At 35.6% G+C, this 52953-nt stretch overlaps 7 protein-coding genes across 21 annotated transcripts; 5 read left to right on the forward strand and 2 right to left on the reverse strand.

The window, feature by feature from the left end:
* The first annotated feature begins 493 nt into the window (after positions 1–493).
* Positions 494–3244, forward strand: LOC116109784 (probable nuclear hormone receptor HR38). Its single transcript, XM_031396006.1, has 2 exons — positions 494–1778; positions 1876–3244. Exons 1-2 carry the CDS (start codon positions 523–525, stop codon positions 2945–2947), a joined length of 2328 nt encoding a protein of 775 aa, XP_031251866.1. The 5' UTR covers positions 494–522; the 3' UTR covers positions 2948–3244.
* A 2717-nt stretch (positions 3245–5961) lies between these two features.
* Positions 5962–12714, reverse strand: LOC116109842 (elongator complex protein 2). The gene is made up of 10 exons (XM_031396079.1): positions 12444–12714; positions 12268–12355; positions 11885–11970; positions 11475–11628; positions 10702–10862; positions 9931–10608; positions 8632–8953; positions 7922–8139; positions 7472–7649; positions 5962–6763 (listed from the first exon to the last, which is right to left on the reverse strand). The coding sequence occupies exons 1-10, from the start codon at positions 12588–12590 to the stop codon at positions 6273–6275; spliced, it is 2523 nt and encodes an 840-aa protein (XP_031251939.1). The 5' UTR covers positions 12591–12714; the 3' UTR covers positions 5962–6272.
* A 760-nt stretch (positions 12715–13474) lies between these two features.
* On the forward strand, positions 13475–19035 carry LOC116109863. Of its 5 annotated transcripts, none has more exons than XR_004124806.1 (10): positions 13475–13861; positions 14183–14260; positions 14850–15554; positions 15739–15841; positions 16511–16611; positions 16756–16930; positions 17181–17351; positions 17449–17549; positions 17657–17839; positions 18481–19035. XR_004124806.1 is itself a non-coding variant. In XM_031396107.1 (9 exons), exons 1-9 carry the CDS (start codon positions 13478–13480, stop codon positions 17717–17719), a joined length of 1881 nt encoding a protein of 626 aa, XP_031251967.1. In that variant the 5' UTR covers positions 13475–13477; the 3' UTR covers positions 17720–18189. The 5 variants fall into 5 exon arrangements, 2 of the variants coding, with proteins under 2 accessions (XP_031251967.1, XP_031251968.1); XR_004124808.1 differs by having other exon boundaries at positions 18497–19035; XR_004124807.1 differs by having other exon boundaries at positions 18523–19035.
* A 1273-nt stretch (positions 19036–20308) lies between these two features.
* Positions 20309–21964, forward strand: LOC116109845 (auxin-responsive protein IAA32-like). Of its 5 annotated transcripts, none has more exons than XM_031396087.1 (4): positions 20309–20885; positions 20970–21221; positions 21300–21420; positions 21473–21964. In XM_031396087.1, exons 1-4 carry the CDS (start codon positions 20750–20752, stop codon positions 21492–21494), a joined length of 531 nt encoding a protein of 176 aa, XP_031251947.1. In that variant the 5' UTR covers positions 20309–20749; the 3' UTR covers positions 21495–21964. The 5 variants fall into 5 exon arrangements, with proteins under 5 accessions (XP_031251947.1, XP_031251943.1, XP_031251945.1 ...); XM_031396083.1 differs by having other exon boundaries at positions 21517–21964; XM_031396085.1 differs by having other exon boundaries at positions 21312–21420; positions 21517–21964.
* A 2797-nt stretch (positions 21965–24761) lies between these two features.
* On the forward strand, positions 24762–25496 carry LOC116109774 (auxin-responsive protein IAA32-like; the record flags this gene model as incomplete). Its single annotated transcript, XM_031395995.1, has 3 exons — positions 24762–25053; positions 25141–25389; positions 25468–25496. Coding segments are annotated over exons 1-3 (414 nt in total), but the record flags the coding sequence as incomplete, so codon positions are not given.
* A 3114-nt stretch (positions 25497–28610) lies between these two features.
* LOC116109858 (receptor protein kinase-like protein ZAR1) lies at positions 28611–31466 on the reverse strand. Of its 2 annotated transcripts, XM_031396100.1 has the most exons (3): positions 31314–31466; positions 29755–31234; positions 28611–29627 (listed from the first exon to the last, which is right to left on the reverse strand). In XM_031396100.1, exons 2-3 carry the CDS (start codon positions 31232–31234, stop codon positions 28957–28959), a joined length of 2151 nt encoding a protein of 716 aa, XP_031251960.1. In that variant the 5' UTR covers positions 31314–31466; the 3' UTR covers positions 28611–28956. The 2 variants fall into 2 exon arrangements, with proteins under 2 accessions (XP_031251960.1, XP_031251959.1); XM_031396099.1 differs by having other exon boundaries at positions 29755–31466.
* Positions 31467–36539: 5073 nt separating this feature from the next.
* On the forward strand, positions 36540–42926 carry LOC116109725. 6 transcript variants are annotated; one of them, XM_031395950.1, is made up of 11 exons: positions 36540–36702; positions 36786–36884; positions 36978–37062; positions 37624–37693; positions 38390–38450; positions 38530–38583; positions 40437–40684; positions 41243–41352; positions 41996–42102; positions 42582–42692; positions 42800–42926. In XM_031395950.1, exons 1-11 carry the CDS (start codon positions 36613–36615, stop codon positions 42911–42913), a joined length of 1149 nt encoding a protein of 382 aa, XP_031251810.1. In that variant the 5' UTR covers positions 36540–36612; the 3' UTR covers positions 42914–42926. The 6 variants fall into 6 exon arrangements, with proteins under 6 accessions (XP_031251810.1, XP_031251811.1, XP_031251813.1 ...); XM_031395951.1 differs by lacking the exon at positions 38530–38583 and adding an exon at positions 40090–40143; XM_031395953.1 differs by having other exon boundaries at positions 38408–38450.
* The last annotated feature ends 10027 nt before the right edge of the window (positions 42927–52953 follow it).

Here is a 52953-nt window from a genome sequence, read left to right on the forward strand (position 1 = left end):
AGTAAAAATAATATTTTTATTTAATTTAATTATGACTAAAATATTTCATTTTTTCAACGACCAATGCTTTAACCCCTATAAAAGGAGTACATAATTCAAGATAACATGAAACGTCATATTTATAAATTATGACGCAATCTCGCCCTATATTTTTAATATTTTTATTAATAGTATTTAATAATTATAACTAAAAATCCTTCTTATTTAGAAAATTGTATAAATATAAACAGACTTCTTCTTATCTTTTCTACGGTTCGGCTTCGTACAGTTGTTGCTTATATTAACCAACCCCACCATCTGAAATTCCAAATAAATTTTCAAAATTCACATTTCTCACCCCAATCCCAATCTCAACCAATTTTTAATTTTCAAATAAAAAATAATTAAAAAAAAATAGACAGCTGGACTAGACTAGACCAGACCACCAGGTGTGGAGTACCAATAAGACCAATATAAATTCCCACTTTCTCCCATCCCTTTTCTCTCTCTTTAGCACCAAAAACCCCCCCAATTTCTTCCCCCATGGACCCACCACCTCTCTCCGCCACGGTCGCCGCTGCTGCCACGGCCGCCCCAGCCCCCGCCACCACCACCACCACCACCACCACGACCACTCCTATCCCCACCTCCCAACCCTACCCCGAATCCGTGGATTCCTCCCCTCGTTCCCGACACACCGACTCCTGGGATGATCCCCCTCTTAACAACTCTACCGGCGCCGCCAACACCGCCACGAAACTCCGCCTCATGTGCAGCTACGGCGGCCATATCGTCCCCCGTCCTCATGATAAGTCTCTCTGTTATGTTGGTGGCGAAACGCGTATCATTGTTGTCGATCGTAACGTCACGCTCACGTCTTTAACGTCACGTCTCTCCCAGTCGTTACTTAATGGCCGGCCGTTTAGTTTGAAATACCAGCTGCCGTCTGAGGACTTGGATTCTTTGATCTCTGTTACGACGGATGAAGACCTTGAGAATATGATCGAGGAGTATGAGCGTACGACGTCTAATTATCAGAAGCCTTGTAGGTTGCGTTTGTTTTTGTTTCAGAATAACAAGCTCGAAACATCTCAATCGCAATCGATTCTCGAGGGTTCGACCAAGTCCGATGAGTGGTTTTTGAACGCGCTGAATGGGGCGGGTGGGGCTTTGAATCGTGGGTTTTCGGACTCGTCTTCGGTGAATTGTTTGTTAGGTCTTGATGATGAGATTGTCCTGGCGGCCGCTGGAGGCGGAAGCGGCGGCGGAGGCGGCGCGGTGGGGAAGAAAGTCCAAGAGGTGCACTCGGTGCCGGATTCTCCGATGGTGGAAACGACGTCGTCTTTTGGGTCTAGTTCTTCCTCGCCTTCGTTGGCGAATTTGCCGCCGATACGAGTTCATGTTGAGGAGAATGTTAATGTTAATAGTGCTAAGGCGGTTCAAGATCAGAAACAAATGGTGGGGATTGAAGAGCAATTTGGGCAGCTGAATGTTGGTGGTGGAGTTTCAAAGCAGGTGGAAGAAGGGTTCGTTGTGTTGTCGTCGCCGCCGCCACCTCCGCCTCAGACCACCGTTGGAATGAGTGGGGTGGTGGTTCCTGGCGATTATATGAATAGGGTAATCTCTGATGATGAGAGATCGGATCATGGTGTACCTGTTGCGTATCGAAAAGCACCAGCTCAGTCACAGCCACAGCTACAGCCACAGCCACAGCCACAGAAGACAAGCGGCGGAGGTGGTGGCGGCAGCGGCAGTGGCGGTGCTGGTTTTGATTTGCCATCCCCAGATTCAGTTTCAAGGTTAGATTATACTTTTTAATGGACATTATTTAATTTTTTTGGTGGAGAAATGAATGGAATGTTGATTATATTCTATGTGTTTGTTAAAATGTTTCAGTGATAGTAGTCTTACAAATGCTATATCTCGTCAAAAGCCTGTGATTTATCAAGACCCTGTCATGCAAATGCAACCTGGAGCTAATAGGGTTCCTGTTAACCCTGTTGATCCAAAGATTAATCTCTCTGATCCGAATGCAAATACGCGAGTTCATGTACAGCAAGTTCAGGATTCTGCTTCTGCGTATGTATTCCAACAAGCGCAACTTGAACAACAGCAGCAGCTACAACAACACCAACACCAGCAACATCAGCAGCTACAACAACACCAGCAACATCAGCTACAACAACAACAACAGCAACATCAGCTACAGCAACAACAGCAACATCAGCTACAACAACAACAGCAACATCAGCAACAATTTATTCATCCTGGTGCACACTATATTCAGCAACATACGGCTGGAGCTGTGCCCATTTCACATTATTATCCTGTGTATCCGTCGCAACAGCAACAGCAACAGCAGCAGCAACAACAACAACAACAGCAACAACATCATCATCAACATCATCAACACCATCAGGTTGATCAGCAGTATCCGGTGTACTATGTTCCTGCTAGACAGCAACAGGCGGCTTATAACATGTCTGTGCAACAACCTAATGCTATCAGTGAAGCACCCACAAGTATTCCCTCTAGTCGGCCTCAAACTCCTACCAGTCCTCCGATGGTTGCTGCTGCTGCAGCTTATAACCCCATTAGAAATGCGCATATTGGTAAACCTGAATTGGGCGGCCCGGGTGTGTACAGAACTGCAACTACAGGTGCTCCCCAATTGGTCCAAGTGCCTGCTAGTCAGCATCAACAGCCGTATGTTGGTTATGCGCAGATTCATCATCCATCCCAGTCTGTTGCTGCTCCTACTTCTGCAGCGGCAACGACTAATTATGGTTATGAATTTGCAGATCCTGCTCATGCACAGATATACTACACTCAGCCTATGGCTCCCACAATGACTTCTCAGTACCAAACCATGGCAGGTACTGCTGCTGTAGTGTTGCCGGATGCTACTGCTCAGCTTTCGGCTGAGAATATCAAGCAACAACAGATCAGAACTTCACAGCCGTTATAAAATAATTGAAGAAAGAAGAAACAATTTTGAAGGAAGGGTTTGGTTTATATACTTTTTTTCTTGTTTAGTGTTCTTGTTATTACTGGTATTGGTTTGTGATATGTATTTGTGATTAGATAATAAGGAACTGTGGATTTGTTTACTCTTTCTTGTATTTCATATCTTATAGGAAACGATAGTGGTCTGAGATTATACTCTGTAAAAGCTCAAAACTGAAATATTGTGTTGCTTTGTGCAGTTCATATATCATTTACTGAATAATCATTTTTTAAGTAGTTAAGAGAGTTTTTGAGTTCATTGTTCTACACTGTCTTTGATTGTATAGAACCCAACATTTCTCTTGAAAAAAAACTTTTTGTCTTAGTCTTCTATGATCTTTGTTTCTTGCTAAGTTGATGGTACCATTTGAATTTGCCGGAATAAGATCCTCAGGATCCTGCATTTCCAGTTTAGCAATGCCTCAGTCTCAAGCAAGAACTGTTTTTGATTTTCACTTCGATATCGAATCTTGATAATTATTGGATGAATATTCTTTTTAAGTAGATTGGAGAGCTTTTGAGTTCAATGTACATTGTCTTTGATTTTATATAACCCAACATTTCTCATCAAAACACCTTTTGTTGTAGCCTGTAGGCTTCTATGTGATCTTTGTTTCTTGCAACGTTGATGCTACCATTTGAATTTGCCTAGATTAAGATCCTCAGGAACCTGCATTTCCAGTTCAGCCTCGATATCGATTCTGTGTCAATGAAACAGGTACATGACGGAGGCAAGAAACGTTGTAACATGAAATTCACTGGTGGATTGGGAGGACCAAGTGCAATGGATGTCCGTCCTGAATGGGGGACCTTCAATCCATGGGGCTTGAAAATAAGTAAATAAAAACCCATTATCTGATTTCTTATTTTATTTTATTTATGTTTTCTTGGAATGTCAGATAAGGTTTTGTTGAAACTTATGAGTTAGTGCTTGAATGAACTGGACCATGAGAGATAATGGTGGTGTATTGCTACCTAAAAACTTACCATGTCCAGCAATAATATCCTTACCAAATCATTTTTTTGATGTATTTTACCTGTCAGGGGTCCAAACACTATTCGTATGAAACTACACATTACGAAAGATTCTATGGTCCCATCTTTGGACCCTTTCATGAAACCTATTTTACCAAGTTCTTAAGTAGTCATATCAAACAATTTTATATTATCTGTATAACTTTACTCTATAATTGGATCTTCTTGTATTTTAAAATAGCTTTTCGTTTTCAAGTGTTGGTGTATATATATATATATATATGTGGGGATAATGTTACTTTCTAACTAAATCATAAGATTTTTCTAGTGACCCTGACGACCATTGCAGTTGATGGGTAACATTACCTTCTAATTGAGCCCTTCTATCTCTTCAATGGTCTAAATGACTATTGCCTTTTAGAGATAACGTCAACTTTCGGAGAAATTAGAGTTTGTGAGATTGGATTGTAAATATAGTATTTTCAACTGATCAAATCTTCAGCTCTTTAGTTATTTTTTTGTTATTTATAGTAAAAAAATTATGAGTTATTAATTGAATAATAATTTTTTTTTAATCATTGTAATATCCATAAAACCATGTTTGATACTGGGTCCATAGAATTAACCTCATAATAAATGCGCCCACTGATTCTCTCGTGGGTGAGCACTGATTCACGTTTTTGATTCTCTGTTTGTTTTGTTTTTGTTAATTAATGCAATAAACGTACGAGGTTTTGTGCTTAATCATCGAAGTGGGTGTTGTTTTTCTTCTGATGACTAAGCAAAAGCACGTGGTTTTATTAACTTTTAGCCATGTTCCAGGTAAAAAGCTGCTGCTTCATGCCATGCCATGCCCGGCTCTTGATGCTGACAAACTCAGCTCTCCTCAATGCCATTTCTTGCCTTGTCTTCACTCCAATTGACAAACCTCAATTTATGCTTCACCATTTGCTTTCACGTTTAATTAAGACTTCATTTTTCATTGTAATTATGTTGGCAAGGTAAGTCTGGCATCCTCGTAACGGAGGTTAATATTGAAATTTCACACCGATTAAGTATGCTCAAACCTACTGGTTTATAAGAGATTTTAATTTTCTCATTCAACAAGGTCTTATTGGATAAGAAGTCAAACTTATCTCAAATTTTATCAGTTAAAAGGCCGAGCCACTTCAAACAGTAGACTTAAAAGTCATGACTGATAGTTTAGAAAAAATAGGGAAAAAAAATGGTTTCTACGTATTGTGAATACTATATATTGACTTGGCTGAGTTTAAGTAATGTCAAAACCAAGACTTGACTACATGGAATCAGTGAATCACATGTTAAAGTTGAGTTCATAAAGATTTTCACATTGTTAGAAGAAATTTCGAGGAGTTTCCAATTTCCAATAAATTATTTCAAAGGAAACTGGCCTTTCAGATGACACAAAGGTCATGGGGTTGTCAATGTAAATTTTTATAGCATAGAATAATATCTAGAAAAGTAATGCCACCGAACATTTAACGGTTCAGCTGAAAAGGTAATATCACCGGAAAAGTAGGGTTTCGCTTTACAAATCATCACAAGATGATGATTCAATGATTCAGGTGAAGAGTACCGTTACTGTAATAACATAAACTTTTATGGTACTGGGGTAAGATTTCATTTTCAGCCCCATTTTGTACCATTGGATCGATCCCATGTAAGCCTGATCACTTTCTGGGACTGATCCGATGGTACAGACGGGAGGTAACCTTACCCCACCAGTAACATAGATGTTCCTGGAAAAGTACCATTAAAAAAGTGGTTGTGTGTGCATTCAACATTCACAACTCAGACTAAGACATGTCTAGACCTCATGCAGGCTCCTCAGCCACCATTAGAAAGCACAATAATGTGAGACATGTGCCCACAAATGACGATTCTCAACTCACGCATGCTTCAGAAGATTGCGTGCTTTGACTGTTTGATGATATTTAATATTGTTTGGAATCAGAGAAAGTTTCACATTCACAAAAAAATAGAATAGAGTTAGAATCAGTCTAGTGTCAGCATGTAGCTTTCTGCTCTTGTTTGACTCAGCAGTGTTAGCCTACTTCAATCCTAGAACAAAATTATACCACTCAATGACTTAAAGTCTTAAATTGCTGCTTATCAAAAGTCAAGAGCATAGCCATCCCCCATGGGGTCTATGATTGAGATTTTTATCTAATAGTTCTAGGTTGATTGAAAGAGGTCTGCATCATGCCGATGCCCGTCGAAAATTGTTTTGATGTCTATTATGTATAGATTTCAAAATTTTGTATATGGGTACAAAAGAATTATATGACTAATCAAACAGTAACATCAAACACTCTTACACAATGATCGGCTCCACAGGAAGCAAGCTGCATGCTCTTGCAGTTTTCGCTCTTCTCGGGAGTTTTCCATGCCAGGCGGTTGACTGGAGACACGTGGCACATGAATCGATCAAGCTTTACGACAAGGGAAGCTGCTACACTGGGTACTGTAATGCTGCCATTGTTGGTTCTTTTGATGGAGAGATGCCACAGTTCAATGAGTCCACTTTCCATTCCTACCGCAAGAAGTCCTTGATTTGTCTGACAATCAAGACCGACCCATGATAGGGCAGTGACACTGCTGTTGAACGGTGGCAAAGTCAGAATCTGTTTAACTGATTCGTTTTCCACAGTCCATATCTTCACTGTCTTGTCCCTTGAACCTGTTGCAAATTCATGACCAAATGGGTTCCAAGAGCATGCCCATATTATTCTTTTGTGTGCCTCTTGCCTCGCGAGAAGATGATAGTTGATTTTGCCGGAATCTAAACAAACACATGAGCAACACTATCTAATAAGGTTTTGAAAATTATCACTAAAGAATATTTTCCTAAAGGACTGTGTTCATTCAAGCACAGTGAACATTAGAGAGCGAAAATTTCCAACATAATCAAATGGCTGTCTCCATTCGACTGCTGAGGAAGTAAAGGACTAACAGAAGAAATTGCCCTTAAATTGACTCCATTCTATTATAATAAAGCTAAAAATAAGGCAGGGAAATATGAATATCCAATTGTTCCAGAAGTCCAGAGGTGGTGGCAGAGGTTATGACCTAAAAAAGGAGAAGATACTTGTCGATGCCGAGAGGACCAGAGGTCACAATGGCAGAAACATCACTTTGTTTTTGGCTTGATTTGTAAGAGAAATAACCAGAACTAGAAGTGAATCGATCACATTTGGTTTTAAATATCTGTTAACCTACATCTAAGCAACACAGCAGATACAGAAGTTCTCACGATTTTCACTACCAATTTACCATTATGTCAACTGTCAGACACAGGCAAACAAATTATAATTGCTTTACAGGTTTCACTAGAATTCTTACTTGCCATTTTAAAACTACAACGAACTTATTAAAAGGTTGACTAACTAGTAAGAGCATTTAAATACTTAGGCAAGCTGCAGGTGAACAACTGACCAAGAAGCAGCACATAATAGACAAAAAGTACTGAGAATAGTAAAATTTACAGTACCTGTCCTTTGAATTGAAAAGACAGAAAATTGGCGATCCCTTGAGACAGACAAAAGCAGATTGTCATCATGAGAGAACTCCATCTGCGTCACTGTTAAACTATGAGACTGCAAGCGACCAACTGCCTTCCATGAACCCACTTCCCATAACCATATTTCTGCTACTGCTGTTGATTGGGCCTACAGGATATTTAACAAAAGACCAGTAAATATGCATCTCATATTTTGTTCTTTTATAGCACATATGAGCATTAGAGTTAAAAAAACAAAACTGGAAACTGCTAGTCATTTCGCATTTAATGCATATCATTTATATATGTCGTCTTCGTTTTCCCATCGAGGTTCTTTCTAAAAAATGAAAATACTAGTTTTACATGGTTAATAGTACTTTACTTTGAGCACTAGTTCTATAAAAATATATAAAACTATACAGTATGAAGAGCTCCATATACCTTACATGATGAAGCAACAAGCTTTCCCTTCTGGTCACAGCATAGCGAAAACAGCTCATTCCCATGACCATAAAGTTTGTGCGTCTCTGGCCATAAGGTATTCCATGCTAACTGATCTTCAATAGGAGGCTCGGTAAACGTGACTGGAACTGCATCTGGAATACTTTCAAGGGTGTCAAAACCATCATTCCCAGTTCTATCTTGGGTCTCACGTGTAGCTGCATACGAAAATGGTTCATTAAACAATTTATATCATATTAATCAACAGTGGCTAATACATAATAAATTACTTTAATGCTTAATAGAAGAGTGCAAAAGATTCTTTTTCCCCATCGTAAAGCATTCTTTCAAAACAAACTCACATCTGTGATTTCTTTTCTCAGATAGGTAAAAATCACATCTCACTACAGCAGTCATGGACATAACGAGATAATTTAACTTAAAAAGAAGATTATCATGCTTCAGAAGCCAAACAAGAAATCAGTCACAAAGTACTAAAAGGTTTGATCAGAGAAGTGGCATATAGGTCAAGAGCCCAAATGAAGCACCCTGATAGAACTTCAGGAAAGCATGTCAATGTCAAACTAAACGTTCATCAGAGAAGTGTCAAGTTCACATCAATGTGTAAGCACCTAAATTCATAAAACTGAAGATAAAAGTTCCCTCTGCAACATTAATTTTCTGGATTACAGAGAGAAAGAGAGACTTACCATTGACATATATAGGCTTCTGTGACAGCCCAAGAGCAGACATATTTGCACCCAAAATCTGAACATCTACTTGGAGATCTTCAGGAAAACTAGAGTTTTGAGAAGTGGCATGATTCAAGGTTTTCAGAAAAGACAAAGGAGCTTCGAACACTCTGGCAACTTTCTCATCAGCTCCACTGACAAAACGGTGGTTACCCTTAGCTTGAATGATGGTCACACAATTAATATCATGACCATGAACTTGAGGGCGAGCAATTTCATGCCAGGAGTCCACACCCGTTAGCAAAGCTACATTGTGCCATGGAGCAAAAACACGAGTTGTCTGAAATGAGAGATGCATCATGGTTATGTCTATACTGCATATCATAACTAGTTTAAAAGCTCATCCAGTTATTTCTTTTAAAAAATTTAGATGCATCCATTAATAGCCACCTCTGGAATTGGAATAACTAACCAAGGAATCTATGCAATTGACGAAAAAACAAGGGCGTGACAACATTTTTTTTTTATATTAAAGGATTTGCTAGCAAGAACAGAAATGAGAAGCTTATATTAACAAACATCACAGAGAATTCAACTTAATGAATTTCTCCCCAAAATTTTCACTAAAAGTTTTCAGTTTCCCCATTTCCCTGAAGGATTCTCATTTAAATAAAATGTAATAGTACCACTTTTTCCAAACTCAAAATGCCCTAACTCATTTCTCTAGCAGTCATACAAGAAGGAAATACAAAGAAATCCTTTTAACCTATTTTTAATATATGCATCAGAGCACATTCAAAGAGGGTCTTCTTTTTCTTGTGGTTCATGAGGGGGCATATCTGGCTACGCAATCGAAGGTAGGTCTCTACCATCGTTTAACCCAGATGTGAACCCTTTCAAATTTTTTGGTGTAGGCTAGATGGTTCCATTCCTCTTGTGTGGTAACAAAGAGAATTTAAAAGCTAGCTAGTAACCAAAAATTTGATGAACATCTTCAAGAAAATACTAACGAACTCTCCCCATTACTATCTCAAAAAAATATTTCTGCAGTTAGAAGCATATGTGAACAAATTATCCATCTACTTTATATGAGCATGCACACTGTTGCTCAAATAAGTTATGCTCATCAATAGCTAAGCTTGCTTTAAAAAAAAAAAAAAAAAAAAAAAAAAAACCCACAGAGGACATGCCCTAAGATGTATGTTAAAAGGTACGGCTCACCATTTCCACAGTCAGAAGTTAAGCATGTTACTAAAATGTTGCACAAAAAAAATAAAAGAAAATGTTTCCATGTTATAAGCAACATATCATTATCACCTGGTCATGACTGACTGAGAGCACGTATTCACCAGACCTAGCCCATGCAATATCTGTCACTGCAGCAAAGTGCCCAGAAGGAACTTTTTGTGGTTGCCAGTTATCTACATCAACACCAACATTTTTCCACAGATGGAAAGATCCACCGTATCCATGTGCCAAAATTGAATGTGCATCCGGGCTCCAATGGCCACCATAAAACCCTAAAGCAGAATGACTTAATTCTCCAACAGTGACTACATTCATCCAGATACCAGTTGTCTTTTCAGGTTGCCAAATCATCATTGTCTTGTCCATTGATGCGGATAAAATACTCAGAGGTTGTTGATAGGCAATCCCATCTGATGGTGCAGCTGAAGGAGGTTCCCACTGTACTGAGTACACCCAATCCTCATGGCCAATTAGAAGAGATTCCACCGATATTTGATAAGAGGATGGGCCAGCCACAAATACAGGACCTTCAATGTATGAAGCCAAACTTATTTTCTCTTTCCTGTATGTACCCTGACTGTTTGCTGAAGAACCTCGTAAAGCCATCTTCCATATGCGTATGACTTTGTCTTGAGATGAACTTACAAGTAGAACACTAGTTGCCTCTTCACTGGTGCACACAGGTAACGAGAAATCCAAACTCCGAATCCAATCTGTATGCCCTTTTAACTCACAAGCACGAACAAACTGCATACATAAATAAATATAACATGCTCAAATGATGGAAAAAGATCCTATGCAGGTATCAGATGGTAATATATATAATTTGAAGTTAGATACCTTTCCAGTTCTCTCCCCACAGTAAAGATGAACCTTGTTATCCAATCCCCCCATTGCCAGGACTAAGTGCCCGGCATTTCCTGGCAACTCTGCTAATGAGAGTGCAACCATAGCCTTTGAACCAACAAAAAGTGAATCCAGACATGATAATTTACAGTCACCTGAAAGGAACAAAGGTGCATAATCGGTGGTTCAGTATGCAAACAGGCTTGCTTCCATTTGTGAAGATCCCAGTCTATCTTATAGAATACAGATATGATTGCTATCAAATAATAGTATATACTCATAATAAGAGTTCAACAATGATAATGAGTCAACGTTACACCCAAAGCCTGTAACTGAGTTGGTTGCATTCAACATAGCAGCCACAAGTTGAGCCTAAACAGAAAGTTTTAGCGTGTTATATTCCACCTCAACCATAATTGACTAAACAGATATTTAATGGTTACATTCTACATTGCAACCATGATTTTTAGGTTTCATAGATACTCACTAATACATTCTATAAGCATGGTATCTTCCATCTCAAAACCATCACCAAGAAATAAAAAGAATCTCAACATGGTTAAATACCAAAATCATGTTCATATAATCTAGGGGTGAAAAACAGAAAAGAAAGCTGCCCTCAAAGTAAAAATGTAATAAAATTATTCCAGCAACCCAGCATCAAGCAATGTGTAAAAGCATGCCAAGAAAAAAAACCCTAACTTCATGCCTATCACATCCACGAAAAGAAATATTTATGTTTTATTTCAGAAAAAAAATTAACCTACCTCCAGAAGTTGATGGAAAAACGACCTCCCATATATAAACTGAACCATCAGAAGAAGTAGATGCAAATATGGCATCGGTTTCTGAAACCATAATTCCAGTAATGCAAGTAACACCCTTTTTGTGTGATTGAGGTAACTGTAACACATTCTTCCACTGGAAACAAAATAAAATAAAATAAAACAAAACAGCACAATCAGCAGAAGTTACTCAGCCAAATCATTCAATATATCAACATGTATACACTAATCTTTAAAGTTTTACAAGAGCAAAAATCCCCGACAAGCAAAAATGTACATAAATTCCCAATAACACTTGACACAAAAACCTAAGCTGATAGGTATAAGCCTAACTTTTACACTCTAACAGAACAAAAAGCTAAACAGAAAATCGCAATGACACATTAAAATACCTTTCTATCAGAAAGAGAGAGTTCCCATAGAATAATCACACCATCAGCATCTCCGGAGAGCAGATAATGATGCTCTAAATGTTTAACTGTGAACATACAACAAAACGTAAAACATTAAAATAAAAAAAAAAAAAATCCCAATGTGGAAAACACATGCTCTCATTTTCCTCTTACCATGTCTCACCAAGTTAAAATACACCATCTTGTAAGCAACTAGTAAATAAAAGCACAAACTTTCAATTGACAAACACAAATTTAAAAGCAAACTTACTACAACTAAATCCTCTCATTTCTCACCAATTAAAAGAAAACTAATTACTAACAAACTATTCATTGAAAGCACAAACTTGTAATTGGAAAAAAAAAAAAAAAAAAAAGTGTACCTTTAAATGCGAACTTATTACTGGGAAGCCACTGGGTACAGTTCACAGAAGCTTTATGGCCTGGAAGCGTAGTCAAAATCTGAGCAGTCTGTCAAATATTTCATTAACAAACAGCGTCAGCTTGATATTCATGTATATGAAAACGAAAAGAAAAAAAGAAGTGGGGTTGGGAGGACCTCGGGGCAGAATATAACGATGGCGTTTTGGGAGCCGAAAGAAACGAAACCAGAGGCGCCCCATGAGACGTTGTTGACGATTCTGTTGCAGCCTGCTCCTATGAACACTCTGTTTACTTCTACTTCACTACTAAAATTATTACTCATTTTAATGTGATTTCAAACTTTCAGAGAGAAACGGAGAGAGAGTTTGAGTTCTCCAGCTGCAGCAGAAGGCGGCCTAAGTGTTAAAAGTTCTGATTTTTTTTGTTCTTCTTCGCTGAGTTGGGAAAGAAAGGTTTGAAGAAGAAGGCTTCGACATGAAAATTTAGTTTTTAAAATTCAGGAAAAACAATAAAGTAGTTTGGGCTGTGAATTGGGCCCATCGGCCCATCAGGTTGCTTTGGGCCGCCGGATATGGACTGTGTCGGCTCTTGAACTTTCGGAATGGGGAGAATTTCATAAACTACCCTTAAGGTTTTGCCTTACGTTAATAAAATAAATTGTTTTTGACTTTGTATCAGGAACCACCCTTTGTTTTTTCGCAATTATTGATTACTATTTATATTCCTTTTTTGAAATCAACGAGTTTGTTATAATAACACCCTTTTAATAAATTACACCTAGAAATTTTATAAATTGTGTTTGTGGTAATTATACTTTTATTTACTCAGTATTGTAACGTCTCATAATCTTTTGCATAAGTCAAAATAATGGTTTTGATGAATTATTGAAACATTAAAGGACGACCAATTGATAAAACTACTACTACTTAAGTATTTGTCTTTTATGAAATTGACAAAATTGTGGCAATTATGTCTTTTTCAATCAAACATCGCCTAACGTTTCATTAAGTTAGTGATAATTACTTTTATTATTAAATTATTCATCTCTAATGCTTTAAATTTTTTTACCCACGCATTAAATTTAACATTAGGGGGTGTAAGTGGCTATTGTCGGAGTTGGTAGGGGTAATATGTTATTTTTTTGAAGTTTGAGAGGCTGTATTAGAAGCCCATCTCACCGCCTCACGGAACGAACTAGCACAATAAGCAATGCACGCAAACTTGTATGCTGAAATTCATACAGAGCATTTCCCACTTTTAAAAAGAATGGCCACGAGGCCCACGACACATCACTTCCAAATATACTCCGACGTTCGTTGCGCGACCTCCACGTTCCTTCGCTCACTCGCCACCACCCCCGCCCTCCTCCTCCTCCCCCTACGCGCCTCCTCCGCGCGTCGCCACCCTCACTCGCTTCGGTCAACGCTTTTGTTTCGCCCTCGGGCTTTCTCCAATGGCTCTGGCGCCTGTGAACCGTCCGTCGAGATGGTTGCGGATAAGCCGTCGATTTGTACTGCCGACGAGCTCCACTATGTCTCCGTGGCGAACTCCGATTGGCGACTCGCGCTTTGGCGCTATAATCCTCCTCCTCAGGTCTCTCGCGCCGTAACATTTTTTTTTTTTGTTTTAGAATTTTTTTTTACAACTGTTTATGGATACAGTTCTAAAGACGAAAAATGTATATCATTTTCAAGGAATTAGAATTAGATTCAACTCAACCAGAATAAAATTTAAATGTAATTGCTTGTTTTTGACAATAACGTATTCTTGAAATGTTTCCAAACATGGCGTTTGGAAATAGAATTCTTTATAATAGAGTAACACATTTTCAGATATTAAAAAGTTCTAATATATTTATAAAATTAATTAATGATTATTTTTTGATGAGATGTTGAATTTGAATTGTATTTATAGGCGCCAAAGAGAAATCATCCGCTGTTGCTGTTATCTGGGGTGGGAACTAATGCCATTGGTTATGATCTCTCTCCTACTGTAAGTGGTTTATTTATTATTTTACTTGTCATATCTTAGTAATTTATTTACTGTGCATTTGTAATTATTAGATGATGTTNTCAGATATTAAAAAGTTCTAATATATTTATAAAATTAATTAATGATTATTTTTTGATGAGATGTTGAATTTGAATTGTATTTATAGGCGCCAAAGAGAAATCATCCGCTGTTGCTGTTATCTGGGGTGGGAACTAATGCCATTGGTTATGATCTCTCTCCTACTGTAAGTGGTTTATTTATTATTTTACTTGTCATATCTTAGTAATTTATTTACTGTGCATTTGTAATTATTAGATGATGTTAAATGTTAGCAAGGAGATGTAAAAAGTGTGACGTTTCTTGTTGTGAAGCTTGGAATTAAATATTAAATACCCGATACATCATTTTAATAGCTTCAATTGTTTAAAGTCTAATACTAAAAAGTTTAACTGCAAAGTTCTAATTCGAAGAATTGTAACAAATGGAGAAGTTTGAGGATATGAGAAACAATAGGATTCAAAATGTTTGCTGTTTAAACTCATCAATGTTGTAGTTATGTGTGTGTGTGTGTGTGTGTATGTGTTTGCAGTCTTCATTTGCACGGTACATGTCTAGCCAAGGATTTGACACATGGATACTTGAAGTTCGAGGTGCTGGGTTGAGTGTGCGGGGGTCAAATTTGAAAGAAGTTGAACAGTCTGCCCATGAAATATCCGAGCAGATGGAAGCTGTTGCTGAGGGTACCACTGGTGAAGCTGTGAGAAAGAGTACAGTTGATGGAGTCTATTCTGCAGAGCAGCAGCGGACTGATGGCCCTGATACCTTGACAGATTCTAGGATTTCTTCTGTTGAAGAAGAGGCAACGAGGTTAGCAATAGTATGGGATGAATCAAAGCTGGTGACAAAGTTTACTGAAACTTTTATGCGTTTGTCAGAAAGTCTCTCAGGCTTTCTTAGTGAAAGCCAAACAAAGATAATATCGGCTAAACTGTTTGATCAACTATCAAAACTTTTAGAAGATTCTCAGTTGTCTGAACGCTTTAATGAGATACGGGTAAAGCTGTCGAGCTTGCTGGAAACAAGGCAAAACTCAGGTATTGCTAGCCAAATCAGGGATTTGAGTGAAAGGCTTGTGAATACCATTGAAGAAGGTCAACGATCTGTTTCACCTCAGTTGTTCGACTTGCAAGAGCGTCTTTTCTCAACAATAGATGATTTTCAGAAGCAGCTTGACTTGATTGTGAAGTATGACTGGGATTTTGATCATTACCTGGAAGAAGATGTTCCTGCTGCGGTGAGGTGACATTTTATATTGATGGATTTATATATGGTTACTTGTCTTGGTTTAAGTCTTCTATGATACATTTTCAAGCAGAATTACCTATATGCTTTTTTTCATTTTTGGTTTTATTGTAATATAACCTTTTATATGTACTCTTTGCATTTTGAATTAACTGTCTTTAATTTTGTTGATGTAGATGGAATATATAAACACACAAAGCAAGCCAAAGGATGGTAAGCTTCTTGCAATAGGGCATTCCATGGGAGGTATCTTGTTGTATGCAATGCTGTCAAAATGTGGTAAGATATTATTTCTTGCAAAGTAATGGTGGCTGTTGCTGATGCTAAAATTTGTGCCAATGCTTCAATGTTTGTTTAGTATGCATACTTCTTGATGGGTGATTGGGGATTGCAGTTGTATGCTGTACTATTTGACACTTGAACATGTACGACATGATGGAGACACATAACATGTTGAACATAGTATTAACGTTATATAGTTATGGATTTCTGTACTGAAACAAGATCTTCATAAAATTGATACTTAAAGAATATGCTAGTGAGGTTTTTGCTGTTTAAAGAATATGCTAGTGAGGTTTTTGCTGTTGCATGAATGCTTGATGTTGGTATTGTGATATGCCTGTTGAATATTTGGCAAATGACTGAGCAGCCTAGCTGTAGCTGATGATAAGAAGTTGTTGCATGTCTCTAAGTACTCGTCAGTAAAATATCGTTTCTTACAAAAAGGGGCTAAAAAATTATTAACAATTCTATTGCCTTATAGAAAGCAGTTGATCAATATGATAAAGCCTGTTTCCTGCAAAGTTGAGTTGAAATATTTGGTTCAATGTTTTTTGTTTACCTCTAAATCTTTGTTCTTTTAGTGTGCTTTCCTTCTTCTTTTTCTGTCATCCTGTCCCTGATGAGGTGTTGTTATTAACATTACTGCAATCTGTTTTATCTCATCAGGTTATGAAGGAAAAGAATGTAGATTGGCAGCTATTGTTACATTGGCATCATCTCTTGACTACACTTCTTCAAAATCGACACTCAAATTGCTCTTACCCCTAGTAAGAGGATGAAAATTTATTTTTAATGTGTACCAATTCAACTTTAATTTGAGCCTGAGAACTGTATATAACACTCTACATGTAGATTTTTTTTGGAGGAATAGCCTTTGTTGAGAAGTTAATGTCAAGTTACTTTATCTACAGGCTGATCCTGCACAGGCTCTTAATGTCCCTGTTGTTCCTTTAGGGGCATTGTTGTCAGCTGCTTATCCTCTTTCATCTAGTTCTCCTTATGTGTTCTCTTGGCTTAATGATCTGATATCAGCAGAAGACATGATGCATCCGGAGTTGTTGAAAAAGCTTGTCCTGAACAACTTCTGTAAGTATGGATGTGCTTTCACTTTTGACATTATGGCTTCTTGTGCGAACATAGACAGCATGCTCAATAGGTTTATTTTCACATATTGGTTTTAGTATTGGTAGTTTTTTTTCATCTAAAAGGGCTTACTCCTACTTTCTGTTATATAGTTATTTCATTAATTTGCACAATCAAATTTTACCCATCTCTCTTCTTCTTATATTTGATACTTACGGAGTCTGATGTATGGGGACTTAATCATGGTTTGTAGGTACCATACCTGCTAAACTTATCCTGCAGCTTACAACAGCCTTTCGAGAGGGTGGCCTATGTGATAGAAGTGGTAAATTTTTCTACAAGGATCATCTACACAAAGGCAATGTTCCCATCTTAGCTATTGCGGGAGATCGAGATCTAATTTGCCCACCTGAAGCTGTTGAGGGTATGTTCAATTAAAATAAAAGACTCACACACTTAGTGAGAAACCTTCTTTTCATGATATTAATTCTCTTTTGGTTGCTTGTCTTGATTGAAACCAGAAACGGTTAAGCTCCTTCCCAAGAATTTGGTTACCTATAAAGTATTTGGTGAACCAGGGGGTGCACATTATGCGCATTATGATCTAGTTGGAGGACGACTGGTAAGAATTTGTTTCTTTAAACAACTTCTGGGAAAATAAAATAACAGCTTTGATGTCACTTAGTTATACGATGACAGCTAATATTATATTTTCCTTTCAAAATGCAGGCAGTGGAGCAAGTTTATCCCTGTATAGTCGAATTCCTTAGTCATTATGATTCGACACCATGATCAATGCCATAAACCTTCATTTCCCCTCTTTATCACCGCGGAATTTGGTGTCAGACCAACATGTATGTCTCCGCGTGATCAGTGCTGTGATACTGGGTCCATTCAGCTGTTTACTGCAAGGTAAATGTTTGCATTTTTGCTTTTGGGTTCCCTGCTCAGATGAAGCATTAGGGTGAAGGACTTCCATGATCTGGAGCAGAGGTTTTGCACATGGGAAAATGAAATTTTCGGCTGTGCTGTAAATTGAAGAATCATATAAAAAGGAAATAGTAAATTGAAGGTTAAAATCAGTGAACAAGTACAATATTCAATCTTTGTCAAATAATTTGTATTTTGCATAAAGTTTTGGTTATTGCTTTCAAAACTATCGTGTGTCCAGGTTTGCTTCTTTTGGCCTTCATTTAACGGCTGCAACACACACTGTTTCAAGTGTAATGTGCAATATTCTTAAACTTAACAACATTGAATTTCCTATTTGTCTACTAAGAAAGTCTTCTCCGGTGAGACGGGTATATCAAGTTATTAATACGTCCATCTAATAAGATCTGACCATGAGATATTATTAGTTAGATGTAAGATAACGAGATATTATTAGATAGATGTAAGATAACGTGATGTGTCCGTTTTATTTAAGGGTTTACTGTTTAGTAATCTCGACCATTTTTATGAATAAAACAAAAAATTTATGTTTTTTCAAGTTATATTTTAGACTAAATAAACAGTTATTAAAGTAAAAGTTTTTTCAATTTTCTTCTGTGAAGATCTATCAATTGGCAGAACTGAATTATTTCTCATTTACATAGTCCTCCATGAACGCTTTTTGTCTGAGTTGGGAATGGACAAGCTGGGCTAGACAGGAGACAAAGACAAGCCTGACCCAGTTTCCACATAACTTAACAGAGTCAAGCTCGAGCCTGACCTGACATGTTTCAAGAAAACAGGCCATGGTCCGGTATGGATTCGGCTGTAAACCCTGCCGGTTTTGGTCTGAATTTTGGCGCATTTCGTCGGCCTGGTTCACACCCAAATTTAAGTGCAAAGTTACAGGACATGGTTCGGTCTGGATTCGGTTGCATCCCTTGCCGGTTTGGTCAGAAATTTTGGCCCATTTTGTCAGTGTGATACCAAATTAGATATCAAACATAACTAGGTCCATTTCAAATGGACTGTACGGAGTTCAACGTAATAGTAGTTTGCAATAATGATACAATTACAAAGTAAATATCTTAACGTAATATCACATGATATAGTTGATGTGTTCATGTCACTTAATGATGATAAGATATGGTAAATGATATGATTTTGTCCAATTTTTACTTTATAAGTGTAATATTGTCCCAATCACCCGTTTACTTTGTTGCAAATCAAACTTTTACATAATTTTAAAACCTCTTTTATGATTGTAGTATTCCTTATTGTAAAATGAACCACAAGTGATTGAGGAAACATTTATACTATAAGGGATTTTATAGATATTTTCTTTAAACTTAATCTACAAATCCAAGTTTAATATTAGAATCCTTGCTTAGATATTTATATTTTATAAGAGAAATGTTAGATGTACAAAAAGTCTTTTTACAAAGTGATGTGACAGCTGCCACACCACTAGTTTATGAAAAGAAAGAGAAGATTAATGTGAAACTGGTGGTGTGACAGCTATCACATCACTTTGTATAAAGACTTTTTGTAAGAGTCTTTATACATCTAACATTCTTCATTTTATAATGTATGTTCTTGAAGAAACACTTCATACATGTTTTCTAAGGAAATTACTTTTTAGATCAGAAAAATACTTTATATTTTAGACTATTGGATTTTGAATCTATGGTTAAAAGCACCATACATAATGGGCACAGAGGAGTGGGATGGTGGGTTGTTTACCGAATTTTGTCTCCTATTACAAAAACACTACATTGTTGTATGAGAGAGACCACCCAACTATAAGATGTGACACAAAACTAGTTCAACATTTCAAACACTTTTTTAGGTTACTATTATTTTGCTTTCAATAACTTACTTTAAGCCATCGTCATCCACCCTTTACCACTCCTAGACAATACTGTTTACTATCAGCCGATTTTTTTACTACCTCCATCAAGGCATTGAACAATTTAGAATGTCTTATCATGATAACGTTATTTTCTTTGTCAGGATCTAGTCGATTTTTAAACCTTTTATTTTTTGGTAACTGGGGGTGTCTGAACCAATTTGTGCATACCTTGACTAATTCTCTAGGACCCTAAAGTTAACGACCGAATAAACTCTTTAGTGTCCACCCTTATTAGCAACCAAGAGGAATCGAGTTCAAGACCTCTTGAGTAATATACTTAAGAGTCCTTATCTTCTGATCCGATCACTCAAGGGTGGTTCGATTTTTAAAACCTCAAAGCAACTATTGTTTAATGGTTTGGTACTTATGTAGTATTACCTAAATTTTCAAGTGGGGACGGTATGATTCTCTTAAAATTCAGGCAAAGTTTTCTCACACTACATAATTTATTAAGATAACATAGTTTTGTCTTGTAGTTTTAACTTACTCCATATATAATTCCTTAGTGGCAATGCAAAGTTAGCAATTAATAAAAGCAATTTTTTTTGTTTTGTTGGTATAATCAGAAGTTGAATTAAATTCCAAAGCTCTTGAAAGTGAGAGGTAGCCTACCCTTTGAGTGATCTCCAGTGGATGTCCACCTGAAAAGCAGAAGCAATGTATCAATGTTGGGTTGCAGGATCCAAACCAACTTTTCTTAGAATCACTTTGGCCATCCCTTGTTCTCCTCTTTTCTGGTTTTCTTGTTTGAAGTTTCAGCTTCTCCATGTTGACACTTTCAATCACTTCCCACAAGAAGATAACCCACCATTTAATGATTGATCATGGAAGAGAAACCCTCACTTATCTTCCTTGTCCGTTTGTCTTTGGCCCCCACTGTCATATTCCCTCATTTTCAGCTTCTCAGATAAGCACTTTTTCAATTCAGCTTCTGTATATAAATATCTCCTCTTTTCACTTATACCAACAAAAATATTTCAATGGATTCCAACTTCCTTCTCAACCCTTCAGGCCTCCACTCAGTTTATTATCAACCTAAGGAGGATGATGGCCTCATCGATCTCGGCCTCAGCCTCAGAACTCTGCAACCTGAAGCCTATCAGCCATCTCAACATGGTATGCATTTTTTTTTTTTTTTTTCCTGAAAAGATAAATGTTCTGACTGTGATTTTAATTGGAGTTTGATTATATTTTATGTAGCAGTGGTAGGCATGGAGGGATATGGAGACTTTATGGAGTGGCCACAGGCTGATTTGCAGCTGAAGAATCCAGGCAGGGGATTTCCCAGGCTGATACAAGACGACGGTGACGAGGAGGCTGAGGGAATCCAGAGCAAAGAGAGGTGGGCTTATGTGAAGGTTAACATGGATGGAGTTATTGTGGGAAGAAAAATCTGCGTTCTTGACCATGAAGGCTATTCTAGCATGGCACATAAATTGGAAGAAATGTTTGGTGAGTAGGGAAAAACACTCTTCAGGATTTTGAGATTTTGATTTTTTCTAATAATTCTGCTTGAAATGACTGACATAGGTATGATTCCAGGGAGAAATTCTGCATCTGGGCTAAGATTATTCCAGGCTGGATCAGAATTTTCACTGTTTTACAAGGACAGGGAGGAGAATTGGAGGCCTGTTGGTGATGTTCCCTGGAAGTAAGTTCTTTAAATTTAACAATGTTATAAAATGCTTTAACTTTTTCAATAGATTGTGCAGGATTATCAGCTAAGTTATGGTTTGATTCATGATAGAGAGTTCGTAGAATCAGTGAAGCGGCTCAGGATTGCCCAAAACTGAAGCTTTTCTTCTGAATCAAGCTTCTGATTAGTAGTTTGTTCTGAAGAATCTCTGAGGACTGACTTGACTTAGAGTGGGAAGTTACATTGGGAAATTTGTGTTCCAGAAGGCATGTAGAATCAGAATGCCAGCCAGAGTACATTGTCACAAGTTGGTATTAGTTTCATATATATAAACTGTTCTTGTTATAATGTGAATGGCAGAGATTCTTAATTCTACTAAAATATTGAAGATTCATGCAATTCCGAGCTTGAAACTTGTCAGGGATATAGTGAATGAGAATCTGGATTAGTTTATAAGTGTGCAGTCCCTTCAATTAAGTAGATGTATTTTGAGTGAAAAAAGGCTCGTATCAAACTTGAAAATAAATCCAAGACAGATTAAGTTAGTTTATTAGATGAATATACATTGCCAATGGTCCAATGTTTTCTTTCCAGGCTCTTGTAGCGAGATTTTGAGTGACCTTGATCCCTAGGGTCCTGTATTCCGATGCAATTGTAAGAGATGGACACATACTTGTTAAGTGTTGCAGGACCCTGGAAAACTCTGCTCTCTGGATAAATGATAATGAGAGAATGTATTGAATCTTGATCTTGACTTGGATGGGACTTATCATGTGTAGATTTACAAGTAACGTTTAGTTGATCTCTTATGTGTATTCGAGTTTTGGGAGTAGTGATTAATGAGTAGAATTTAGAGTTTTGTAACGAGAATGATCAATTTATCTAATAGGTTAATCTTTTAGGTTGGATACATGAACCTCCAATAATTAGTGTCAAAGTGAATCGATTATCCAAACGAGAAGGTTACTGCCAGACTACAGTAAAGCTCTCGTATGAAAAGGATTAGACTTCCATATTAGATGATTAACTTGAGTCTTAAATTCACCAAATAGCTGTTATTTGTTTGTTTCATCTTCTTCAAACTCCTCCATTGTTCAAAAGTGCAGGTTGACAATGTGGCTAATTAATACTCTATGCCCTTTGTGTCATCAAGGGGATGCTTTAAATCTCTCCCCCTTGAGTTTACAAAAATGTTTTTAAGTTATTTTTGGATCTTCAAAGTCAGGCCAGTTTTACTAGGCAGGCTGAAACTAGACCCATATGAGAGAATTCCACTTCTATATGGCCACAAATGATATAACACAAAAATGGGCTGCTCTGTTCATAAAATCTGATCCATTTAACATGTCTACTTTGATGTTTTGGGCATGACTCATTTAACCCACAATTCTTAAGAAACAGGAGTAACTACTTTTTCATGCATATAGATCAACCAATTAATCTAATCTAACCTAATCTAATTACTTATTCATCGACAAATCTTAAGTCTCTCGTATGGACGTTTTATAAAATTTTAACGTACTAATCGAAGGTGAGTGTCTAGTCAATAACTTCATCGTCATTAACTTCATAAACTCATCTCTGGTCTACACGTTAAAAATTCTAGAACATCTCCCGCATTTTGGCTCTTTAGTTATTGACTATTAAGACTAATATGAACATGAAATACCAAAAATCATGCTAGCTGGACTGACTTGACCAAATAAATTCAGCCAAGAAGTTCTTTTGATAATTTATTAAAAGTCAAGAAACCGACAAATGAATCAATACTTTAAACCTAAATAACAGGTAAGAAATTTTCTCCTAAATTGCTTCCTTTGATTGGTGGACTCCACTGCCTCAATTTACGCAGTTTCTTTAGCTTCACAATTCCACCATTTCTATTTTCTACCACTCCTTTTACTCCACACTTCACACAACAAACCACAATTGTTTCTCACTTACCATTGAATCTGTTCTAAGTTCTTCCAGAACTTCTCTCAAAATTTTCCTTTCGTGTGTTGACTGATTAAGTAGATATGAAACAAGCTTATAAAAATCTTAAAAGGTCGTCAAAATGAGTGAATATACTCAATAAAAAGTAATGAAGTTGTTAAAGATGCATGGAGAATAAAGATAATATCTACTTCATTTAAACTTAAGGTTTATAGTATGGTTTTCTTGCAAGAAATAATGAAGTAGTTAAAGATGCATGGAGAATAAAGAGAGGCCTCTTGAAGAAACACTTCATACATGTTTTCTAAGGAAATTACTTTTTAGATCAGAAAAATACTTTATATTTTAGACTATTGGATCTTGAATCCATGGTTAAAAGCACCATACATAATGGGCAAAGAGGAGTGGGATGGTGGGTTGTTTACCGAATTTTGTCTCCTATTACAAAAACACTACATTGTTGTATGAGAGAGACCACCCAACTATAAGATGTGACACAAAACTAGTTCAACATTTCAAACACTTTTTTTTGGTTACTATTATTTTGCTTTCAATAACTTACTTTAAGCCATCGTCATCCACCCTTTACTACTCCTAGACAATAGTGTTTACTATCAACCGATTTATTGGCTAACTCCATCAAGGCATTGAATAATTTAGAATGTCTTATTGTGATAAAGTAATTCTCTTTGTCAAGATCTAGTCGATTTTTAAACCCTTTTTTTTTTTGTGTAATCGAAGGTGTTTGAGCTAATTTGTACATACCTCGATTAATTCTCTAGGATTCTGAAGTTAACGACTGGATAAACTCTCTAGTGCCTATCCTTATTAGCAACCGAGGAGAATCGAGTTCAAGACTTCTTGAGTAATACACCTAAGAGTCCTTATCGTCTGACCTGATCACTTAAGGGTGGTTCGATTTTTAAAACCTTAAAGCAACTATTGTTTAATGGTTTCGTAATTATGTAGTATCACCTAAATTTTCAAGTGGGGACGGTATGATTCTCTTAAAATTCAGGCAAAGTTTTCTCACACTACATAATTTACTAAGATAACATAGTTTTGTCTTGTAGTTTTAACTTAATCCATATATAATTCCTTAATGGCAATGCAAAGTTAGCAATTAATAAAAGCAATTTTTTTTGTTTTGTTGGTATAATCAGAAGTTGAATTAAATTCCAAAGCTCTTGAAAGTGAGAGGTAGCCTACCGTTTGAGTGATCTCCAGTGGATGTCTACCTGAAAAGCAGAAGCAATGTATCAATGTTGGGTTGCAGGATCCAAACCAGCTTTTCTTAGAATCACTTTGGCCATCCTTTGTTCTCCTCTTTTCTGGTTTTCTTGTTTGTAGTTTCAGCTTCTCCATGTTGACAATTTCAATCCCTTCCCACAAGAAGATAGCCCACCATTTAATGATTGATCATGGGAGAGAAACCCTCACTTATCTTCCTTGTCCGTTTGTCTTTGGCCCCCACTTTCATATTCCCTCATTTTCAGCTTCTCAAATAAGCACTTTTTCACTTCAGCTTCCGTATATAAATATCTTCTCTTTTCACTTATACCAACAAAAATATTTCAATGGATTCCAACTTCCTTCTCAACCCTTCAGGCCTCCACTCAGTTTATTATCAACCTAAGGAGGATGATGGCCTCATCGATCTCGGCCTCAGCCTCAGAACTCTGCAGCCTGAAGCCTATCAGCCATCTCAACATGGTATGCATTTTTTTTTTTTTTTTTCCTGAAAAGATAAATGTTCTGACTGTGATTTTAATTGGAGTTTGATTATATTTTATGTAGCAGTGGTAGGCATGGAGGGATATGGAGACTTTATGGAGTGGCCACAGGCTGATTTGCAGCTGAAGAATCCAGGCAGGGGATTTCCCGGGCTGATACAAGACGGCGGCGACGACGAGGCTGAGGGAATCCAGAGCAAAGAGAGGTGGGCTTATGTGAAGGTTAACATGGATGGAGTTATTGTGGGAAGAAAAATCTGCGTTCTTGACCATGAAGGCTATTCTAGCATGGCACATAAATTGGAAGAAATGTTTGGTGAGTAGGAAAAAACACTCTTCAGGATTTTGAGATTTTGATTTTTTCTAATAATTCTGCTTGAAATGAGTGACATAGGTATGATTCCAGGGAGAAATTCTGCATCTGAGCTAAGATTATTCCAGGCTGGATCAGAATTTTCACTGTTTTACAAGGACAGGGAGGAGAATTGGAGGCCTGTTGGTGATGTTCCCTGGAAGTAAGTTCTTTAAATTTAACAATGTTATAAAATGCTTTAACTTTTTCAATAGATTGTGCAGGATTATCAGCTAAGTTATGGTTTGATTCATGATAGAGAGTTCGTAGAATCAGTGAAGCGGCTCAGGATTGCCCAAAACTGAAGCTTTTTTTCTGAATCAAGCTTCTGATTAGTAGTTTGTTCTGAAGAATCTCTGAGGACTGACTTGACTTAGAGTGGGAAGTTACATTGGGAAATTTGTGTTCCAGAAGGCATGTAGAATCAGAATGGCAGCCAGAGAACATTGTCACAAGTTGGTATTAGTTTCATATATATAAGCTGTTCTTGTTATAATGTGAATGGCAGAGATTCTTAATTCTACTAAAATATTGAAGATTCATGCAATTCCGAGCTTGAAACTTGTCAGGGATATAGTGAATGAGAATCTGGATTAGTTTATAAGTGTGCAGTCCCTTCAATTAAGTAGATGTATTTTGAGTGAAAAAAGGCTCGTATCAAACTTAAAAATAAATCCAAGACAGATTTAGTTAGTTTATTAGATGAATATATATTGCCACTGCTCCAATGTTTTCTTTCCAGGCTCTTGTAGAGAGATTTTGAGTGACCTTATCCCTAGGGTCCTGTATTCTGATGCAATTGTAAGAGATGGACACATCCTTGTTAAGTGTTGCAGGACCCTGGAAAACTCTGCTCTCTAGATAAATGATAATGAGAGAATGTATTGAATCTTGACCTTGACTTGGATGGGACTTATCATGTGTAGATTTACAAGTGACTTTTAGTTGATCTCTTATGTGTATTCGAGTTTTGGGAGTAGTGATTAATGAGTAGAATTTAGAGTTTTATAACGAGAATGATCAATTTATCTAATAGGTTAATCTTTTAGGTTGGATACATGAATCTACAATAATTAGTATCAGAGTGAATCGATTATCCAACCGAGAAGGTTATTGCCAGACTACATTGAAGCACTCGTATGAAAAGGATTAGACTTCCATATTAGATGATTAACTTGAGTCTTAAATTCACCAAATAGCTGATATTTGTTTGTTTCATCTTCTTCAAACTCCTCCATTGTTCAAAAGTGCAGGTTGACAATGTGGCTAATTAATACTCTATGCCCTTTGTGTCATCAAGGGGATGCTTTAAATCTCTCCCCCTTGAGTTTACAAAAATGTTTTTAAGTTATTTTTGGATCTTCAAAGTCAGGCCAGTTTTACTAGGCAGGCTGAAACTAGACCCATATGAGAGAATTCCACTTCTATATGGCCACAAATGATATAACACAAAAATGGGCTGCTCTGTTCATAAAATCTGATCCATTTAACATGTCTACTTTGATGTTTTGGGCATGACTCATTTAACCCACAATTCTTAAGAAACAGGAGTAACTACTTTTTCATGCATATAGATCAACCAATTAATCTAATCTAACCTAATCTAATTACTTATTCATCGACAAATCTTAAGTCTCTCGTATGGACGTTTTATAAAATTTTAACGTACTAATCGAAGGTGAGTGTCTAGTCAATAACTTCATCGTCATTAACTTCATAAACTCATCTCTGGTCTACACGTTAAAAATTCTAGAACATCTCCCGCATTTTGGCTCTTTAGTTATTGACTATTAAGACTAATATGAACATGAAATACCAAAAATCATGCTAGCTGGACTGACTTGACCAAATAAATTCAGCCAAGAAGTTCTTTTGATAATTTATTAAAAGTCAAGAAACCGACAAATGAATCAATACTTTAAACCTAAATAACAGGTAAGAAATTTTCTCCTAAATTGCTTCCTTTGATTGGTGGACTCCACTGCCTCAATTTACGCAGTTTCTTTAGCTTCACAATTCCACCATTTCTATTTTCTACCACTCCTTTTACTCCACACTTCACACAACAAACCACAATTGTTTCTCACTTACCATTGAATCTGTTCTAAGTTCTTCCAGAACTTCTCTCAAAATTTTCCTTTCGTGTGTTGACTGATTAAGTAGATATGAAACAAGCTTATAAAAATCTTAAAAGGTCGTCAAAATGAGTGAATATACTCAATAAAAAGTAATGAAGTTGTTAAAGATGCATGGAGAATAAAGACGATATCTACTTCATTTAAACTTAAGGTTTATAGTATGGTTTTCTTGCAAGAAATAATGAAGTAGTTAAAGATGCATGGAGAATAAAGAGAGGATAGATTAACAACCATTGAGTGACCGAGTGGTCAATTATAACTCTTAGGTGTATTATTCAAGAGATCATAAGTTTAATCTACTTAGGTTGTTAATAGGACTGATCACTGAAGAAATTTATCCGGTTGTCAACATCAAGGCCTAGGAGATTAGTTAAAGTACGCACAAATTGACCTAGATACCCTCGGTTATAAAAAAACAAAAAAAATTTTAGGACCCAAGGGATTAGTTGAAGTACGCATAAATTGACCTGAACACCTCTGGTCACCCAAAAAAAAAAAATTTAAAACTTAAAAGATTAATTGAGGTAACGCGGCTTGAACGCCTCCAATCATGGATGAAGAAGAAGAAGAAGAAGAAGAAGAAGGAAAAAAAAAAAAAAAAAGGTTAGATGGGACAAAAGTTGCGTGAAAGTAACACAAAGTTAGGATTGGTAAAAGAATGAAAAAGTCATATCAGACAGAGATTACAGGTTAAATTCTCTAGTAAGTGGAAAGCTCATGGTATTGACAGCAGATTCATTATCTAAGCCATCACTTTCCTTAATATAATATTATCGTTCTGAACTGTAATAAGGCTATCATCGAAGCAAAAGACTTTTTAAGTTCGATTAATCTTAAAGGCTGCAGGGCTGTTCACGGAAATGGCTGAAGGGTCAAACTGATGGAAGTCAAAAAAATCATGTGTTCATCAACATTGTGAGTAGAAAAATGATTTTGTTGCAGTGTTTTGGTGACTGGTTGTTGAGGGGGAAAGAACGAAAGAAACAAAAAAATAGGAAATTCATGATCATTGCCCAAGAACAACAAAAGACAAAAGGGTCTGCAATAAGAGAAAGAAGAAGAAGAAGATATTTTCTTCACACATATATATACTAAGAGTAAACAAATGCAAGAGCAGTTGGAATCTCTCATAGCATGCTCTTATGGCAGACCTACATTCATCTAGCTCATATTCAATCATAAAGAGAAAAATACTACAACAAATAATAAAAAGATGAACACATTTCTTTAATAAACGACTTGCATAATTTCTCCACACTAGAGCAACTGTAATAGGCTACACATTTTAAGTTGAAGCACAACCATTCATCATCTCTCGCGACGCCGTGATTATGTGTATTTGAGAGAATTTCAAGAATCACTGAGCTCAGGATTCTTTGCTTTAAGAGGTTTCTTAGTCACTGCAAGTAACCAATCTGTCCAAAGCATCAGAGATATGCCGCATTGTAGGTCTCCTTTCAGGGCTGCAATGAACACAAGCCATTGCGATCTTTAGGATCGCGATAATCTCTTCTTCCCTGTCAGCGTCAGGTGCTAAATATGGGTCTAAAACATCTGCAAGTGGCTTCTTCTCTTCAATGCAGAGCTGAATCCAGTGGACAAGATCCATTTCCGAGGATCCCACTTGGACAACTGGTGTTCTTCCTGTAATCATTTCTAGTAAGATTACCCCATAGGAGTAGATATCCCATTTCTGTGATGGCTTCACCACTTTGAGTGCTTCAGGGGCCAGATAATAAGATCCCAAGTTACCTGACCCATTAGTTGCAGTAACTTCCGAAGATACACTCCTTGACTGTCTTTCTTGAGGTTTCTCCACAGGAATTCGATTAGATTGCAGAGTTGGGGAACCACCAGCAATATTAGCGAGGCGTCCAAGTCCAAAGTCGGATATGTGTGGTTCCATGTCCTGTCCAAGCAGAATATTACTTGGCTTCAGATCTCCGTGGACATACTTTTTGGGACTAAATTCATGAAGATAAACCAAGCCTTTTGCAATCCCTTTTATGATTGTCAACCGAACTGACCAAGATAATGGAGTGAACGGTACAATTCCTGGCTTCCCTGTTGTATAAAGAAATATTTGATACAATCAAATTGACTAAAGCATATAGCAATAACACAAACCACTGCTATGAAACAAAATTATATATCAGAAATAGTAAACAGAAGAGGGTTTTAATAAACATACCGTGAAGTGCAGTGCCAAGGCTTCCATTAGGTATGTAATCATAGATGAGGAGTTTCTCATCAACTGACCAGTAATAAGCTCTGAGGGTTACAATATTAGGATGCCTTAGCTTTCCGATTGCTTCAACTTCTGTCTGGAATTCCTTGAACCTTTGAGACCCACCTTCACCCAATCTTCTCACAGCTAAGGTTAGTCCATCTTCAAGAACAACTTTGTAGACAATCCCAATTCCACTCTTTCCCAGAACAAATGCTGAGGCCTTAAGCAGCTCATCCAAGTCGAAAGCCACCTGAGTATCTAGTGGCACAAGATCATACTGCTCCACATTCTCGGATAGAGTCTCAGATTCATCTTTCCTAAAGCAAAAACACTTTTTCTTTCCCTTCTTTCCTTTCTCAAAACCATAACCGTTTCCATCCTTACCCTTGCCACAACCACAAATCCTTGAATAACAATACGAGAACAACAGCCCAACAAGGCAAATTCCAATTACATCACCCACTATTATAGCAACTATAGCACCCTTACTTAGCCCTCTTCCTTTCTCAATCTTTCTACGATCATCACCCGGATTCTCAGGCGGGTAATTGTTAGGGAAAAACGGATACGAGGATGGCGAATTTGCGCTCGAAGCATCAGAACACGGGTTCTTCAATGGTGTCCCGCATAGGCCCGGATTCCCAATAAATGCAGTTGGTCCTCTATTCATTAGAGCACCACTTTGAGGTATTGGTCCACTCAAATTGTTATAAGTTAGATCAATATAAACTTTCTCAGGAAGATTTCCTAAACTAGCTGGAATTGAACCACTGAATAAATTATGGGACAAATCAACAGTTCCTTGTAAACTAGACAGATTTCCCATGTTACTAGGAATTGAACCATTGAACCTATTGAATGAAAGATCAAGTTTTTCAAGTGAAACCAAACCAGTACCAAACCCATCTGGCAAAGGACCAGTAAAATTATTTTGACTAAGATCAAGGGCTTTCAGTCTCTTGCATTGCACCATGGATGCAGGCAATGACCCATTAAAGAAGTTCTGTGATAAATCTAAGGTTTGAAGGTACTTAAGCTTGCCAATCTCATTTGACAAAGGCCCAGAGAAAGAATTTCCATAAAGGACCAAACTCTGTAGCCCCTGAACTTCAAGGAGCTCAGTAGGCAAACTTCCAAAAAACTTATTATTCCTTAAATTAACATGGCGAAGGTCAGAGAGAGAGCCTAAAGAAGAAGAAAGAAAGCCATAAAGCTTGTTCTTTGGAATGCTAACAGAGATCACTCTTTGCTCCTTGCATGTAACACCATTCCATGAACAAGGGTTTTCATCAGAAGAGTTCCAGTTACTCAAAGACCCTTCTGGGTCCTCATAAATGGACTGCTTAAAAGACAAAAGAGCATAGCCTTCACCATTCAAAGACTCAACAAAACCATTGAAGTTGCAGACAACAAGCACCAAGAAAACAAAAGCAGACAGCATCTTTACAAGAAGAAGAAGAAAGTGACCGTTACGAGCAAATGTGGAGGAGCTTAAAGAGCTAAAAAAAAAAAAAACTCACCTTTCTTTGAGAAATGGGCGGTGAAGAGAGTAGAGAGAGCTGAGCTGAGAGTTGGAAAAATGGGAGTTTTGAGTGTGAAAGGTGTGACCTGTGAAGTGATGTAGAAAAGACTTGAAGAGAGAAGGGGTAAAGGTTAAGCTAACAAAGCAAAAGGCATTGGGAAGATTGATAATTGAATTAAGAAAGTGAGAAAACAGACTCAAGAAGAAGGTTGGTGAGAAAATCCATATATGAGCAACAGTGAAACTCAAGTTTTCTTCAATTTCCATTTAGAATCAATTTCTCGTAATATTTTGATGGGGTAGATGATCCCATGTTTGCATCCTCATTGCAACTACAATGTTTTCACTGTCAGAATATTATTAGTGGAGGAGCCTTCGGGAGGACTTGTGGGCAGTGATCGAAGGGCCAGGATAGGAAGTATAGATAGAGGAGGAAGATATGGACAGTGATGATTAGCCCAAATTGGGTCCGAACCGTTAAGGGGACAACGTCATGATTAAGGTCATTTTGTTTCCCAAATCATGATATTATCTATAATAAAAACCCAATTTAGAGAATTTCTTTCCATAGATGGAATCTTGACTGCCGTTGATCAGACCAACATGCCAGATTTGACCATTAAATTTTTATCAATTTTCATCAGGATAATCTAGTGGTCCTAATCCTCCCTAATTGTAGTGGGTCCTAGTACGCTTTTTTAATCAATGTCCAACACGTGTAATCAAAGTCAATTAAATACTCCTTAGTTAGCTCATAATAAATTACCCAACTCGATGAGATTTTAGTTTTGAGCTCGAGTTTAGAAAAAGGTTATTGAAAAACAAGATATGAACCACCTTAGGTGGTCGAGTGTGATGATAAAAAGTCTCTAAATATATTATTTAAGAAGGTTTGAGTTTGATTTTTTCTCGATTGTTAATATGAATGATCATTAAAGAGTTTATCTGGTCGTTAACTTCAAAACCTTAAAAGATTAGTTAAAGTGTACATAAGTTTATCCATACATCTCGGTTATTAAAAAAAAAGTTTATAAGAAAAAATTGTGAGTGTAACATATCTAAAAAAAAAAAAAAAGGTTATTATCTTATTAAATTATTGGGTCCAATATCACTTTTCGATTATGAATGAGAGGTTTAATGGGATGACGAAATTTAGTTTATTGTGTTATTGTACCATAAATATTCTTTGGAGATCTGAACTCACTGTTTGTTTTGAAATTTTTTGTGATATGTTTGAGTTTTTAATTCACTTATAATTAAAATTGTATTCGTTTATTATATATTTTTTTGTTAATTTTTTTATGCAGAAAATATTATTAATATATCATTAAAATTTTGTTTTAACATGTACTTTTAGATTTTTATTTAAGAAACTAATTAATAGTTTTTTTATAAAATTATTTTTAAATATTTATTGAAAAAGTTATTTTATAATTTAATCAAAGAGTAAAATGATTATCAAACGCATGCATAAGAATCTTTTGCGGTAAATTAATTCTTATTAATCCACATAAAAAGCACTTCTTAAAAAAGCGCTTTTGTAAGAAGCGTGGATAAAAAAAAATAAAACAGCTTCCACAGAATAACCTCCCGTTTATTCACCCAATATGATCATTGTAATTCTCGCGATATGAGAAAAAAGAAGACGACCTTGGCGATAATTTTTAACGCTAAATCGACATGTGAACGATAGAAGTAGCCGTTTGTCAGAGTGGGTCTTAGTGTGAGCCCCCCTACCTAGCCTTTTATCGCTTTGCTTTATTTATGTACACAAACAAAAGGATTCACTTTTTGACGGATGTTTCTGTAAAGAACAGAAAAATTTGGGGAACAACGTAAATAAAAGAAGTTGAGGGTAATTAATTTTTAATTGCCCCGGGTTCTGTTCCGTAATGACAAGTTTAACTGTTCTCCTGTCTTGGTTCTCAGTTCTCGAAGTTTACAGTCAACTTTCTAAGCACCTTTTTTTTTTAAATAACGGAGGTTTTTTAATTTACAGAGATATCCGTGTATTATAAATTTACCTCCTAATCCTTAGAGTTGCGGAATACCCTATAAATTTAATGGACTAAGCATCTAATCTTTAAGATTACAAAAATACCTTATAAGCTTAATAGATGAAAATAATTACACAAATATACTAACTTATCATCTAGCAACAAGAGAAGAGGTCTAAGCACATTTTTAAGAACAACTATTTTTTTTGTTTAAATTAATATTTTCCTTATAATTAATTGTCCTTATATTTTTGATAAAATTAAAGAGTTGATGACATTAATTCTTTAAGATTTGATTAATGTGTCTAATTCACAGTAACAGGTTACCATTTACTTATTTATTGATATAAGTGGGTTGATATAATCTTATAAAAGTTCGATAATAAATATATAAAATGGACGTTAATAGCCTTTTTGATAATGAACGACCATGATTTAATAGTGTAATTTAAGAATTAAAATAGTATATGATTGGGATCTTAGTCTCATTTGTGAACATGATGACTCCATGACATTAACAAATCTATGAGCAAGCTCTAAGCGGAGGAACAACGGTACACTATCATCTGGGTTATTGTTTATCATTTTGGAGCAAGTGGTTAGCCAAAAGGCAAGCACTATCTCCATTTTTTATGGTCTACTCCCAAAGCGATGAGTCTAGTGGCTTGTGGTTTATTTTCTTCAAATTTGGAAGGAGAAATTAAGGGTGTGAGAAATTATTTGAAAACCGAACTAAAACAGCACCGAAAATCCGGTTTTTTTGCAAACCAATTCGGTTTGTGAAAATTGGAAAACTGGTTTGGTGCTCGGTTTAAGGATATTCCCAAACCGGTTAACCGAAAACCGATTTTAAGTTGGAAAACCCTAGGTGTATAAAGAAAAGGAGTTTTAGAAAAAAAAAAAAATTAACTCTAGATCTAGAGTGTCGATGGCCAGCGCCACCCACCACCCATTCACCCAACCCATCAGTGAACCTGTCTCATTGGCGAACGGCAACAAAACCCAATGACCACCACGACAACAAGACCACGGCTCCACCTCCATGAACATCCAGTAATCCATTACCGATTCAGCAAGGTAAGCTAAAAATGTGGGTCCTGGTGGTTGGTGCTCCCGAAGAGTTTGTAGTTGAAAATGCGCTTTAGTTCTTCAATTCTTCCTTTCCATTTTTATACAAGTAGTCATTATGGTCGTGTGCACATATGTAGATAAGAGTCACTTATTAAACATCTTGTCTTTGTTTTCTTCAAATTGAAACTAGAGTGGGATCATTTATGTAGTTGGCTTTAGTAAAGTTCAGTGATGATTGCTATAATTGGTCCATTTTTCTATTTATCTTCTCATTGGTTTGCGTTTGCTCTAAGTTGATTTAAAAGTTGAGTTTTACTGATAATTGCATCGCACTTTGGCCTTCAAAATCATTCTTTATATCTTGAGAAACATTGTTTCTAGTATGTAATAAATGTTTGAATTTGGTGACTAAAATATAAAAAATGTAGAATTTAGGGTTGAATTAAAAATCTGGTTAACCGGATAATTGAGCTGAATATTCGATTCAGTTTGAATTCGGTTTATCCCGTAAATCGATCTAGTTTCGATTTAGCTTTTTGCCAAAACCGAATAATCGGTTCGGTTTTTAGTTTACTTAATCTAGTTCGGTTAAACGGATTATCCCACCCCCTAGGAGAAATGTGTAATTTCAATCGGTCCCAAGATTTATCATGAAATCCTGATTATATGAAACGATATGTTAACATGTGTGACATGCTTTGATTGTGTGGTTGATTAATTATACATACAGTGGACACATTTGTTTTAAAACAATCACCGTTGATCGAGTACTTTTACGCCGAATATGAAACTTACTAATCTGTTGAAGTTGTGGGATGTAAATATACATCTGTAGGTGGTGCTCTTCCTTAGGGGAAAGCATTCATGCAAGCGAGGATAATCAAAACAAAAGCGAGAACATCAGTTTGAGTAACGCCATACCTAAAATTGTCTACAGAGATTAAATCGAGGCCTAACATTAGGCAGTCTTCCAATATTGTAGTACTATAGCTTTACAACATGTAAAACAAAAGGGTATGAATTGTGTAGCACTCATCCATGGAGAGCTGGCTGGACTGGAGTGTCGTCCCTGGAATCTAAAACATTTTTGCTTATCTTTCTAGACCCAGAATTTCATTCCTTGGAGCCCACTCTTATAATTGAATTGGAGATCTAAATTCACTAAGCTTTACAGCTTAAATATAATACAAAAAACTTTACAGAAAGCAACCTTTTTGTCTACCCATCTGTAGTGTCACAAAACAAACATAAAAAGAGACCTGTACAAGACTATTTTTGTTGGAAAACAGACTGATTTTATGAGGATTGCCAAGTCACCTTGCCCTATTTTTTGGGCACAGGGCTTCCCCTTTTTCTTGTATTATATCAATTCATTTTGTCACAAAATAGGTTTATGTAATTGCATGTACAAGTTGGGTGATTTGATAATCAATTGATTTGTTGATATGCCAATGTATGTACATACCTTCTTTTGTCATTCTATTAATAATGAGAGGGCTTAGCTGAAAGATTAGGCCTGTGGTTTGAGGTCTCGGATTCAAGCTCTCTAAGGGTATCTGCATCATCTTTTTATAAGATTGTAGGGTTCAACAAGGAGTCGGGACTTCAATTTTGAACTCGAGCTTATGACACCGGAAAAGTAAAAAAATGTGATGGTTGATAACTATGAAATTAGAAATCTTATTTTAGCGCGTTCATGTATGAAAAAAACTCAAAATTTAGGTTTTTGCTATAATGACTACAAAATTCCAACTATACCAACATGAAGGGTGGGTTTGAGAAGTGCTTTTATAAGAAGCACTTTTAAATGTACAATTGACAAAATTATTGTTGGAACTTAAATAGAAGTGCGTTAATTTGGTCAAGGTGTGTGGCATTATTTATTATTCTTAAAGTTAGCATTTTATTGCCTCATTAATTATTAAATCATTTGAGCCCCCACTAATATATTCATAAATTGGTGCATTTATTTTTAACATTTTCTTCGGCATTTACAAGCTCTTCTGTCTATTTTGTTTAATTAAAATTTATTTATTTTTAAACAAAAAGGGCATTCTAAATATAGACCATTTAAGAGGAAGGCCGGAACAATCCAAGTATCCGAAAATACCCGACCCGCCCCCCAAAAAAAGAAATCTGAGTTAAAACGACACCGTCTTATATTAACAGGGAAACTTGAGGTCGAGCGATCATCGATCATCGAACACGACGACGAGAAGAGATACGAAAATGACAGACGCGTGTATCCGATCACTTGTGGAAGCTATACACGCGAGCCCCACGCAAGCCGTGCTCTATCTGTCCGGTGGCGCCTCTCAGGTATCTCTCTCTAACCAGACTCACTCAATCTTCCACTCAATTTTTATTATTAATGAACTTAAATTATTAATAATTTTGATCAGTCTTTAGGCTGGTTAATGTCGGTTCCAGGAGCTTCGAACACCTTGCTTGAAACAGTTGTACCGTACTCCAGAATGCCCATAATTCAGTTACTCGGCAAGGTTCAAGGTTTTTGGCGTGTGTAATTTTGACTTAGATTGTGGTGATGAGTTTTGATGAATTTGTATTAATTAGTTGTTTAATTGAATATTCAGATTCCTTCGAGTTATTGTAGTGAACAGACGGCGGCAAGAATGGCTGTGCTGGCTTATAATCGTGCGCTTAAGCTCTCTAAGCCAGGTTTAACTTTTATAATCCTTTTTTTTTTTTTTTTGGTAATGTTAGAATTATAATGTGCTTCTAGAAAACTTGTAAAGTATTAAGAATTTGACATTTGGTATCGATATTCACCAGCGTTTTCGTTTGGAAGTACTTTTGATCTTGTCAGAAGTGTGTCTGGATGGTCAAAATGTTTTCTAAATTGCTTCCTGGAGAAGCGAGCATTGTTGAGCAAAATCATTTCCTTTAAAAGTGTATCCTGAATTTTGTTGAATTTTTCTGAAAGATTTTGGCTGCATTTAAATCAAAGTATTTTTCAGTAAACTTTTTTGATTTTTGAGTATTGATAGGTCAGAGAATGTTAGTGCTTGAATTTTTGTGAATTTATATGTTATAACCACATTTATGTCTATGTTATGTGTATAAGATTCTTATGTTGTGTGTCTATCAATTTGAGGGGTTAAGATCACGATGGCTAGAAGAAAGGCTTGAGTTGTGCAGAAATACATTTATTTATTTATATTTTTGTCTCAGAATTGGCTTTGACTCTTTTAATATCATCTCTATTCATCTTCTAAATAGGTTTCCCAGTTCTTGGTGTTGGTTTTACCGGTGCTTTGGCCAGCACACGTCCGAAACTTGGGGACCACAGGTATTGTGAGTTGAATTCTTTCCCTTTACCCCTGCATATGCAGACAGCTAATTATTTATGTGATTCATTGTGTTCAAGGTTGGGAAAGTTTGGTAATCAAACAAAATTTAGTTTCTTTAATGTACGACATTGTTTATGATCATTTTTGTGTTTAAAGGGTATAAATATATAGCAAACCTGAAATTTGCCTCGATGGCTCTAAGTTCACTTAATAACCTCAGAATATCTGACTTGGAAGGCTGAATTAAGAATCAAGACGTTCCAAACCTTTCTTATATCGTCAACAGAATTGGATCCAGCCAAAAGGTTTTTATTAGATGAATGTTGATTTTGATTCAAGTCAACTTTTTATGTTGTTGGAATATTACAAAAAAGTAATGACAATATATTCTACTTTTATGCTTTTTTAATCTCAACTTGTGTTGTTTGGTTTTACGAACCAAATAACTAGCTAATTTATTTATTGTTTCTCAGTTTTCCACCTTGGCATTTGATGGTATTAGATGAGATACAATTGAACCTATGACACAAGTTATACTTGAGTAACTCAACCATAGTGCATAAGCATAAGCATTCCAACTAGTCTTATGAAGTTACCTCACATTATGCTAAATAGATTTCTTTGGTTGCTGAGAGTTGTTTCTCATGGTTACTCTATAGGCTTTTGCTTAAAATTTTGTTTTCTGATGTACATAGATTTCACTTGTCAACTAGGACATCTGACCGATTATTGGTATCTACAGTTACCCTGTCAAAGGTAATTATTGGATTTTCTGTTGATTTTGAATTCAATCACTGTGTTGTATTTAAACTTACTGTGCTACTGATTGACATAGGGTTTGCGGACTCGAGAGGAAGAAGATAAGGTCTCAAGTCACTATTTACTTAGGGTATGTGATAAAAATCGAGGATGACTATAACCTTTAACACTGTTCAGTTAGTGTATATAACTGTTATTGAAAGTATAAGCATATCTAAAATATGTGTNTTGTAGAAAACTTGTAAAGTATTAAGAATTTGACATTTGGTATCGATATTCACCAGCGTTTTCGTTTGGAAGTACTTTTGATCTTGTCAGAAGTGTGTCTGGTGATCAAAATGTTTTCTAAATTGCTTCCTGGTGAAGCGAGCATTGTTGAGCAAAATCATTTCCTTTAAAAGTGTATCCTGAATTTTGTTGAATTTTTCTGAAAGATTTTGGCTGCATTTAAATCAAAGTATTTTTCAGTAAACTTTTTTGATTTTTGAGTATTGATAGGTCAGAGAATGTTAGTGCTTGAATTTTTGTGAATTTATATGTTATAACCACATTTATGTCTATGTTATGTGTATAAGATTCTTATGTTGTGTGTCTATCAATTTGAGGGGTTAAGATCACGATGGCTAGAAGAAAGGCTTGAGTTGTGCAGAAATACATTTATTTATTTATATTTTTGTCTCAGAATTGGCTTTGACTCTTTTAATATCATCTCTATTCATCTTCTAAATAGGTTTCCCAGTTCTTGGTGTTGGTTTTACCGGTGCTTTGGCCAGCACACGTCCGAAACTTGGGGACCACAGGTATTGTGAGTTGAATTCTTTCCCTTTACCCCTGCATATGCAGACAGCTAATTATTTATGTGATTCATTGTGTTCAAGGTTGGGAAAGTTTGGTAATCAAACAAAATTTAGTTTCTTTAATGTACGACATTGTTTATGATCATTTTTGTGTTTAAAGGGTATAAATATATAGCAAACCTGAAATTTGCCTCGATGGCTCTAAGTTCACTTAATAACCTCAGAATATCTGACTTGGAAGGCTGAATTAAGAATCAAGACGTTCCAAACCTTTCTTATATCGTCAACAGAATTGGATCCAGCCAAAAGGTTTTTATTAGATGAATGTTGATTTTGATTCAAGTCAACTTTTTATGTTGTTGGAATATTACAAAAAAGTAATGACAATATATTCTACTTTTATGCTTTTTTAATCTCAACTTGTGTTGTTTGGTTTTACGAACCAAATAACTAGCTAATTTATTTATTGTTTCTCAGTTTTCCACCTTGGCATTTGATGGTATTAGATGAGATACAATTGAACCTATGACACAAGTTATACTTGAGTAACTCAACCATAGTGCATAAGCATAAGCATTCCAACTAGTCTTATGAAGTTACCTCACATTATGCTAAATAGATTTCTTTGGTTGCTGAGAGTTGTTTCTCATGGTTACTCTATAGGCTTTTGCTTAAAATTTTGTTTTCTGATGTACATAGATTTCACTTGTCAACTAGGACATCTGACCGACTATGGGTATCTACAGTTACCCTGTCAAAGGTAATTATTGGATTTTCTGTTGATTTTGAATTCAGTCACAGTGTTGTATTTAAACTTACTGTGCTACTGATTGAAATAGGGTTTGCGGACTCGAGAGGAAGAAGATAAGGTCTCAAGTCACTATTTACTTAGGGTATGTGATAAAAATCGAGGATGACTATAACCTTTAACACTGTTCAGTTAGTGTATATAACTGTTATTGAAAGTATAAGCATATCTAAAATATGTGTATATACGTATAACTTTATGAACTTTGATATATGAAAATAGGTAGAGAAGAACAGTGTTTGATGGTTATGAACACGCAAGATGACTTTGTGCTGCACTGCTTTGCTAAATGTCATGTTATTTTCTCATGAAGACACAGGCTCTTTCCTTATTTCCTTACATATCATAATTTAATTGGCATTTTATCTTTTGCTTCAGGGGATTGCAAATGCATGCAAAGTCCCAGCAACATTTGTTTCTGGGTTGACTGAATCTGAAAAAGTTACTGAATCTGAGCAACAGTTCAGTGAAGAACAAGAATTAGAACAACTCTTAAATGGGGAGATTTGCTTTAAGGTTTATCCATTTTCAAGTGGCTTGTCTAATGAAGAGAGGAAAGTAATACTTTCTGGTTCATTTAATCCATTACATGATGGTCACCTCAAGCTTTTGGAAATTGCAACTAGGTACATGAACACATTTCTGTTATTGTTGACTTATTTTTCTTTTATTTTCTAGTTAGTCATGTTTTAAGTCTTTTAGACATTCATATTGTTTCCACCAACTATTGATCTTTCATGATGGGTCACTCTTTCCTTGAAAAACTTCAATAACTGGCTATATATATAGATATTCATGTTCCAAATTAATAGAAAGTGATGAATTTGGGTTCTGCTAGTATTTTCATAAAAAATATGATTCTGTAGATACTATAAAGCTTCTCTAATTTTGAATTCTCAATTTAAAGTATTTTTAAGGGCTAAAATTGTCTTTGTATGATATAATGATATATGAACGTGCTAGACGTATCTTGAGCAAAGGTCTGCAGTATCAATGCATATACTACAAATTATAAAAATGGTGAGAGGTTAATAAATATGTTATGGAAGGGATGATGATTTTCCTAATAAAAGCTCTTATATATTTGGATTTAACATTTGCATGTGCCTGATGTTATATTTGTTGCACGCTGAAAATTGCCAGCCATGAAGATATCTTTCATCAATAACTCATTCTTTTTGTAGCATTTGTGGCGATGGTTATCCATGCTTTGAAATATCAGCAGTCAATGCGGACAAACCTCCATTGTCAGTATCCCAAATCAAAGATCGTGTCAAGCAATTTGAAAATGTTGGTATGTTTGTTTTTTTAACTATATGTTTTATGTGGATTTAAGATGTGTTCAACACGGTATTTCTTCTGGTTGTGTGGTTGTGTCAATCTAAGTCACAAAGATAATATAAAAATCTCTAAATAGCCATATCCTGCTTTGGTTGCTTTTGTGAAATCACTGACGTTTTGAAAAATTGAACATCATCTGCCGACAAACTTTAATTTAAATGTTTAATTAATGCAACAACAGAACCAAACAGGAACCCTGAGGCATTGTTTCTTTGTGCTGGAGGCTATCAATAACCAGGCCTTGCTAATCTGGCAGTTTGGACATTGTGAATGAAAATGATTCTGTTAGTCAAAGGCCTCTATGACCAATGATGTTTTTACAGCTTGCATACTTTATTTATACTGTGTGGAAATTCAGTGTTTTATAACATTTTCTTTCTTTCTTTCTTTTGTTAAGAGTGTGTAGTATGCAGTGTTCCCCATGATCTTTAATTTTCTGTAGTTTGAAAGTTTTGGTCCCCCTTTAACTATGGTTGTGATATTGAAAATTACTTTAAGTATTGAATTTCTTTAATAGTAAACCTTGCGTAGAAGTATTAGCTGAACTTATTTGATTATGTATCCTGGCATATTAATAATTTTGGTTTGAATGGCAGGAAAGACTGTAATTGTTTCAAATCAGCCTTTTTTTTATAAGAAAGCTGAACTTTTTCCAGGCAGTGCTTTCGTAATCGGTGCAGATACAGTAGCGAGACTTATTAATGTATGGAACTTAAAATCAATTTTAATTCATTTTGTTACCATTTGCACTGTATTTATTTGTTAGGGTTGAAGACTTTACAGATTTAAGAATTAAAAGATATTGAAACTCAGAAGTTAGGCTATTATGTGGCTCTTGAGACACTTCATAAATTGCCCCAGATAAGTGGTGCAACAAAAATGTAATTCAATGCTAGAAGTTTGTAGGTAATTGTTACTACAAGCAGCTTGGTTTGAGGGGCTGCTAATACTACAACCACTCTGGAACTTTTTTCTTATTTATTTTTGGGAGGTTGGGATAGGGAAGGAGAGCATGGTAATATGGGAAAAAGCAAATAATAATTGAATGCTGAAACCTTACCATGGAGGTGGCTTAGAATTAGATCGCAAAAATTTATATATTTGTATTAAATTCTGTTTGAGTGGAAGTATTGCTAAATATATTAGCTGATCTTCATTGTTTGTTTTTAATTGCTGTTTCAGCCTAAATATTACGATGGAGACTACGGGAAGATGCTGGAGATACTGATTGGATGCAAGAGAACAGGATGCACCTTCCTTGTTGGTGGCCGTATTGTGGATGGTGTTTTCAAGGTTCGTTTACACATTGGAAAACTCGCAAATTCACCCGTGCATTTTTAATGTTTCATAGTTCATTACATAAATTTTTTAAATGCCAACATATGACCTTTCTTCTGCAGGTTCTTGAAGATTTTGACATACCAGAGACATTACAAGATATGTTTGTCCCAATACCAGCAGAAAAATTCCGCATGGATATTTCCTCCACTGAAATAAGGAAAAACCAAACGTAATTTCTTCTGTAACAACCGTCATTCAAACAGGCGTTGTTTTTCTGCAGTTTTTCCTTATTTCATTAGAGGATATATCCATGTGGAACCTTAAACTGTTGCTAGAGAAGAAGAGTCCATTGCTGTATATAGATTGAAACCTCAGTGCAAATACAAAGAATGCAGCCACAGAATTATTTCTTCCTGTAACCATATCTGCGATTGACAGTTTCGGAATTTCGTTTGGGTTTTTCTAATAAGCTCTTTGTCGAAATTATCTCCTGTTAATTTCGAAATTTCACTTATTGTTTTCGTTATCGTAAATCTTCTTCCGATACCTTTTTCTGGATAAAAACTCAATCCTAAATCTTTATCAATTCTACTTCTAAAAGATTAATCTCTCTTGCCATTTTCCTTTTGGGTTTTAAAGTTGAGTTTCTATAGATAGTTTCACTGGTGAAGAAGTGGCTGCTTTTATAGGTAAACTTTAGTGTATTTGACCAAATTACTTTAACACAAACCATAATAATTTGAAAAGATTAAAAAATCCTTTGGCTCTGATCTATTCCCTTTTGATTTTCACTACACGAAATACATTTTGATATTTGACAGGAAGCCGCCATATTCTGACACAAATAATATTATAATCGTCGTAACCTTACTGTAACTGTAACTAAAGCTGTTACATCAACTACCTGATCTCTGCAACCAAAGCTTTCCTATCAACTTTTTTTGACGAGTCAACCCTGACTAGATGACTAAATTATTTTTCATCTCGGAGAGCTGAAGATGAGTTTCATCCACCGCAGCCGGCGCCGCAGCCCGCAGCACAATTGGAGCCATAAGCTGCATCAGCATTTGTAGCAGAATCTTTGTCCTTGGAAGCACCTCCAGCGCAGGAGAAAACAACAGCTGAAATTATAGAAAGAGTTACCAGAAACGCCCACAAGAGAAACGCTACACTGCTTCCATCTCCATCTCCTTCCTCTTTTATCATCATCATCATCTCTTTCAATTGCCTCATTATCTTCAACCTCTGACCTCTCTTTCTCTGTATAAAATATACAGAAGGGAGAGTGTATACTTGTCTTGTGGGGGTAACAAACATCTACCAACTCTCGATATTATAAGACAAACTTTGGACAGTTGATATTTTTTAGGGCAATTTTCAGATAACGCTTCAGAAACATGACGAGTCACTTCAGGAAAGTGCTTTTGGTTTTTGGTGGAATCACAAATACAATGGACAATATATTATATTTGTTGTATTCTTTATATGTACATATATATAACTGGCTACCATGGAAATTTCCATGTAACGACCTAGTCCAAATCTTATCCTATCCAGAGCCAATTTTGTTGACAAATAAAGAAGGGTTTTGTTGAAGTCAACTTCCCTCTCAAGTTTATTGAATTTCAATAAATCTAAACCCTTTTAAACTAGCTTACACCTACATTAGCACAACATCTCATTGTTATGATCAATTGTTTAAGTCTTAAGAGTTAGGGATTCAAACTATGTGCTTCAACCACACGTCCTAGCAGCCGTCCTATCGTTTGAACTATGCAAGAGTGCCCAATAATTTGATTATCGTATTTAATCCAATATAGGATAACATTATAAATCGAGTAAATAATTTAATCTTCAATGTCAATGATTCCGTAGTTTTTGGCTTTTTGCAACTAGTCAAGGGAATTAAATTAATCAATCAGGAGACGAATGAAATGAGTCTTACTGTTCACATGGGGTTTAATTTAGTTGCTATATTTTTCATGTATTTATATATGTGTCTGTATTTCACCAACTAGGCTTTTATGAATATTATATATGTAATATGCCAATTCTGCATGAAACGTCAGCTTATTTATAAGTGGAAATTGGAGAATGGAGCTAGGTTGAGTACCTTCACTTATTAAATATATATAATGAATATAATAACTCAAGCAGCTCGTAGTTGACTTCATAGAGGCTTTTTGAGTTCATAATTCATCAATAATTATTTAGATAATATTACTTTAAGGTTTTCAACAGTCATCGTTTATCCAATAAACGTAATGAATGGGTTGGTGGTGATGGTGATAATATATAAATATTCTCTTAAAAAGAAAAATAACTTAAGCTAGTTGTAGCTTTTTCTTCCTTTCCCAAAGATAAAATGCTCCTGGTTTATTTTTAGTGCTTCTCACTGTGTTGGTTTATATGGTCAGATTTGTGGTTTGTTTTCACAGAGATTTAAGTTCGGATCTCCTCATAAGCACCTCTGTGCATCAGCTTTGAACACAGGTTCACAAAATTACCAGTCTGCAAAGTGAGTTTTAGGGATTTTAATGAACGCAACGGACACCAACATGGTTATAAAGTCAACTGTTTCCTATTCCTGTAAAGATAAGTGAACGGGACACAAAAATGAGTGTTAAAATTGATGTTTTCAAAATGGAATATTGATGCTTTCCACTTGTGAAGATCTGAAGTTGTCCCTTTAAAAGATTTGGCCATTTCTTCAAACTCAAACCCGTAGTGCAAGTCAAGAACACAAATTATCGGAAGCTGACACTTGTCCGTCGATGTCCACGTATTGCCCCAAGCAAATGAGTACGGGACAAAGGGATTAATTCTCTCCTGGAATTAATACAAAATCTGAAGAAAAATAAAAAAGAAAAAATCTATCTAGTTGAACTCATGCACCATCCCATATCCAAATGCCAATGGCCTCAACATGCAGAACTAGCCAAAACTTTTATATATATGTATACTCAGCATTACAAATCCTCATCCTTGTAACATGAATCACCAAGTGCCTTAGAATTTTTGCGCCAATTGTGATGATTGTGATGATCATAATGATCAAATGGGGCAGCCCTCTAGGAATATCATGGATGGCTTTCAATTTCCTGACATCAATGTCACTGAGGCAAATCCTTCGCTGGGAATTTCTCCTCCTCTCGATATAATTAGTTCACCGCAGCCGGTTGATCAAGTTTTTGAAGATCCTTTTGGGGACTTAATGGAAGTCTATCAGCTTTCTCAAAAACCATCACTAAAGGCCAATAAGGGACAATCAAGTAGTGGGACACAGAGAAACCTGATCAAATGGTTCCTCTAAAGTCTCAAATTAGCGATATGAGTTTCATATAATTTGGCATGCTTATTGATGCAATTTAATTTGTTTTACATTTCCACGAATTTGGTTGTAGGATGTTGATGCATGATTTTGATACCAATGAATTCGCACGTGATGAAATGCTAAGAGATCACACCTGAGATGATTATGAGAGTTGATTAAGATACTGTTTTTACAGTAGCATGCAAGGATGTAAAACAATAAAGGAGACAGTAGGGTTTTATAGTGGTTCAGATATTTAAAGCGAATCTTATTTCTATTGTATTTTTTATTTATTTATGTTCTTGGACATTAGCCAAGATTACAATAGGTCACGAACTGCGATCTGGTGTTACAAGTGCTTGGTGTTCTAAGTATTTTTAGAGAATTTCAAGCTAGTTTTTCTCGTAGTGTCTTTGCTAATATTTTCTTTGTTGAATTCAAAAGTGTCTATCTCGATTTTGTGAGGGGGAGCTACCTATTTATACCCGTTGTGCTCAAGGTAATGATTACAATTTTGCAAGTGGATTGGTGTCATGCAAATCTTTCCTGTCTTCCTATTGGTTGAGAACTCAAAGAATATCCTTAAATTAAATGGAGCTAGGACAGGTGTGCAAACCAAATTCATCCATAGGCAAAACTTGAGTCGGCTAGGTTGTTGACAACTATATTATTTGTGTCTTTGGAGACGTGATAGATTCTAGATGGTGAGAGACCTTCCTGAATTCTAATTGGTGCTCGTTGACATTAACATAGGTTAGCCATTTTTGTAGGCATAAAACAAGAGATGGAGTTCCTTGAAGAATCGATGAGGAGAAAACAAAATGATTCGGGCAATAAAAGAACACATTCAACTGAATTGCATAATTTGTGTGAGAGGGTAAGATTGTTGACCTGTGAGCTCCGTTAGGGTGCATGTGCCCATCTCTCTTCTTTGTTTAGAGCATGCGTGCTCTCTTTTGGGCGTTTGTTCCCATTCAATAACCCATATCTAAATACCAAAAAATTGACTCACCCAAATGGCTCCAACACAGAACCAAACGAAAATCTGAACACATAATAAAAATGACAGATAGATTTCAACTCCAATTTCCAAGGCGCCAAAAGTCATTATTCGGTTGGTTCCCGCTAAGCCTTAAGGTTCTAAATACAGTAAAACTTCTCTATAATCATAATGGTGGGACTAACTAATTTTATTACTATAAGGAGGCTATAACTTAACAGAGGTGTAGTTACAAAAATTTCTTATTTTATAATTCATGTTTTAATAATACAATATTAGGATTTCAATTTATGTTTTAATAGTATTAGGGTTTCAATTCAGCCATTTAATTGCCTACTTTTGAAGCGAATAGAAGATCGGGTCTTGGAACCAACAAAGATAAGTGTCCTTGATGGAATTGTAAATGCAGTTAATGTGAAGTCATGGACAATTGTCAATTGTTTTAAGCATTGTAAAATTAGGACCCCCGATGTTGATAAATTGCAAATTACAAATGAAGTGGATGAGGAGAATCAGAGAGTCAATGTAAAATTGAGTGATCAGATTCGGCAACTTCACTATACTAATCGAATGGATATTAATATCTTCCTCAATCATCCATATAAGCAACAAGTCATGTATGCTTTAACTGAAGAATAAATCATTACTACAATTAGACAAGAAGAGAAAAGAAATAATAATGAGGTTGATAGTATGAAAATATAAAAAGTTTCATGCCAAGAAGCTCTAAACATGCTTGAGAAGCTAGAAATATTTTGGCTTCAACAAAAAAATGTCAATGCCAGTTAGTAATGTACCTGCAAGTTAAAAAATGTGGTAACAACTCTAAAGAATAAATCATTATCCCAAACAACTTTAGATAAATATTTTTATTTCATCTTAAACCTTTAATGTAAGAGAATATATATATATATATATATATATTTGCAATATACAGATAATTATTACTATGTGGAGGTAATTTTCCTTAAGACAGGAATTAAAAACATTATAACTTATTATAATATATTTTTTTTTTTTTGCAATATACAAATAATTATTACTATGTGAATGCAATTTTCCTTAAGACGGGAATTAAAAACATTATAACTTATATATATATATATATGTATATATTTTTTTTTTTTTTGCAATATACAGATAATTATTACTATGTGGAGGCAATTTTCCTTAAGACGGGAATTAAAAACATTATAACTTATTATAATGTGGAGTTTATTCTTATTTATAACTATCCCAAATTAGGAACATAATTTTTTATGACTATGTAGAGTTTATTCTTATATGAAGTATCATTATAGAGAGGTTTTACTGTAGTACTCTTCAATATTATTCGGAGTATAAATTATATAATACAGGGACTTAAACCGCTTGGAATTGCAATATTTTGTGGCAACATAGAATAAGGTTGTCAACATTACATTTTGATCCTCATATAACTTGAACCAAAGGCTGTATTCATACAAAAGAGCATAAAGGCTATGACTAAAGAAGTGGTTTGAATAAATGGATATTAATCATACTTATATTCTTATTGAGTATTGACGATTTTCAACCGTCCAAGACTTCTTCAACAATTTCTAAAGTTCAAATATTAATATTTATATTTAACAGAGTGCATTACAATTTCCCACCTAAGGTTTCACTTAACAAATTATCTCCCTTGGGTATGTGAAACAACAAAATACCCCTTATCATAAAACAATGACAGTAGGGGATGACTTATTATTTCAAATACTGAGGGTGGAAATAAGTATTTAGTGAAATCTGAGGGAGGAAATTGAATTAAACCTACTTGATACTTAATATTAAATTTCTTAAATACAAAAAGTTATTGAACAATTATTGGCTTCATTACATGTAGTTTTTGAATTTCTTCCCTTGCCTTGGGTTGGTTTTTAGTGATGAAGATACATAACGATTAGTATGGATTTTTTTTTTTTTTTTTTTTTTAGGGTAAACTCAGTAATTGTCTCCTCTCACAACTTGAATACAAGACCCTTCACTATAAGTAACCCAAATGGTTAAAAGGTTTGTCTTCTAACCACAAGAGAAGTGGTGATTTGTATGAATTTTGAGAACTTACCTCTGTGAAAGATAACTTCTTGATATACATATATAAATCTCTATGTCATGAGCTTTGTCATTTAATGGAAGATCTTATTTCTTTGCGGTTTGGATAACTTGGTTTCTTTAAACAATTTCTTTAGATGAAGACATCAATTTAATGTCCAACATGTAGCAGTAAGGATCCACAGAAATGGATATAGTCTGAAGAAAATATTTTTCCTGTGAAAAGGATGAACAAAATAGAGACAGCAGCGAGAATAAAACAATAATAAAGCAAATCATAGATAATAAACACAGAGAAAATAACAAGCGCGATTTACCCTGGTTCACCCAATATGGGCTACGTCCAACCGAGTCAATATTATTGCAATATTTTCTCACCTCTCCCTTGTTTACAATGTTTGAATTACCCTATGATTTGCTATCACACTCATAACAAGAGAAAAATATGTTTATATACTAGTGACAAAACCTAGTTTTATAATGGTTTCTATTCTTAAGCCCAACCCAATAAAGAATTAATAACTTAAGGAAATTTTATAGCGGCTATACATGGAAAAGGCCCAAACCGCCTACGAGCTCGGGGGCATTACCCCAATGACCCTTGCTCGCTCACTGGGGAGCGGGGCCCCCATCGGCTGATCAGGCAACAAGACCCCCAAATGCATCTGCGTAACCCAATAATGTTGAAGTAGTCAACAACTCCAACAAAGGATACACATAGAATCTCAGGAATATCCAGTTGATATTTACAGAAAAGAGACAAATCGAGTTCAATATTAACCCATATCCAAATTCCCAAAAACCGACTCACCTAGATGCCTCCAGCAGAGAACCACTCCAACGGAAATTTGAACAAATTTATGGCTGCATTCTCCCAAATGAGTGCCACTTCGCCTTGTTATGGATCAAAATTATGATATTTCATGGCTAGTTCTTTTTCAACTTCAGTCCATGAATTGAAGTTGATTCAAGGTGTAATTAATCCAATTAACTTTGAAAGTAAACTGATAAATAAAAGAATGAAACTGTCAAAGAGTTCGAAGTCGGCTTGTTAAGCTTCTCAAAGATTGATGTTATAAGAAAACAAAGTTGATTTTCTTGGATGATTTGCTACTCTATGGGCATTACATAAGTCGAAATAAGGCTAACAATTTTATGTCAAACAGAGGAGCTTCACCCTCCAAAATGTTCCGTCATAAATATGCTAGCTGCTATTTCATCGGAATTGCATAACTTGAACTAAAGGTTATATTCATGCAAAACTCCATGAACTGAGAAAGGAAGTGTTTTAACTTAATGGTTGTTAATTCTACTTATTATGCTTTTGGCGAAAACTTTAAGTTACCAGAAGTCTTATGTTCAATGTATTTAATGGATCCCGTGAATAAGTCAATGTTTAATAGATTTGATAAATAAGTCGAGATGCGCATAAACAGAATCAAACACCTTGGTTAAAAAAAAAAAAAAAAAAAAAACCAATTGCAATAAACTCTATTTAATAATTATCATTGGAGATTTTTCTTTTTGGTTTGGATTTAACTAACTTAATTGCTTTAAACAATTTCTATTAGTTTTGCAAATAAACACTATACTTAGCATGCATGGAAAGTGGTTGTTAGGAGGAAGATGAGTCATCAATTGAATATCCATGTGGATTGATGAATGTTCAACATGTAGCATACATGGTTGCATGGATCCACAAAACAAGAGAATCTTTTCCCCAAAAAGGATAGGATCTCATGAGAATCCAAATACCAAAAAACTGAAACACCCCAAATGGCTCCAACACAAAACCACCCAAAACTCCAACGAAAATCTCAAACATTTACAAAAATATAAAGATAAATTTCACCTCCAATTTCCAAGGCGCCAAAAGTTGTTATTCGGTTGGTTCCTGCTAGTTTTAGGGTTACAAATACTCTTCAATACTATTTGGAGTAGAGATTATATAAGGATCTAATTAAACCTCTTGAAATTGATTTATTGCTTTGATAACCTACTCTCTTGCTCTCTTGTTAGCCTATTGTCATCAACATGAGCCACCAACAGGACCCATTTTTTAAGTTTGGGGTCACTTCTGCAGCTGGGTATGAAATGGGGTTGTCCTCTAGAAGTGAAGAGAATAATGCTCATTTTATTGACTCGTGTTATTCATCCGAATTCTTGGCTCCAAATTGATAATTTTACATCGAAGATGGATGATTTTCAAGATATTTTTGGGGTCTTAAGGGATGTTCATGAGGATTCTTTTAAGTTAGAGTTTCCTTGTGAACCTGTTAAGGAACAATCCAATGCTCATGATGATCTGAGGGAGCCTGATGAAAGGCTTTGTCGCAAGTGTCGAATCGATGTGAGTTTTGTAAACCAGTTGAGCTTGCTTCGTACTTGTAAATAATTTCTATTAAGATTATTTATTATGTTTAGATTTTGTTGTAGACGAGAGAAGTATCAGAAAATGTAAACGGAAAACAAAATGATCGGCTTAAAAGAACTCTTTCAGCTATAGAACGTAAAATGTTTGAGAGGGTGAGATAATAATACATTAAAATCTTCATCCTTTAATGGTGTTTTTTGGTGTTTACTCTTCTTATTTCAAATAAAATAAAATAAAAACTGAATATATGTTTTGAAAAGAGGCGAAGGATCAAGATCAACAACAAACTGAAAAGTTTTAGGAATTAATGCCCAACTGTAAAAAAGTCACAGTTGCTAGCTATTCCTTGTTTTATTTCATAAATTCATTAGTTTTATGTTAATTTTTATATTGATTGAGTTCATTTACTTGTATGTTCACAGTGGGATACAGTTTCCTTCTTGGATGATGCTATTACTTATCTTAAAGCCTTGAAAGTTCAAGTTGAAGTAAATTTCTCGATCTCTACATCTCTCTCTTTCTCTGTCTATATTGATTATATCTCACAAATATAATATATACACCAAATGATGTCTGCTGGGGCAGTTGTATTCCAAGACAAATACAATTCACCAAGTGGGATTCAAACTGCATAAATGTCTCAATTTTCCCTATTCTTACTGTGTACGGGGCCAAATTTCAGTTGGGGTATGTATTGAAGAGTGATTCAAAGTCTTTAAGGGCAAATACGTCTTTTGTTGGAGTTGAAATAGTCCAAGTGTTTAGTTGCTATTATTTAGGTGACATGATGATAGAAGTAGGATGCAAGTAACTATCTATGTAGTGTTTTAGTAAAATTAGGAGTCATGGCTACGTGTATAGCCTAGCTATAACATATAAAAGGCAATGTCTTTTCTCATTTATTATTGTATTGATTGTGCAGTTCAATTCCTCTTTAAAAAGTATTATTATTTTTGCTCTTGTTTCCATTCACTACTTGGTCCATCTTCATCTAATCCAACATTTGTTGTATCAGAGCAAGGCTTCAGTCTAGGCGAACACAAAAAAAAGTGAGAAAGAGTGAAACACGTGAGAGATCTAGATGGCAGCAAATGGGCTTTCAACCTCCACATAACCACTCATACCTATCTTCAACAGTGAGAAGTATGAGTTTTGGAGCATCAAAATGAGAACCTTGTTCAAGTCTCAAGAGTTATGGGACGTGGTTGAGCATGACATTACTGACGAAGTACTTTCAGATGAAGAGAAAAAATTAAATGCAAAAAGGGACTCCAAAGCCCTATTCTTCATTCAATAAGCGGTACATAAGTCAATTTTTTTTCAAGAATTGCAGCAACAGAAACTGCAACAAAGGCTTGGAAGATCTTCAAGAAGGAATATCAAGGGTCTGCAAAGGTAATTACAGTAAAATTGCAAACTTACCGTCAGGATTTTGAAAATTTGCTTATGCAAAACAATGAATTTATGCAAGATTATTAGTCTCGTGTGTCTACCCTTGTTAATAAAATGAAGT

The sequence above is a fragment of the Pistacia vera genome, unplaced genomic scaffold (genome assembly GCF_008641045.1).
Source record: "Pistacia vera cultivar Batoury unplaced genomic scaffold, PisVer_v2 Contig59, whole genome shotgun sequence".
Lineage (NCBI taxonomy): Eukaryota > Viridiplantae > Streptophyta > Magnoliopsida > Sapindales > Anacardiaceae > Pistacia > Pistacia vera.

What these genes read in the sequence shown, in the direction of transcription:
- LOC116109784 (XM_031396006.1), top strand. Translation starts at nt 523, where the DNA reads ATGGACCCACCACCTCTCTCCGCCACGGTCGCCGCTGCTGCCACGGCC. An exon ending in TCCCCAGATTCAGTTTCAAG is followed by an intron (nt 1,779 to 1,875) that starts GTTAGATTATAC and finishes AAAATGTTTCAG; the next exon opens with TGATAGTAGTCTTACAAATG.
- LOC116109842 (XM_031396079.1), bottom strand. Translation starts at nt 12,590, where the DNA reads ATGAGTAATAATTTTAGTAGTGAAGTAGAAGTAAACAGAGTGTTCATA. An exon ending in TTGTTGCTTCATCATGTAAG is followed by an intron (nt 7,650 to 7,921) that starts GTATATGGAGCT and finishes AATATCCTGTAG; the next exon opens with GCCCAATCAACAGCAGTAGC. An exon ending in CTTTTCAATTCAAAGGACAG is followed by an intron (nt 6,764 to 7,471) that starts GTACTGTAAATT and finishes GTGTTTGTTTAG; the next exon opens with ATTCCGGCAAAATCAACTAT.
- LOC116109863 (XM_031396107.1), top strand. Translation starts at nt 13,478, where the DNA reads ATGCACGCAAACTTGTATGCTGAAATTCATACAGAGCATTTCCCACTT. An exon ending in GCTATAATCCTCCTCCTCAG is followed by an intron (nt 13,862 to 14,182) that starts GTCTCTCGCGCC and finishes TTGTATTTATAG; the next exon opens with GCGCCAAAGAGAAATCATCC. An exon ending in GTTATGATCTCTCTCCTACT is followed by an intron (nt 14,261 to 14,849) that starts GTAAGTGGTTTA and finishes ATGTGTTTGCAG; the next exon opens with TCTTCATTTGCACGGTACAT.
- LOC116109845 (XM_031396083.1), top strand. Translation starts at nt 20,750, where the DNA reads ATGGATTCCAACTTCCTTCTCAACCCTTCAGGCCTCCACTCAGTTTAT. An exon ending in CTATCAGCCATCTCAACATG is followed by an intron (nt 20,886 to 20,969) that starts GTATGCATTTTT and finishes TATTTTATGTAG; the next exon opens with CAGTGGTAGGCATGGAGGGA. An exon ending in TAAATTGGAAGAAATGTTTG is followed by an intron (nt 21,222 to 21,299) that starts GTGAGTAGGGAA and finishes TGACTGACATAG; the next exon opens with GTATGATTCCAGGGAGAAAT.
- LOC116109858 (XM_031396100.1), bottom strand. Translation starts at nt 31,234, where the DNA reads ATGCTGTCTGCTTTTGTTTTCTTGGTGCTTGTTGTCTGCAACTTCAAT. An exon ending in CCTTGGCACTGCACTTCACG is followed by an intron (nt 29,628 to 29,754) that starts GTATGTTTATTA and finishes TTTATACAACAG; the next exon opens with GGAAGCCAGGAATTGTACCG.
- LOC116109725 (XM_031395950.1), top strand. Translation starts at nt 36,613, where the DNA reads ATGACAGACGCGTGTATCCGATCACTTGTGGAAGCTATACACGCGAGC. An exon ending in CAAGTCACTATTTACTTAGG is followed by an intron (nt 38,584 to 40,436) that starts GTATGTGATAAA and finishes CTTTTGCTTCAG; the next exon opens with GGGATTGCAAATGCATGCAA. An exon ending in CTTTTGGAAATTGCAACTAG is followed by an intron (nt 40,685 to 41,242) that starts GTACATGAACAC and finishes TTCTTTTTGTAG; the next exon opens with CATTTGTGGCGATGGTTATC.